The following is a 72,089-nucleotide window of genomic DNA, read 5'->3' as shown; positions in this document are numbered from 1 at the left end:
TCTACTCCTGCGTAGTGGTGTACCTGGACGACATCTTGGTCTTCTCTCCGGATCTCCCCACACACCGGAGGGATGTTCGTCAGGTTCTGCTCAGGCTCAGGCAGAACCACCTCTACGCTAAATATGAGAAGTGCCTCTTTGAGCAGACCTCGCTTCCGTTTTTGGGCTACATAATTGAAGTGCCTCTTTGAGCAGACCTCGCTTCCGTTTTTGGGCTACATAATTTCTCAGACCGGCCTACGAATGGATCCTGAGAAACTGTCTGCCATCGAGAAGTGGCCTCGACCAGAGGGGTTGAAGGCTATTCAGCGGTTCCTGGGCTTCGCCAACTACTACCGCCTCTTCATACCGCACTTCTCTTCCCGGACTGCCCCTATCTCTGCGCTCACCCGTAAGGGCACTAATCCCAGAGAATGGCCACCCGAAGCAGAGGAAGCCTTTCTTTCCTTAAAACAGGCTTTCTCTTCCGCCCCGGTGCTGCATCGCCCAGACGGCAACAAGCAATTCTTCCTGGAAGTTGACGCTTCCTCCTCTGGAGCCGGAGCGGTACTTACCCAAAAATCGTCTTCCGGGAGAATGGTAACTTGCGGCTTCTTCTCCAAACTCTTCTCCTCTTCCGAGCGCAACTATTCTATAGGAGACCGAGAGTTATTGGCCATTAAGCTGGCATTGGAGGAGTGGCGTTACCTGCTCGAGGGGGCTCTTCACCCGGTAATAATTTACACGGACCACAAGAACTTGGCTTACCTCCAGGGTGCCCAGAGACTTAACCCGCGCCAAGCCCAGTGGTCCTTGTTTTTTGCTCGCTTTGATTTTGTTCTTCATTTTCGCCCGGCTGACAAAAACATCAAAGCTGACGCCTTGTCCCGATCCTTCCTGGTGTCTGATCTTGAGGAGGAACCTAAACACATCATCGATCCCGCCAGAGTAATGCAGGTGGCCACCGTGAGTCTAAATCATCTCCCTCCCGGTAAGACGTTCGTAACGGTACCTGATCGGGAGAAGATCCTACACTGGGGTCACTCGTCTAAGCTTGCTGGCCACGCCGGTCAGAAAAATGCACTACTGGTGGCCTACCCTGCACAAGGACGTAATAGACTTTGTTTCTGCCTGTGTGTCCTGCGCCCGCAACAAGGTTCCGAGACACCTGCCAGCCGGTCGCCTCCTTCCTCTTCCAGTACCTGCTGCCCCCTGGCAGCATATAGCTATGGACTTCATAACAGATCTCCCTGTCTCTGCCGGTTGTACGGTCATTTGGGTGGTCGCTGACCGCTTTTCCAAAATGGCTCATTTCATTCCCCTGCCAGGCCTCCCGTCTGCACCCGAGCTGGCTAAAGACTTTATCCGCCACATCTACCGTCTCCATGGCCTGCCCCTCCACATCGTGTCGGATCGTGGGGTCCAGTTCACCTCACGCTTCTGGAGAGCCCACATGTAAGCTGCTAGACGTCACCCTGGACTTCTCCTCCGCATACCACCCACAGTCCAATGGTCAAGTGGAGCGGATCAATCAGATCCTGACCAGTTACCTCCGGCACTTTGTTAATGCCCACCATTCTGACTGGGTGGATCTCCTGCCATGGGCCGAATTCTCTTACAATAATCACGAGAGTGAATCTTCCTCCAAATCCCCGTTTTTTGTAGTCTTCGGTCAGCATCCTCGGATCCCATTTCCCGTCTCCACCTCGGTGGACAATCCGGCTGCGGAATCTCTCGTTAGCAAATTTTCCTCCATTTGGGAGAGTACCCGATCCGCACTCCTTCAGTCGTCCGAGCGGATGAAAAGACACGCTGACAAAAAACGCCTGGATCCTCCACAATTCCGTCCTGGAGATAAAGTCTGGCTCTCATCTAAATATGTCCGACTCAACATTCCTTCCTACAAGTTAGGGCCTCGGTTCATCGGCCCACTGGAAGTTATCAAACAAATCAACCCAGTGGCCTATAAATTGAAACTCCCAGCCAACTTGCGCATCCCTAACTCCTTCCATGTATCTCTCCTCAAACCCGTGGTACTTAACTCTTTTTCCAAGTCTACAGGTACGCCTCCTGCTCCGGTTTCCGCTGAAAACGAGTTTGAGGTAGAGAACATTCTGGCCACCAAAAGGGTAAGAGGAAAAAACTTTTTTCTGGTGGATTGGAAGGGGTTTGGTCCTGAGGAGAGAACTTGGGAGCCCCGGGAGAACATCCATGCCCCTCTCATCCTTGATAAATTTCTGTCTGGCCTAAAGAAGGGGGGGCCTAAAGGGGGGGGTACTGTAGCGTCGGCGTCCCTGCCTAGCAGGAGGCAGGGACGCTGTTCCCCTCACCTCTCCGCTCCGTGCCCGGCATCCTCCTCCCGCTCTGCTGGCAGCGCGCGCTGCTTCCCGGCCACTGTGCTTAGGGCGCGCGCGCGCTCCCCCTCTCTTAAAGGGGCCGCGCGTGCCGTCCTAAGGAGTCCCCGGCCAATGGCCGGAGGACCTCACCATATATAAGGCACCTCCTCCAAAATGGAGGTGCCCGACCAATGTTGTTGCAAAGCCTTCACTCTGCTTCAGCCCTCAAGTCCCGTTACCAGTTACCTGCCAGTTACCTGCCAGATTCCTGCTTGTTACCTGCCAGTCACCTGCCAGATTCCTGCCTGTTACCTGCCAGTCACCTGCCAGATTCCTGCCTGTTACCTGCCAGTCACCTGCCAGATTCCTGCTTGATACCTGCCTGATATCCGCTTACCTGCTTGCAAGCCTGCGGTCCGACGGTCTGCCTTCTGACACCTGTCAGTCTGTCTATGGACCAGCCTGCCCGTTCACCTGGGAGCGCTCACCTGCTACCTGCCTGCTAGCCTACCTGGAGGCTCTGCCGTCACTTGCCGTGACCACCTGCCAGTCCAGAGACTCTTGCCCGCTCACCTGGGAGCGCTCACCTGCTACCTGCCTGCTAGCCTACCTGGAGGCTCTGCCGTTACTTGCCGTGACCACCTGCCAGTCCAGAGACTCTTGCCCGCTCACCTGGGAGCGCTCACCTGCTACCTGCCTGCTAGCCTTCCTGGAGGCTCTGCCGTCACTTGCTGTGACCACCTGCCCGTCCAGAGACTCTTTCCCGCTCACCTGGGAGCGTCCACCTGCTACCTGTCTGCTAGTCTACCCAGAGACTGTCCCTGTCACTTGCCGTGACTACCTGCCCTTCTACCCAGAGACTGTCCCTGTCACTTGCCGTGACTACCTGCCCTTCTACCCAGAGACTGTCCCTGTCACTTGCCGTGACTACCTGCCCGTCTTCCCTGGGAGCCACCCGCTTCCTTACAAGGACCGCCCCCTTGTATAGTTGCTCAGAGGTTCCGCCTCCCAGACCCGTTACACTATATATATATTTCTCTGCGGTATCTGTGCATCATGAATCGTGGTATGTGTTAAAGGGGCCACTGAGACTCTTTCACCCGGGGCCCACAAAAACCTGGAGCCGGCCCTGCCCTATACATACCCCATGTCTCCTCACACCACCCACACAGCCCCCCCGGATGCCCCTCTACATACCCCATGCCCCCTCACACCAGCCACACAGCCCCCCTGATGCCCCTCTACATACCCCATGCCCCCTCACACCAGCCACACAGCCCCCTGGATGTCCCTCTACATACCCCATGCCCCTTCACACCACCCACACAGCCCCCTGGATGCCCCACTACATACCCCATGCCTCCTCACACCAGCCACACAGCCCCCTGGATGCCCCTCTACGTACCCCATGTCTCCTCACACCACCCACACAGCCCCCTGGATGCCCCTCTACATACCCCATGCCTCCTCACACCACCCACACAGCACCATGGATGCCCCTCTACATACCCCATGTCTCCTCACACCAGCCACACAACCCCCTGGATGCCCCTCTACATACCCCATGCCTCCTCACACCAGCCACACAGCCCCCTGGATGCCCCTCTACATACCCCATGTCTCTTCACACCACCCACACAGCCCCCTGGATGCCCCACTACATACCCCATGCCTCCTCACACCAGCCACACAGCCCCCTGGATGCCCCTCTACATACCCCATGTCTCCTCACACCACCCACACAGCCCCCTGGATGCCCCTCTACATAGGCCATGCCTCCTCACACCACCCACACAGCACCCTGGATGCCCCTCTACATACCCCATGTCTCCTCACACCAGCCACACAACCCCCTGGATGCCCCTCTACATACCCCATGTCTCCTCACACCAGCCACACAGCCCCCTGGATGCCCCTCTACATACGCCATGCCTCCTCACACCCCCCACACAGCCCCCTGGATGCCCCTCTACATACCCCTTGTCTCCTCACACCAGCCACACAGCACCCTGGATGCCCCTCTACATACCCCATGTCTCCTCACACCAGCCACACAGCCCCCTGGATGCCCCTCTACATACGTCATGCCTCCTCACACCCCCCACACAGCCCCCTGGATGCCCCTCTACATACCCCATGCCCCCTCACGCCAGCCACACAGCCCCCCGGATGCCCCACTACATACCCCATGGCAGGGGTGTACATAGAAATCATGGGGTAAAAATGAGTTGGAAGCTGCCGAAACAGAAATTCGTTCCAGGCTCTCAACAACACAGGTGTCTTCTTTTTTTAGTCGACTGAATAAAAAATTGTTGCCGATCCAAGCAGATATTAAGTCCAGAAAGAAGGACAAATTTATCCGAGACAAAGTCGACTTTGAAACAGGCAATGTGTTTTCATGGAATAAAAATAAAAATTCGGGTCATAAACAGTCCCGTTTCAATAATAGACACGCTGCCAATGAGAGGAATCGGTCTTATAACAACAAAAGAACACCACAAGAGTTCTGGACCACGGATTCAGACTCTAGTATCAACAATGAATCTAATGATCTTTCTGAGTCTGAAATTGCGGCTTCTCCAACTGCTTTGTGCTCCCTCCCTTTAGAAGGAAGATCAGGAGAGGTGGAAAGAAAAAGATATCCAAACCGCAAGAGAAAGCCAGTTCCCTGGAAGAACTAGTTCCCACTGACTGTGTCCTTAATCTTACGGATCATGCGCTATCTCAGTTTCATCTGTCTGTGCTGTCCAAGGGACTAAATTTTTGTTTACCTGAAGCTTTTGGTCCAGTGGATTTCAGAGTCAATTTGTTTAAAGCCATCAGAAAGATACAGCTTCACAAATTTTTTTTCTAACAAAAAAAGTGATACCCGTGTTCATGCACCTCTGGAGTGTGAGACTCCTTGCAGTTCTGACATCTTTGGCTTTTATGTCAGTGATCCTGCAGACCAGCATATAATGGATGATGCGCTTGTTTTGGCTAATTTGAATACTATTCCACCTGCTGATTTTGATGCTGATTTTGATGCTGATTATGAGGTTTTGTCTGACTTACCTGCCGGTAATGAGAATGCAGCCTTCACTGGTGGCATCTCGTCTTCTTTTCTACCTCCCACTAGTCCTGGTAATATTATTGACACCTTTCAGGATCGTTTTATCCGGGAGGTTAAATCATTGATTTATGTACCCCCGCCTTCTAATTTGTCACAAAATGAGAAATCGGCTTTGAATGAAATTAAATCTTGGAAGTATGTTGTTGTACGTAAAGCAGATAAAGGTGGTAAAATAGTATTACTTAATAGAGATTTTTATGTGGCAGAGTCATTGTCGCAATTGGCAGATTCCAATACTTATACACCTTTACCTAGTGACCCCACATTTAAAAATAAAAATGTATTGAGATCTTTAAGAAAATATGTAGAGAAAGGCGTTCTATCTAAATCTACTGCTGAAATGCTTCTGCCAGAATTCCCATTGAGACCTTATTGGTATACTATACCAAAAATCCATAAGTGTACCAAAATGCCCCCAGACCGCCCTATTGTCTCAGGGGTGGGCTCCCTTTTGGAGCTTCTCTCGAGATATATAGATTGGCTTTTAAAACCATTTCTACAAAAAATACCTTCATTCATAAAGGACACCGATAGCTTTCTGGTTGCTCTAAAGGAGGTAAACTGGCAACCTGATTTTTCTCTATGTTCTATAGATGCTACCAGTTTATATACTCGCATCCCGTAAGTACTAGGGTTTGAGGCAGTAAAAAATTCCTGATGCAGTCTAATAAAAGTGAGGAATTTTCCTCCTTTATTTTAGAAAGCCTTGATTTTGTGCTTTCAAATAACTGTTTTCAGTTCCAGAACCAATGGTACCGCCAGAATACCGGGACTGCGATGGGCACACCCGCAGCGTGTGTCTATGCAAATATTTTTTTAATCTTTTTTTTGAAACGCAATTTATCATTTCCTGCAAAAATCCGTTTGTTAAGTACATTAGATCTTTTTTAAGATATATTGATGATATTTTCATTGTTAGGTCGGGTACCGCCGAAGATTTTACGGCTTTTGTTCAGGTTTTCAACACCACAAATACAGCTAATATGAATTTTACTGCGAATTTTGGAGGACTTTTTCTTGATTTTCTGGACGTTTCCATCTCAATTGAAAATAATACCATTCACATAAAATTATTTAAAAAAACTTCAGCTGGTAACACTTTGTTACATTATAACAGTGCTCATCCAGTGCATACTAAATCTGGGGTTCCATACAGCCAATTTCTCCGTCTGCGTAAATTGAATACTTCTGACCAAACCTTTCTTGATCAGGCTTCAGAGTTGAAAAACAACTTTCTTGCTCGTGGTTATCCTAGACATGAACTAAATACCGCACTTGAGAAAGGACAAAAATTTACACGAGATAGTCTTTTATCAAAACGCTATAAGTCATCCTTCCATCATGCACAAACGGCTACTAAAAGGTTTGTTTTTCATTTCAAACATAGTCCCATTAATGACACGATTAAAAAAGCCATTTTGAACAATTGGCATCTTTTGGAGTCTGATCCAGATTTATTATCAGTGGCCAAAAACAAACCTATAGTATCCTACATGCATATCAAAAAGGTCAACAATTACACCTACCAATTAGATATTTACCACACAAACACGAGCTACATGGGCCCGGCTTAAAGGAAGATTAAATACAAATTCATTAAAATAGATTATTTTTATTTCAAAAGTTTAAAAAAACTTATTTTTTTTTAAAAACATGTACCTTCAGATTTCATTAATTCAAACCTCCATACTGGCTACAATTTCATACAATGATATGTCATTTATAAAACATGCCCAAAAAAAGTCCGAGGTGATGCTATTGCACTCCCTCCCTGGCCATAAAGTGCTGGCCTCTCTCACACACACCGCTCCCCGCGGTCTCCCCTCTCTCACACAGACCGCTCCCCGTGGTCTCCCCTCTCTCACACAGACCGCTCCCCATGGTCTCCCCTCTGTCACACACACCGCTCCCCGTGGTCTCCCCTCTCTCACACAGACCGCTCCCCATGGTGGTTCCTACTCTCTCACACAGACCGCTCCCCATTGTCTCCCCTCTTACACAGACCACTCCCCATGGTCTCCCCTCTGTCACACAGACCGCTCCCCATGGTCTCCCCTCTGTCACACAGACCGCTCCCCATGGTCCCCCCTCTCTCACACAGACCGCTCCCCGTGGTCTCCCCTCTGTCACACAGACCGCTCCCCATGGTCTCCCCCCTCTCACACACACCGCTCCCCATGGTCCCCCCTCTCTCACACACCGCTCCCCATCGTCCACCGTCTCTCACATCAAGCTTGACTCGAGTTTCTGTTGGGGAATCTCTAACTTATCAGTCCACCTCCTGTTATTTATACTAATCCAACCCAAATTAATCTGCTTAATAGGGTCACCAATTCGCCAATTTTTATGTATTTTTTTCTATGACTTCAAATTTCAAACTTTTGGGGTTATGATTATGTACTATTTTAAAAATTTACTTAGACCCTGAGTGTTTCTAGATCTGTTTTGATATTAGAAATATCTTCCAGAATTCTGTTTTTTAGTTTGTGCATGATTCCTCCTACATACTGGAGGCACTCCACTAAATGTACATTTGTGGCGCCCCTGCGGGTTCAGTCGCCACAGAGGTACTGCATCTCACCCAGAGGTGTGGTATCTCACTCTCAGGTAAGGATGGAGTACTGCCCGGGACCCACCCAATTGCATCCATTACACTCCACTTCAGAGGGAAGGGCGAGATTTCTCCTAAGGGAGAGCACAGTCCCGGGTCCCTAGCTGGAGGGTGGAACCATGTAGTGGGTGTGGGTGGAGGAATAAGTACAGCGGAGAACTTCAGTAGGTGTATAAAAAGGGGAGCCATCTTGAAAGAGTGTGTTCAGTCAGAGGAGGACAGTGAGAGGAGAAGGAGTGGGAGCAGGAGCTCTGCTCAGGGAAGCGGGCCTAGTTTAGAGGCCCAGGTTTGACTGAGGGAAGAGGACGGGAGCAGAGGAAGGCTCCAGAAGTGAGGGGATCCCAGGGGCACAGGAAGTGCTGTTGCCACCTGTGCGCCCGAATCTACCAGAACGTGGAGAACTACAAGGCTCAGCTAGAAACTGGAGGCTTCTGTACTTTCAGGGTGCACTTGCTCACAGCTACAACTATATCGCCAAAAGGGTAGCCATATAGGATTCAGGGAACTGCAGGTTGCCCGCCAAGATCTGAGGTTACCGGCTTGGGACACTGGTTGCGAGGCGCAGGGCAGGAGGGTAAGAGCCAGCGCAGGAAGACAACCGAGGAAGGCACACAGAATGGGGTCCCTTATGTACTCCTGAAATACCTGGGAGTTTGCTGAACCCCTGTCTCGGTAAACACAGGACGACGTGGGAGGTTACCCTGATCCTGGTAGCCTGGAGTGCAACAACTGTGAGTAAACCTTGAAGACTGCACCCCACTGTGTCCTAGCATTATTATCTGCGCCATCCCCTGCACTACACTGCACAGCAACATCTACCTCATCTATAATCATTACAGCACCGCCCTGGAGCTTAGCTCTGCCTGTGGAGAGCTGAACCCACTCTGCTGCATTACCAACAGTTCCAGAGGACCAGCTCCACAGCGGTGGCTCCATATAGCTGCATACCACAGGTGGCGTCGCGAACATTAAACTATAATCCCCTTTAAATAATTCCCATTTTATTGACCGCCCTGGGTCACGGACCGGGTTACTGCCACTGTGACATCCTCCAGCATCGACCGGCCCGGCTACCGAGTACCCCACGGCCCAGGGGGCGCGTCACATTTGTAGTTTCACAGAATAACAGTGACCCAACCCTATGAACCTTATTATTATTACTGGATTTAAAGGAATTAATCTTCTCGCTAGTTTCTTCCCTGGGCAAGTTTTTGCAGCTAACAAAATCGCCAGAAGCATCATGCCTGCATTGTGTTTCGCAAAGTAACCATGTTACCTGCATGGCGCACGTCATCAATTTGAGAATAAAAAATGTAGCAAACAAATTTTCCCGCTTGAACAAGGTGGTGCTTATGGCCAGAAGAGTGTGTGGGCTCTTCAACCATTCTTAGGTGGCAAAGAACTGCCTCCAAATTTGCAGAGATAGATCAATTTCCCCGGCACGCTCTTGTTCAGGATTAGAACCTTGAGCACGATTGGCTACAAAAGTCAAAAGTTTTATATAGAAAAAAAATGTCGCCATTTTACTATTTTCTTTATCATCTTCTTTTTTTTTTCTCACAAAAATGAGGATTTTTTAATATTTGGCCTGGTATGAATTGTTCCCGAAAGCCCCTGTGCAGGATTGGGCACAAAATCCAAAAGAAAACCAAGGAAGATGCTGACTGCTTTCAACTGTTAATACTAAATAATTCAAAAAAAAGATTAAAGTATAGCATGCCACAGACAGTTTACTGTTGAAGAGGCGTACAGCATTGTTTGCTCAGACAGGGAGGCTGCCTGTGAAGGCAAAATTTGATTTTATCATCTTCTTCATCATCTGAATCAGATGACTTCCCTAGAATGCATGGCAGGGTTAATCTATTGAACCCTCCTGGGCATCCCAAGCTAACTATGTTCCTCAGGTTTCAGAATTAACTGCTTACACAGAGATCTAACCTATCACAACGGAAATCAATAAAAAAAAAATTTTTATGATTTTTCATGGATTTTTTTCAGCAAACCAACCTGTATGTGGTGCAGTTATTTCCCAGAACCCCTGATCATTTCATGTCCAGAAATGGAGCCTTTCTGGTGCAAGGAAAATGCATATATTTTGGTTACATATACAATTGGGGTGACCTGGCGAGGTGGATTCTTTAAGTCGTATTTCTGAGTGAGCAGCACGGATCGAAGGTGACAGTGCAGCAGAGAAACAAGTCTATCAGCGAGGACCAGGGTATATAGGATGGCAGATAAACAAGCAGAGTTGGTAGCACAGATGAAGAGAGCCATGAGTGTGGATACACAGAAGAACAGTAGCAGTATAAGAAACTTGTATCTTCTAGCAGGGAAGAAGTTAATCACAGTATTTCAGTCTGGTATCTTCCAGCAGGGCAATGAATAAACACAGGAGTAACCAGAAATAAATGCAGAATGGTATCTTCACAATACCAAGGAAGTTTGGAAATTACGCATGGATGTCTAGTGATGACAGACACCCGGGACTCGTTAAAAAAGATCATCAAGGGCGTACTGGATTGCAGACATATTATTACAACCCAATGTACTGTAGTGCTTTGGATAGAACGCAGCTTGAAAAGGAATGTATTATAGCGATAGCTCAAGATGCCTTCCTCCCATTTATGATAGATTATATAACATAATACCAATAGTCATCCATTTTGATTGTAAATTTGCGAAAGTATACACCCCCTAAAAAATAAAAACAGATTGCTGTTGATGAAAATCCACCAAATATCTTATTACAAGAGGGCAAAATCAGGATCTAATGATCATTTGTATGTATAAAAAATAATTTTAAAAACTCGGTTCGCACGCTTGGAATGAGAAGAAAAATCTTTTATTGTCTAGAACCTATGACATGTTTTTGGGGAGAAACCCCTGCACAAGCGATTTAGATAGTTGTGACTTATCACGACTCAACAAGGTGAGAGCCTATCTTTTGCATAAACCATTTATTTTGTGGCGACGTTATCACCCTGTGTGGCTCTCTACGTTTTTACATATAAAGAGGGCAAGATATTTACTGAAATTACGGTATATCCATGATGTGAAACAAGGAGGGAAGAACAAAAAAAAAATAAATTGCCCTCTACTTCTGTCCTCTGTCTTTGCCTTGGAATAGGTGGAGAAATTGTGTGGGGTCTGGCTCACCCTCTGTTGAATCAAGTATGGATGGCACTACACTGTTTAAGGCAAGTGCTACAGATTGCAGTGCCCCCTTACCCCAAATCTCCCAGGTAGTGTGCGATTCAGAGACCTCCTTCCCCCTCTGTTAAGGATAGTGTTTGGTTACTTTTTCAAGAGGGGTTATTACAGCCCCTTCCTTGTTATTTATAAAGCCCCCTTGCGTGCCAAACTCTTCCTCTTCCCTTTTGGGTCCCGGAGGTGCTCTCGTCTGCATCGTCTGGTTAAGACAGTGTCTGATCCCTTTATTGAACAATTATGAGCCCAGATGGCGCAGGAAGATGAGCACTGGCTACAAGCCCTTACATCAGGGCTCATCACTCATCTTCCTGCCCCTGCTGTGGCGGTGTCGGGAAGCCGGCGGCTGCAAAGTGGTCAGCAAGGCGCTCCCACCCTCTTGTACTCCTTAGCCCCAGCTGCCCTGACTGCTGGGCGCTCAGATGCGCTCCGAGCAGTGAGTTTAGCACCACTCACTCTCTCCCCATATGTCGGCTTGTCCATGGTGCAAATGCTCAAATACTGTCACATGTCTCTGTTTTGGCTTCACAACCACAGCAAGCATCTTATACTCACGCTGCCCCAGTCCAAAACTTTCACCCACGTTAGCCATTTGATAGGCTCTTGAGGCAGTTGCTCTGCATCTCCAGAGGAACCTTCAGTTGCTATTTTTCCCCAGCAGCCCACTAATGCTGCAGTAGCCTCTTCAATAGATACTATGCACAGCTCTGCCGAGTTTAATAAAAATTTACTAACCCCTGCACCACCATATAATAATGCTGGAGACCTTCAGCTCCTGCTGATCCCCTTGTGGCAACAATAGTACAAGGTTCTGCTACTGCCCCGCCACATGGAGTTGGATGCGACAGGCGTAGATGCTGAGTTTCCAGCTCCTCCTCTTCTGCTTCATCATGTCACTGCCATGAACACAGTTATTCAGGTCGGCGCACCAAGCAATCCATGCATTCTCATCGGGGGTCCAGGTCCTACAGGAGGTGTCACAGATCTCGGTCCTCAAGATGGTGCTCTCCATCCTCATCAGAGTCTTCCTGTGCATTGGCGAGTCTCGATCACCAGCCTCATCCTCGAGGCGAGAGACGCGAGCCGAAGGTATCATCTAGGGCTTCTAGCCTGGCTGAGCCAAGGACATCATCCAGGGCTTCCAGATCCATCCTCATTGGAGTCTTCCTGTGCATTGGCGAGTGCTGATCCCTGGCCTCATCCTCGAAGCACGAGAGACGAGGGCATCATCCAGGGCTTCCAGCCGAGCCGAGCCAAGGGCATCATCCAGGGCTTCCAGCCTGGCCCTTCTTCACACTTCCGTGGACCCTGGTGCCGAAGTTCCTCCTTCAGTCGGAAACGTGGGTGAGTGTAATTTCTTGGAAGAGGGAAAAAGTGATATTTGAGTTTATTGAGCAGTTTGCTGCATCGGTTAATAATTCCTGAAACTAAAGTTATATGTCCTTTAGCTAGTGTATGTAAAAATTATTTTTTTTCTTTGGGATTAGCCCCCTTGGATCTCATCTAGATGACGAGACAAAGATTACAATTTTGGAAAATGGTTATATCAACATTTCGTCACTAATATCAGTAGATCAACATACGGTTGATAAGGAAAGGAGACCAGTCGATAGACCTTTTGATAGAAGATTGCGAAAACCATGAATAATTGTCTACAGGCCTTCGCTGTTTTAGGCTGAATTATGGGACAGAAGCATCCGGAATGATGTTCAGATTTATATATCCAGATATGATATATAATTGATATAAAGTGCATGGCGGTACCGCCTGGTGGCGCTATGACGAAGAGTTCTGGAGGCAGCTGGCAATGGAACCTGAAATGGGTTGGGGAGTAAAAGCAACTGACGTTTGGTTCAGGGTCATGATATCTCAAAAGCAGCCCCCCTTTTCCAGCAGCGTTCACTGGCCATTCCTCAGCAAGGGTCATAGCTCAGTGGTTGTCCATAGACCTGGACACCTAATGAGAGAGACACTACCGTTTTTTCGAATTATGAAAGTACAAACATGAATGTTCTTCCTGCGGGTGGTGGGGCCTCATCCTGTGGTGGGCTGCCTCGCCCCTCAAGTAAGTTACCAGTTAAACCATCACTCACCAAACACAAGGAACTTAAGGACCCCAGTGAGTGTATCAGCGATGGGCGCTTGGTTAGACCAATATCCTAACAAAGACATGGCAGGCCAACTTCATTTTGGTTTCACTTACGTTTTTTTCATCCCGTTCAAATTTAATAGGTCCACGTATTTCGCTCGAAATTTAAAATCAGCCCTAGATCACCCTGAAAAGCTCTGTAAAACAATGAATTAAGAGGTAGCTTTAGGCAGGATTATTGGACCATTTCAATCACCGCCATTTCGGAACTTTAGAGTTTCACCATTGGGCGTAGTTCCAAAGAAAGAACTGGGTACCTTCCGACTTATACACCATTTATCCCACCCTAAGGGTAACTCTGTTACTGATGGGATCTTGCTTGAGGATGCCTCAGTATCCTATGTCTCCTTCGACAGGGCAGTCGCGTTAGTCTGGGAGGCTGGGGCTCTTTTAGCAAAATCCGATATGGAGTCCGCCTTTTGTCGGTTCATCCTGATTGTTTTCATCTTTTGGACTTTCAGGTTGATGATGGTTATGTTGACACGTGCCTCCCAATGGATTGTTCATGTTACTTTTCAGTTCCTTCCTGGATTGGATCTTTAGATTCGATACTGGTAATAGGTTCCTTACCCATTATTTGGACGATTTTTTTTATTTGTGGGTCCAAAAGATTCAGAATTATGCCAACAGTTATTGGAACATTTCAAACGATCACTCGACATTTCGGTGTCCCTTTATCTTCATAAAAAAACTATTGGCCCCTTTACCACCCTGTCTTTCTTAGGAATTGAGAATGACACTGTGGCAATGGTTTTCTGTTTACTATTAGGGAAATTGAGAAACGTAAGTAACTGATTGAACGTTTTTGTTCTGTTAAAAAAGTTACACTTCAACAAATGCAATCATTACTAGGGCTGCTGGTTTTTGCCTGCCGGGCCATGCCAGTAGGTAGGTTTTTTTCACGACGCTTGTCATTGACAACAAGAGGGGCATCTCTTTCCGGTTATAGAATTCGGATAACCAGATATTTGCGGGCAGACTTAGAGGTTTGGGAAAGCTTCTTAATTTCTTTTAACTTGTTTCATGTTCCCTGAGCTTAATTTATTTTCCGATGTAGCCGGTTCGACATCTTTTGGTAGAATCTTTGGTAATCAGTGGTGTGTGGGCTCATGGCCTGATTCTCGGAGGGACCAAGGTTTTCGCGAACACCTCACTTTGCTAGAACTTTTTCCAATTAATACAGCAGTCGAAATATGGGGTGGTCATTTGGCCAATAAGAAAGTGCGTTTTTGGTGTGACAAACCTCAGTGTGGTCCATTTCCTAAATCGTATATATTTTCATCCTCACTTTGGGTACTTAGCCTCTTTCTCCATGTAGCATTGATGTGTTTGTGCAAAAATATCTGGTTTAGAGCCCGTCATGTTCCTGGAATTAATAATGGTATTGCTGATGCATTATCACACTTTGATTGGCAGGTTTTCAGAGAGGTCCTCTGCAATGCCCCTCCAGTGGGATTGCCTTGCCCGTCTTCCCTATGGGACCTAATTGATGCCTTTAGCTTGATCTTCCGTTGTACCCTCAACATGGCACTCTTATGGCAAGGCTTGGGAAGGGTGGTGCCTCTTGATTAAGGGAAGATCAGTCCACAATTGCTGCCAATCCAGACTTGAAGTAACAATTTAGTTTATTTTTCCGCTATACAATAAGGGGGTTTCGGGGGGTTTTATGCCCAACAGTGTTTATCTAGTTTGGCTTTTTATTTTCAACTATTGGGATCACCGGATGTTACTAAGGCATTTATTGTTGGACAGGCCTTAAAAGGGAGGAAAAGGTCTCAACCTACAAGGAATGTAGACAACCTATTTCCCTCTCCTTGCTGGGTCATAGGATTTCCTTTTTGCCATTGGCTTTTTCTTCCCATTTAGAGCCATCTCTCTTGTCTACTGCGTTCGCGATTTTATTTTTTTGTCGCCATGCGTATTAGTGAATTAATTCTAAGTTCAAAAAATAGGTCAGTGGGTGGCTTACTATTTAACGACGTGGTTATTGGGAATAATGCGATATATCTCCATATTCCCAGATCAAAAACATACCCAGCGGGCAGGGGCACTTGGGTTCTTTTACACTCAGTTTTGGGTTCAGTTTGCCTATTTAAATTAGTTGCCAACGGGGGGGGGGCATGGCGATGCCGAGGAGCTGAGAGGACGCAGGAGGTCTGAGCTCCCGCTATTCGGCTTATAATCCTGCACCTACCGGACCCTGGCTTTCATTTCTGTGCCTTGCAGCACAGTTCCGGAGAAGCGGGGACAGCTGGGCTTCTAAGGAGCCGCCACGGTGAGGGCTCCAGTCCGGCACGCTCTGTGGACCCCGGCAAAATAAGCTCTCTGAGGAGCAGCGGCCATCTTGAGGATTCTGCTAGTGGTGCAGCACACAGGCGCCGCTGAAGGTACCTGTTGGCAGTTGGTCTCCCCGTAAAGGGCATGAGGTCCGGTGGGCTTCTAGGGAGGTGCAGCGGTGAGAGCACCGGATAACCCGGTCCCGCGGCCTGTCTGGGGGCTATAGAAATAAGAAGAGGAGGAAAATGTAACGGCCATCTTGAGGCCCTGTATGTGGAAGTGAAAGTCCAGGAGCACGAGACATACAGCCCCTGCCTAGTCTTTGCATCCACATACGGGACTGTAGCACTATATAAAACAACCAGAAGTCATTATCTCCTTCTTTTATCAATGGAACTGGCATTTGTCTATTAATGAAACTGTCATATACTTTATAATACAAGACATCACTGGTGTACTGCTGTAGTAAGGACACCAGGTGGCAGCATTGCCCAGTTAACAGACCTATACGTAATAACTGCATAATATACAACTGGAGTAAATCCATAACAATATACTCTGCTTATACCATTGTCCAAATGAGTCGGGGGGGGGGGGGGGGGGGACTCCAGCATAGCAGATAAGATGAAAGACTTTGCCAGAGGAGATCTTCAGGAAACCTCTCGATTGAGGAAAGGGCTAACACCCTCGACAGCCAAAATAATTCATCAGCGTAACGGTCACATATCTGATGAGGAAGAGGGGGGAGGAACAAGAAGAAATGACTCTGAAGCAAGTTGCTGATCACCTTTTAGAAGCTATCTCCACTTGTAAGACCTCTCTGACCGGGAAGATAGAGGAGGTTCATTCAGATGTGGGCTTACTTCACCAAGACATGCAAACCATGAGGAAACACGTCTCTGAGGCTGAATCAAGGGTGTCAGAACTGGAAGATAAACAACCGCCTATTGCTGCCAAGTTGACCAAAGTTGCTGGATCAATAAATGCCTGGCGCCAAAAAGGTCCTATTAAATACAACAACTCTACAATCTCTGTTTTTCCTGAATTTTTCTGTGGAACTACAGAAGCAGAGAGCCCGGTTCATGGATGTAAAGAAGAAATTTAAAGACAAAGGGATTGTCTATACAATGGCTTAACTTGCTAGTCTCCGAATTGTTTTGGGGAATTCTACTATTTTATTTGCTACCCTGGAGAAGGCATCGGAGTGGCTCCAGCTGCACCCAGAGCCTGGAAAAAGGATGACTGACCCCTTCTGTGCCGCCGTTCCTGTACCGAATATTGGGTCTTAAATGGTTTGACACACTTTTACATGTGCGGGAGTTCAGATTATGCATCATCAAAAACGACATCATACCTCACACTGGGATCAGTGATGGTATCCCCCGAAAGGAAGCATCATAAGGAATGCTTAATCTTATTTCTTTTTTTGGTTGTGTTTAAGGTTGTTGTTCATAAGTTAAATGCTGTCAAGATGCGTAATTTTTCTCGCTATGTTTCCATACAATATAATCTCTGGGGACCCATTGGGGCGGTGAATCTACCTGGTGGGCCTTATCACTATATAGAATGGGCAGAGATGGATGGTTATATCAAACAGGAGACAATAACAGTTGTGGGCGGTAGGTGCGCGATGTCCACTTGCTTTTACCCTTTACATTTATCTCTTTTTTAGGTAAATGGCGTCAAAATTGAAAAGTATGACATAGAATATAACAGGCCTTAAGTCCCCTAAAAAAAGGGTTAAAGTTTTCTCGCATATCAAAAGTTATCAACCACATATCTTGGTCGAAACACATCTCACTAGAGACTCAGATGGTTAAACAAAAAAACTTTTCCTCCACTCATGGTTATTTGTTGGGTGAAGCCATTTATTGTCTTCTCTTTACTGTGTTTTCTTTTTTTAAATCATAATGACAACCAAAAACATCCAAATGACCCCGATCAAAAGTTCACATACCCCATTTCTTAATACCGTGTATTGCCCCCTCTAACATCAATGACAGCTTGAAGTCTTTTGTGGTAGTTGTGGATGAAGTTCTTTATTTTCTCAGATGGTAAAGCTGCTCATTCTTCTTGGCAAAAAGCCTCCAGTTCCTGTAAATTCCTGGGCTGTCTAGCATGAACTGCGCGCTTGAGATCTCCCCAGAGTGGCTTAATGATATTGTGGTCAGGAGACTGAGATGGCCACTCCAGAACCTTCACTTTGTTCTGCTGTAGCTAATGACAGGTCAACTTGGCCTTGTGTTTTGGATTGTTGTCATGTTGGAACGTCCAAGTACGTCCCATGCGCAGCTTCCGGGCTGATGAGTGCAAATCTCCCTCTAGTATTTGCTGATAATGTGCTGCATTCATCTTTCCTTCAACTTTTACCAAGTTTCCTGTGCCTTTGTGGCTTACACATCCCCAAAACATCAGCGATCCACCTTCGTGCTTTACTGTAGGAATGGTGTTCCTTTCATCATAGGCCTTGTTGACCTCTCTCCAAATGTAACGTTTATGGTTGTGGCCAAAAAGTACAATTTTAGTCTCATCACTCTAAATTACCTTATTCCAGAAGTTTTGAGGCTTGTCTCTGTGCTGTTTGGCGTATCGTAGGCGAGATACTTTGTGGCATTTGCGCAGTAATGGCTTTCTTCTGGCGACACGACCATGCAGCCCATTTTTCTTCACGTGCTTCCTTATTGTGCATCTTGAAACAGCCACACCGCTAGTTTTCAGAGAGTCCTGAATTTCAGCTGATGTTATTTGTGGGTTTTTCTTTGCATCCCAAACAATTTTCCTGGAAGTTGTTCCTGAAATTTTTGTTGGTCTACCTGACCGTGGTTTGGTTTTTACAGAGCTCATGATTTTCCATTTGTTAATCACAGTTTGAATGCTGCTGACTGGCATTGTCAATTCCTTGGATATTTTTTAGTATCCCTTGCTTATGTTATACAGTTCAACAACCTTTTCCCATAGATCCGTCGACAATTCTTTTGCTTTCCCCATGACTCACAATCCAGAAACGTCAGTGGCTGGATGAAAGATGCAAGAGTCTGTCTGGAACCCAGAAACTCACACAGCTTTTATGCACATACACTGATTACAAGCAAACCGGTCACAGGTGAGGATGTTACCTTTAGTAGCCAATCAAACCCATTTGTGTCAAATTCTGTGCATGTTATCAGGCCAAAATCACCAGGGTATGTGAACTTTTGATCAGGGTCATTTGGATGTTTTTTTCTGTCATTACGATTTAAAACGACACAACACAGTAGTTTGACAATAAATGGCTTCACCCAACCAATAACCATGAGTGGAGAAAAAGTTTTTTTTGTTATCATTCATATTCTCTGAAGCAAGGCCAAGAAAGCAAAAATTCTGCCGGGGTATGTAAACTTTTGAGCACATCTGTATATATAATCCACCTCCTGCTAATCTAACAATTATCCAAAAGGCAGTGAGTTTTGGACTAAGTTACCCTGACGCTCAGGTCTTATGTATGGGGGACTTCAATCTGATTATGGATGAAGACTTAGAATGAGACTGGGTGATAATCCTCAAATGGCAATAGCATCATCTTCTAATATGTTTTCAACATACATGGGGGGGTAATGGCTGGATAGATCTGTGGAGACTACATCACACGGGAGTTAAAGAATATACATGTCACTCCTCAACAAAATCCACTTAGTCAAGACTAGACTATATATTTGGTTCTAGTGATGTAGAGCATGGGATAAGAGGTATCTCAGATCATAGTCCGGTGATACTAACACTTAAATTAGACCAAATACTGGACAGACCCACATGGAAGATTAATCCTTTTTGGTTAAAAGTAAATAGGTCCTAACGATAGAATTCGGGATCAAATAGAATGTTTTGTGGAGGTACATCCAATACCAAGAAACATAAAAGTCTTTTGGGATACGCTGAAGGCATACCTTAGAGGATGCCTCTCCTCCACTATCTTATATATTAACAAAACAACTTCATAAGATGACGCCGAGTTTGAATATAAATTAAAAGAAGCTGAACAAACCTACGTTTCGGACCCATCCAATGAGAATAGAATAAATTGGCTGTGTTCTTATAGATTGTATACACAACACGCTGATACTAAATCTAAACGCAAATTATTCTTTACTAGACAATCATATTTTGAATTGGGAAACGAATCAAGTAAGCTGTTAGATTTCATGGTTCGTAGACATAAAGATTCCAATGCTATTCTTAAGATTCGAACAGTAGGAGGTCAGGTTTACTAATTTTTACAGGAAATTCATCCAAAATTTCTCTGTTACTGACATGACTAAGAAGGGGTCTGATTTTTCCATATGGTCGGATGTTTCCCTCCAGGTTTTTCCTTCCTTAAAGAATCATTTTGCCACTGCACCTATACCCAGTCAACCCAATGTTTCCCAACCCTTTATTGTGGAGGTTGATACGTCGGATGTCGGGGTTGGGGCTGTGTTATTTCAGGGTTTGTCCCCTGGTAAATGGTGTCCATGCGCCTTCTTTTCTAAAAAAAAATGTCTTCAGCTGAGAGAAATTATGATGTAGGTAATAGGGAACTTTTGGCGATCAAATTGGCTTTGGAGGGGGCTGTCCATCCTATTACTGTTATTACTGACCATAAGAACCTGTCATACCTCCAGTCAGCTAAACGTCTCCACCCTAGCCAAGCCAGATGGTCCCTGTTTTTTACTAGGTTCAATTTTGTTGTCACTTTTCGTCCAGGGGTCAAAAATGTCAAAGCTGATGCTTTGTCCCAGAACTTCCCTGGTGGTGGTGACCATGAGAACCCTGCCCCGATATTACAGAAAGGAGTAGTCATTTCGGCTCTTTTTCCTGAACTGGAGGGTGAAGTGTTGGAGGCTCAGGGGGACGTCCCTGCCTCCTGCCCTTCAGGAAGGTTATTTGTACCATCTAATCTGCGCCGCAAAGTAATCCAGGAACATCATAACTCTGTGCTTGCTGGTCATCCAGGTGGTAAGGCAATCACGAACCTCCTCTCTTGTCATTTTTGGTGACCGGGATTACATTGGGATGTAATTGAACATGTAGCTGCTTGTATTATTTGCGCGCGTTCTAAGGTTTCGCATACCCGTCCGTCTGGTACTCTTCTTCCACTACCTATCCCTAGAAGACCATGGACACACTTGTCCATGGATTTTATTACTGACCTACCGGTTTCTGCAGGTATAACAGTGGTTTTGGTGGTAGTTGATAGGTTCAGTAAAATGGTTCATTTCATCGCACTTCCAAATGCCAAGACACTTGCCCAGGTGTTTTTAAATGAGATCGTGAAGCTTCGCGGGGTTCCCTCCAATGTGGTGTCAAATCGGTGGACCCAGTTTGTTTCCAAGTTCTGGAAGGCATTCTGTTCTCGACTGGGGGTGCAGCGGTCTTTTTCCTCTGCCTTCCGCTCTCAGTCGAATGGTCAGACCAAGCACGTCAATCAGAACTTGGAGACCGACCTCAGGTGTTTCGTCTCCGAAAATCAGGAGGATTGGCCATCCTATTTACCGCTGGCAGAATTTGCCATTAATAATCATCGGCAAGAATCCACTGGTAAGTCACCGTTCTTCGGTGCATACGGTTATCACCCACAGTTTGGTACCTTTACTGCGGGAGGAGCTTCGGGAGTTCCTGAGGAGGAACAGTTTTCCTCATTGCTCTCCTCAGTATGGCACGGTGTTCTGAGTAATCTTAAGATCATGGGAGACAGGTATAAACGTATGGCTGACAGAAAATGTTTGCCAGGTCCGAACCTGAATGTGAATGACTTTATGTGGTTGTCTACCAGGAATATAAGACTGAAAGTTCCTTCTTGGAAGCTGGGGCCTATGTTTATTGATCCTTATAAAATAACCACCATCAATAACCCAGCAGCGTTTCTTCTTGAACTTCCTCAGGCCCTTAAGGTCCACAATGTGTTCCACAGGTCCTTACTCAAAAAGTATGTGGAACCTCTTGAGCCCTCGCCTCTACCGCCGCTCCCAGTAATGGTTGACGGTAATCTGGAGTTCCAGATTTCGAGGATTGTAGATTCTCGTCTTCAACGTCGTTCTCTACAATACCTGATGCACTGGAAACGCTATGGTCCAGAGGAGAGGATGTGGGTTTCAGCGTCAGAGGTGAACGCTTCCATATTGATTCGCTCATTCCACACCTCTTTTCCTGAGACATCTGGTCCTGAGTGTCCAGAGGCCACTCGTAGAGGAGGGGGGGGGTACTGTCACGGGTGTGTCAGAGGTGACAGACAGTTGCCCTGCAGTGGGTTGCAGGAGATCTCTACGTTTGGCATTGCAGACAGCTTCTTAGACAAGAGGCTGTCTTTAGGACCGAGCGGCTGCCTCTCTCTTGCTACTTAGCTCTCTGGCCTGGGTGTATAAATACCTGGTGTGTCTGAAAGGGAGGTGCCGGCTATATTCTGTTCCACTTGTGAAGCCTAGCAGGAGTTGTACGTCATCCTCTCTGGAGCTTGAGGCCGTGTGCATATTTGGAGTTCATCTAAAGCTAAGCCATTTTCCCCCTGTGTTGTCTACCTTCGTTGTCTATAGAGTTTAGTGGAGGTTGACTAGTGCTCATTTCCTTCCATCTCTAGCCGTAGTCTTACGCCAGGGTCAGTAGGGCTAGGCACGTGTCGGCGATTGCTGAGGAGGCAATATAGGGACTGTAGTTGAGACAGGGTGACGGTAGACCAGCCTAGGAGGTCTCCACTTCCCCCTTTCCCTACTGTCTCGGCTCCCTTTCCCTTTTCCCTCTGTGTTGCACTAGTCTTTCCCACACCTGGTTTGACAATTTGTAGAGGACAAATATATGTGCCATCTCATGTTTGCAGGCTCTGATGGAAAATTGACAAAAACAAGCGGCTTTTTAAAACCACACCAACTCTGTATTTATCTAATGGGAATAGTAGTTGGTATTATAACTCCGACACAGTGGGTGACTTCAGTTAGGCACATTACGTTTTGGTTGGTGGTATTTGGACATACAGTAGTGTTCAAAATAATAGCAATCCAATATGACTAACCAGATTAATCACTGTTTTTGGTATAAATTATATCACCATATGTCAAACAATTTACCATTTGGTGCAGTAGATTCTAAGAAAACCACCAGACTCCCCATTCATGATCTGCAGGTTTCTGAGTCTGTGTATTTGAATAATTAATTGTACGGGGATGTGTTCAAAATAATAGCAGTGTGGAGGTCAATTAGTGAGATCAATCATTCTGTGAAGAAACAGGTGTGAATCAGGTGGCATTTATTTAAGGGTGAAGCCAGCACATGTACATGCATTTCTCCTTGAAAGCTTGAGAAATATGGGCCATTTGAGATATTGTTCAGAAGAACAGTGTACTTTGATTAAAAGTTGATTGAAGAAGGTAAAACTAAAAAAGAAGTTCAGGCAATGATCGGCTGTTCAGCTAAAATGATCTCCAATGCTTTAAAATGGAAAGCAAAACCAGAGAGACATGGAAGAAAACTGAAGACAACCATTTGAATGGATGGAATAATAGCCAGAATGGCAAAGACTCAGCCAATAATCAGCTCCAGGATGATCACAGACAGTCTCAAGTTACCTGTGAGTACTGTGACAGTTAGAAGACGCCTGTGTGAAGCTAATCTCTTAGCAAGAAGTCCCCGCAAAGTCCCACTGTTAAAAAAAGACATGTACTGAAGCGGATACAATTTGCCAAAGAACAGATCAACTGGCCTAAAGAGAAAGGAGAAACATTTTGTGGACAGATAAAAGTAAAATTGTTCTTTTTGGGTCCAAGGGCCGCAGACAGTTTGTCAGACGACCCCCAAACTCTGCATTCAAGCCACAGTACACTCTGAAGACAGTGAAGCATGGTGGAGCCGGCATCATGATATGGGCATGTTTCTCTTACTATGGTGCCGGATCTATTTACCGCATACCAGGGATCATGGACCAGTTTGCATATATTAAAATACTTGAAGAGGTCATGTTGCCTTATGATGAAGAGGGTATGCCTTTGAAATGGGTGTTTCAACAAGACAACGACCCTAAACACACCAGTAAACAAGCAAAATCTTGGTTCCAGTCCAAAATTCCAAACAAAATTGAAGTTATGGGGTGGCCAACCCAATCCCTGGACCTTAATCCGATAGAACACTGGTGGGGTGACATCAAAAATGCCGTTTCTGAGGCAAAGCCAACAAACGCCAAAAAATTGTGGGATGTAGTCAAAGCATCCTGGGCTGGAATAACAGCTGACAGGGGCCAGAAGTTGGTTGACTCTATGCAACATAGATGTGAAGCAGTTCTAAAAAAACCTGTGGGTAACAACTAAATATTAGGTTGGTGATTCACAGAAATGCTAAATCCTCAAAAAAAAATTACATATTGTGAGTTTGTAAAGACAAATGCAGACACTGCTATTTTTTAGAACGGCCCAATGTTAATTTTTTGTTATTTTCTGTAAAGTAGTTAAAAATTCTATACATTTCTCTTCATGTTTTGCATTAGAAAACAGTGTGCAATGTTCCGAATGCTGGAAATAAAAACTAGTAGAAAGATTTTGTGCTTAACTCGTGTTTTGAACACACTATTATTTTGAACACTACTGTAGAGGGCTACATTCTACAGAAAAATGTATTTTTAGTGAGCAAAATTAAAAGGATAAACGTTGAAATATGAATATAGCAATATCGTTTGAGAAGCTGGACAGAGTATAGAGAGAGACCTGACTAGTCCGGTGCGCCCCCCCCCACCCCTCTGGCTTCTCTTTGCCTCACTCCATGTGGTTGACAAGTCTCTCTTATGTGTGCACATAGGGAGAGACCTGTCAATCAACTGGAGCGGGGCGGGGAGCCAAATGAGTGACAATTCGGAGGGGTCTCTCTCAGTCACACTCTTATATTGGCTACGGTCGTTTTGACAGGGCAAGTAAAGAGTTAATTGACTGGTGCAAACACTGGCTGGTTGTGAGGAAAGTTGCAATAACAAGATAAAGTGGGCAATCCCTGTAACTGAGAATCCATCAGTCTAACCATGAAGTTTGTAACTTTTTTTTTTATCTGACTTTTTCTGGGCTCCTCTCGGCTGATTTATGGACACAGACGACATTAAAGCGGTTTAAACTGCAGCCTGTCCTAGTCACGTGTTAAGACGGGCTGTTGACTGAAGATATATGTCTGTAAAGCACTGCGGAATATGTTAGCGCTATATAAAAATAAAGACTATTATTCTACAGCTCTCGAGACTGATAAGAGCTGTATCACACACACCCCATCGGCGGCATGGAGCATGGCTGCGATATGTGAAGAAATATGTTTTAAAGGGAATCTGTCACCACTTTGGAATAATCAGTCCTCTACTATGGGCATACAGGGTATAGAAAAGTAAATCTATACTTACCTGTATAGCCCATAGTAGAGGTCTGATTGCAGAGAAAAGTGATTTAATCAATTCTATTTTGTACAGGCTTGGCGTCCGGGGGATGCCAATAAATCCCCGCTCATCTGTTTATTATTCCCTCAAATCCCCGCCTATATGTTTAATAATCAAATTCCCCTCCTCCCCTGCACGTCACAGGGTCCTGTGACGTGCACTGTGCTCCCTCTTTTGCCAGGCATGCGCAAAGCTCCGCTCACGTGGAGCTCACATAGAGCATGCTCTGTTTCAACCCGGCCCCTTCTCTCTGTGCACTGCTCCACAGGTTTCTATTGCGCAGGCGCCGGCGGGGAGTCACTGTCACTTCCCAGCGCCTGCGCAATAGAACACTGCGGCGCAGAGCACAGGTACACGGGGCCGGGATGAAGCAAAGCGCGCTCTATGTTAGCCCTATGTGAGCGGCTCTTTGCGCATGCCTGGGAAGTCAGGGAGCACAGTGCACAGGGCCCTGTGATGTGCAGAGGAGGGGGTATATGATAATTAAGCATATAGGCGGGGATTTGAGGGAATAATAAACAGATGGGCGGGGATTTCTTGGCGTCCCCCGGACGCCAAGCCTGTACAAAACAGAATTGATTAAAATGCTTTTCTCTGCAGTCAAACCTCTGCTATGGGCCATACAGGTATGTATAGATTCACTTTTCTATACCCTGCATGGCCATAGTAGAAGTCTGATAACTCCAAAGTGGTGACAGATTCCCTTTAACACATGTGCTCGGTTAGGAGATCTCCAGATTCCTATTCCTCCTCCTCCAGTCTGACAGCTTTATAGCAATGCACAGAGACACAGATGACAGCCGTGCTCCTGGCCGCCAATGGGGTATGTATGATACAGCTCCTGTCAGTTGAGACGCAGGTCTCGGGAGCTGTATGTCTTCAGCCTGCAGCCCGTCCTGACATGTTATTAGGGTGAGCTGCAGTTTGAATTATATCAAGTATGTAATTTTATTTCATTCTCGGAGAACCCCTTTAACACCTTCATGACATTTGATGTAAGTTTACATCATGGTCGGGAAGATGTTCCCGCAAATTGACGTTAACTTACGTGATCGGAGGAAGGTGCCTGCTCTTTCTGTTTCGTTGCCACGGGGGGGGGGGTTTCACTTCCAATCCCCCCCCACAACTACGATCACTGTGATCGACTGTTTAGAATTGAACAGCCAATCACTGCGATTTCAATGTTTCAGCAAATTAAATTGCTGAAAATTGCTGCTGACTGAAGACCTGAAGAAAAGATGAAAGAAGATCTGTTCTTGTCCCCTGCTTTTTCTCTAGTCCACCCCAATCCCTCTCTTCAACCCTTTTCCCCCTTTCCACCTCTCCCTAACCCCTTCCCCACCCCCACTTCTGCCGCCGAGCACTGATCAGTACTTGATCGCTCGATTTTTGACAGTTTTATTCTCTTTCGCCACCTCCGTGTGTGCGTACTGCAGCTGCCGAGCGCTGATCAGTGACGCACATCACTGATCGGCATACGGTTGTTTTGGGGGCTTTTTTCTCAAAAAGTGTAAAAAACCCAGACTCAAAATAAATGTAGATTAGTTGATAGGGCTAGATTAGGGACAGTAAAAATATACTATATTAATCAGCTTATACAGTATTTTTTATTAAAATATAATCAGGATTAGTGTCCAGATAGTGAGGTGTAAAAAAAAATAAATAATAGTTTATATTAGTTGGTTGAGCTAGATTAGGGAAAGTGTAATCCTCAGTAACAATATACTGTAGTAATTCGCTTATGCTAGAGTATTTTTTACTAAAATACAATCAGAATTAGCGTCAGATAGATGCGGGCGCTCAGTAACTTTATTTTCTTTTTTTCTGCTGTCCATTTAGTAATTGTATTTTCAGCATTGTAGTGGAAAATTCTTGTAGAACTTATATTACAGTTTTTCTTACTGCAAAGAATCACGGTTAGTGTCATTTAGTTGCAGTCCCTAAGTAATTATTTTTGCTGTCGTCCGTTTAGTACGTTTTGTTTTTTATTTTATCTAATTTTTATATTCTCCTTTTTTATTTTATTTTTTATCCTTTTTTTTTCTTTCTAGATTCTCTTTTTTTTTCTCTCTCTCTTTCTTCTATTGTAATAAATTAATAAATAATAAAGTTTACACCAAACAGACACTTAGAAGCACATGCATAAAATGTGGTTATTTTACACACATACACACCACACAAGTGAAAAATAAAATGTAAAGCTCGTCCCAAAGACGGTATTCAGCGGAGGAGGCTTATGCCTTCCTTGCCTCCGACACTGATAGTGAGGGAGACGATGTCACCTTCCTCTATTTTTTTCTCCTTCTCCTCCTCTTCTTCCTCCAGTCGAACCCCCACACAGATGACCCAAGACAGCAAATGAGTCAGCGCACACCATTAGTGACCCCCTTATTCACCTCACCTCCCAAAAATTATGATTCTCAGATTCCTGATTTTGTGGCCCAATCAGGAATCCAATTTGACACTGCCGACCAATTTGACTTGCCCAAAACCCCACTTCGTCATATGCTAACTGGCCCCCAGTAGGCTCAGTAAAAATGATTAAGTTTTAGGGCCTTGTCCTTCATATGGGGATAGTGAAGAAGCTAGAAGTTTTCTGCAGGGCCATGACTCGGAAACGCTTTGAGGCCATACACAAATTTTTGCATTACAACGATAATGCACGGTTTCCACCCCGAGAAGACCCCCGACTTTGACAGATTTTTCAAAAATTCAGCCATTGATCACTTCGGCAACAAATTTGCTGAGGTGCACATTTCCCAAAGGGACATCTGTGTAAATGAGTCTCTAATACATTTTAAGGGAAGACTCAAATTTTGGCAATACCTGCCCGAGGGCCAAGTATGGACTTAAACTCTACAAGCTGTGCGAGAGTACCTTTAGGGTACACCCACAGATTTAGAGTTGAATGTCCCTCTGTCCTGAGAGTGAGTGGGATTTGGTGCACCTACTGCTGGATCAAGGTTATCGCCTCCACGTGGATAACTTTTATACCAGCATCCCACTCTTCAAGTTTATCTTTGCCACAGCTACCGCAGCATGCGGTACTGTGCACAAAAAACCTGAGTGGATTCAGGAGAAATTGCACAACAGATTTTGGGGTCCATTTTCTCCTGTTACGCTTGTGAAAATAAAAAATTGGGTGCAAAACAACATGTTTGTAGGAAAAAATTTTTTTTTATTTTCACAGCTCAACGTTATAAAATTCTGTGAAGCACCTGGGGGTTCAAGCTGCTCATCACACATCTAGATAAGTTCCTTACGGGATCTAGCTTGCAAAATGGTGTCACTTGTGGGGGGTTTCCACTGTTTATGCACATCAGGGGTCATTTTCTCCTGTTCCCCTTGAGAAAATAAAAAAATTGAGGCTAAAACAACACTTTTGTGGGAAAAAGTAACATTTTTATTTTTGCATTGCTGCATTTTTTTTTCTGGTAAATTTGTCTCTTGTGCATGCTGATCCCCCCCAAAAAACATGATGCAACTTTGTGAGTTTTCTGCACCAAAAACGTAGCAAAGCCTGATTTTTTTCTGCGTTTTTTGCACTTACTCATTGCTTTCTATGGGTGAAAAAAAAACACTGTAAGAAGCGACATGCTGCAGTTTGCAGAAACAGTTTTCCAAATCAGTCCAAAAATGTGGGCATGAGGTTTCTGAAATCTCATAGCTTCTGCTGGTACTGTAAAACATAGCTTAAATTTTGCATTAAAAAAATGCAGCAAAAAATGCAACATGTGAACATACTATCAATACAATACCCAGCAATGTACAGTCCTGGGTACAAAGGAGTATAGACAGGGATAAAAATATAATATTTTATTTAATCAGAAAAAACAAATCCATATTAAAATAAGCAGGAGCATATTATCAGCTTTAACAGGGATCCATGACACAAGCCTGTATAAATCCCACAGATGTTGTTAGTCATTCACATAAACCCATTGAGCTGAAAACAAAAGTAAACATATATATATATATAACCATCAATGCTCACACCCTATTTTTTATATATGGAAGAGCCAGCAACTGAAAAAATCTGTCATATAGTCCTTTCCTGCAGTATTGAGAATCAAAGTTGTCACCCCATCCAATGAGCTCATGTGACATATGCCTCTATGGCTCAGTGAGGAGACACCACTTGAGAATTCCTTTAGTTGGCATTCACGCCTCTTCTGTATGACATCAGTCTGCATGTGACTCTCTGCCAAACTCAGCTTTGCCACTGAGTCAACTAAGCTATATCACTGTATGAGCGCCTCATTGGATTCTGCTGCAAACTCAGCTTAACCATATTAGTGAGTCTATCCTTCTTCCTTTTGGATTACAACTCTGCTTCATCAATCCCGGTGATTCCAGTTCAGCGCCTCCTGTTGCTGTCCGGCCGCTACGGCCTCTGTGGTTCCAACAGCTTCGCTAACGTCACCTGTTTATATTGCATAATAGCTGCACATCCTGACCCACCAGGATCCACTCATAACAAGGGGGCACAGAGCACCAAATTATTTACTCAGCGGACTCTGCTTCATTCAGCAATTCCTAAAGTATGTAAATCTCATGCCATCAACACATATGTAATACCTGAAGAAGGCTCATATAGAGTCGAAACGCGTTGTATGCTAATAAAATGTGATTATTTAATGTATCTTCGCATCCTACCTACTGTGTTCCGGGAGCGCATACCGCCTGGAGAATGATTAGATATGTGATGCCATCAACACAGGAAGAAGAAATATAATAAACCACTAAATCCACAATGAAAAGAGGAATAATGGGCGCTCATCACAAGAGGGGTATAAGAAATAGCTTTATACCCATAATACCAGGGAACACAGGAGCAAATAGGCTAACAGCCGTTTCACGTGTATCTTATATTTGATCGCTTAGAAGAAGATTACTAAACGTGGTACATCACAGTGTGTATCCTGTGGGATACTGTATTCACCATGTAGCAGGGTAGTCAGCTAATATATTATAATCAAAACCTACAAAAGACAAAAAATATATCTCATACCCTACCATCATTATATATAAATGTAAAGCAAAGTTGCATATTAAATATAGGGTACTTAGTGAACTATTTTTGATCAAAAAAAGTATACAAGCCGTCCCACCAGCGACAAGGTGACCCTAAATTGGGACGGTACCTACACTGTCTATATTAAAAACCTTACTGTATATCAAAGTTGAAGTAATGCATATAAAAGGGTAGACAAATAGGACCGGATCCCAACTTCAGACCACCTAGACCCGTGGTAAGCTACATATATACTAATCAGCTCAACAAAGGGGATGCCACACCCTTAATTTGCACAGAATGCAAACAAGACAAAAAAGCTTCTTTTTGCTAGTGTGAACATGCTCCTATTTCTTGCATGTGTACCATCTTAGACCTCAGTTCACATTGCTTGTTTTTTTGTCTTGTTTGCATTCTGTGCAAATAAAGGGTGTGGCATCCCCTTTGTTGAGCTGATTAGTATATATGTAGCTTACCACGGGCCTAGGTGGTCTGAAGTTGGGACCCGGTCCTATTTGTCTACCCTTTTATATGCATTACTTCAACTTTGATATACAGTAAGGTTTTTAATATAGACAGTGTAGGTACCGTCCCAATTTAGGGTCACCTTGTCGCTGGTGGGACGGCTTGTATACTTTTTTTGATCAAAAATAGTTCACTAAGTACCCTATATTTATTATGCAACTTTGCTTTACATTTATATATAATGATGGTAGGGTATGAGATATATTTTTTGTCTTTTGTAGGTTTTGCTTCTTTTTGCTAGTGTGAACATGCTCCCATTTCTTGCATGTGTACCATCTTAGACCTCAGTTCACATTGCTTGGTTAATATATTATAATATAACCTGCAGCCCGATATATATAAGCCACCTCCATTGTATACTGAGTATAACGCATTGTAAGTCCAGATTCATGAGACCCTGAACTTCATGTAATATTTTCCTCCGAATGTGATTTTGCACTCAGTCCACCTTGTTTCCTCAGGTTTATTTTCCCTTAATAGACGATGGTCCTTTCCATCAGTGACCCCCCAAGGATGGAGCAGGACGGAGACCACATGGCGGCTCGGATATTAGATCTCACCCTGGAGATAATCTACTGGATCACTGGAGAGGTGAGAGCTTCACATCACATCACTCTGATCTCTAGTAATAAAGCCGGAGATGACGGGAAAGGTGAAGGATTCTCGGCCTCTGTGTAGTGATCGGTTTCTCCCCATACACAGGATCACACAGTAGTGAAGACGTCGTCTGGGGAGCTTGTGACCCCCCGTGTGTCAGGAGGGCGGAGCAGGACCCCCAGTGCCATGACCGAGCCTCCACCTCATTCACTGATACATGAGCAGAAGATCATAGAACTGACCACCAGGATCACTGAGCTGCTGAGCGGAGAGGTGAGCGCTGCCGGGAATGCTGGGACATTGTACAATAACGCCGGGGGAGGGGTCTGCTAATGACGGGTCATTGTGTGTGTCAGGTTCCTATAAGGTGTCAGGACGTCAGCGTCTATTTCTCCATGGAGGAGTGGGAGTATCTAGAAGGACACAAGGATCTGTACAAGGACGTCATGGTGGAGAATCACCCGTCCATCACATCTCCGGGTAAGAGGAGACCTTCCTGGGTTGTAGAGGAGAGAACAGGTCTGAGAGTCGTCTAGATTCTCCATCATCTGCTCATCACATATAGACAATGTATTCAGACACTGCGGTTATTTCCTATAGATGGATCCAGTCCGAGAAATCCCCCGGAGAGATGTCCCAGTCCTCTATATTCCCAGGATCGTCCAGAAAAGGAGGAAAATGTCCCCCGGGATCATCAGGTAAATGAGATGAGATTTCTACTATTCTTCTATACATTGATGTAATAAAGCTTTGTACAAAACTCTTCCATCACCCGTGCAGTTTACACCTGGCAGTCCTCACAATATATATGCCGATCAGACATAACATCAAAAACTTTTGCTTAATATTGTGTCACCAGAACAGTTCTGACTCATTAAGGCTCAGACTCCACAAGTTTCCTGAATGTTCCCTGTGTAATCTGGAGCCAAAACATTGATGAAACATTAGCAACAAATCCTTTAATGTCTCGAATAGGATTCCCTTTTATTTTTTTAATTTATATCTTTAATGTGGGATTTTTACAGGAAAGTTCTGGTGAAATAACGAGAGGACTTGAAAACCCCACTTCAGCATCACTGACCGGTAAAAGCCACTCATGGGAAGATCAGTAAAATGTCTTATTTATTTCTTTTTTGAACTTTTACCAAAAAATTAGGGTGAAGAAGGGCGATGTAGAGGGGTATGGTCTGTAAATGGGACCTTTCCATGTGTTATTTTCCTATTTTCCTCTATGTCCATTTTACTTTATTTACTCCTTGTCGTTGTCACAGACTTAGTAAAGCTTCATTAGTTTCTTTAGAAAAATGAAAATATGTTGGTTTCCTTTTTTCAGATGAAAACGGGATGAGCGGCTCCATTGCACATCACAATGTGTCTCTCTGTTATGAAGTAGAGGATAACAATATAATAGCCGATGATGAACCTGCCGTCAATCAGTGCATTCATTCATCCTCTGACCTCGCCGATCGCTGGATACCTTCATCTGATCAATCGCTGATCCAGGACCAAACTGGAAATATTTAAAAAATAAATCTAATCGTACTTTGCCTGAGCAAATTGTGACAGACGCACAGCCATTTTTATGTTCCGATTGTGGGAAATGTTTCTCGAGGGAAATTCAACTTAAGAGACATCGGAGAACTCACACAGAGAAGAAGCCGTACTCTTGTCCTGAATGTGGGAAGCGTTTTGGTACAAAAACACTTCTTAAGACCCATGTAAGAGTGCACATGAGGGAGAAGCCGTTTCCTTGTTCTGAATGTGGGAAATGTTTTAGACGGAAAACAAATCTTGCGACTCATCTAAAAACTCACACGGGGGAGAAGCCATTTATATGTTCAGAATGTGGGAAATGTTTTAGCCATAAATTGGTTCATCTAAGAAGTCACACAGGGGAGAAACCATTTTTGTGTTCAGATTGTGGGAAATGTTTTGCCCACAAATCAAATCTTGATAGACATAAGAGAAATCACAAGAAAGAGAAGAGATTTTAATGTTCCGATACTTGATTGAAATGTTTCAGAGATAGGACCTGCTGCCTCGATATGCCTTCTCACATACAATGTGACCCTTACAGGTCTTGTGTTTTCACAGAAAGACGCAGTCAGGACTCTGCAGACTAAAGTCCAACGCACTAGAGTAGGACATGAATGTGATAGAAGGAGTCTAATTTCCACCTTTGGGCTTGGACACCCTACAGATTTTGAAACGTTAAACGACTCACATTAAATGTCTGTCACCTACAATCCACCTAAAACAGCAGATAGTCAAATCATTAAACTTACAAGCTATCTTAAAGAAATAGAATAAATATAGATTAGTAAAAATAGACTCTTTATTAATATATATAATAAATCCAAGACAAACCCAACAAGACAATACATATATAACCACTTAAAATACATGACTGGATACCCCAGTAAAAAAAAAAAACTTTATTCACAAAACATAATGAACCCTCAATGGGAAACACAGAATAAAAAAATCCAATAATATTCACTTATTCAACAAATTATTCATGCATTCATATATTGACTGTGTTTCTGACACTGCATTCGTGTACTGACGGTGGTTCTGGTGCTGCATTCATGTATGTGGTTCTGGTGCTGCATTCATATACGTGGTTCTGACACTGCATTCATGTACAAACAGTGGTTTTGGCACTGCACTCATGTGCAGATGGTAGTTCTGGTACTGCATTCATGTAATAACTGTAGTTCTGATGTTGCATTTATGTATTGATGGTGGTTTTGGTGCTGCATTCATGCAATCAGTTATGTTTTATTGCATTTTATAGAGAGATGCTGCAACTGAAAAAAAAACTCCACAATTCTGGAGTTTCAATTTTATTCTTTTGTTTTTTTTACAGTGTTTACCAGATGGGTTAATTAGTTTGATTAGATGGGATGTAGTCATGCCAATCATGCTTTGTTTTTATTTCTTTATTTTTAACAAGGTAAAAGGAGTGCAATAAGAATTTTTATTTTTTAAATATTTTTTTAAAAATTGTTTTATTTTATTTAACAGACCCTTTAGAGGACTTAAACCTTCAATCGTTTGTAGTATAGACTGCAACACTACTGTATTGCAGAAGTTAAAGCAAATGATTTTCTCCTATGATGCTCAGGCCCAGGCTTTGCAAGAGGATGAAGGTGGCAGCTACTGGGTCCTCCAACCCATCAGGACCCAGCAATTGCATTGTGAGAGAAGAGGATGTAACTGCATCATTTAAATTATACTGTCGGTGATTTAAATGGTAAAATGATCAAACAGCAGCAGTGTACACCCGGCTTCAGAGTCGCGGTGACGCTGCCGAAATGAGCAGCGCGCATGAGCGAGATTTGTATGAGCAGCGATGACACCGCTCGTGCAGATTAGGTTATCACGCCCACAGGGGCGTGATAACATGGAAAGAGGGCTGACTAGTCTGGGGAACTAACGCTCCATCGACTGGTCAAAACACTCATTAGCATAGGAAACGGGGACATTATAAATTATTTTTTATACTTTGTTTTCACTCTATACAGGGCTGGTTAGGCAGGGAATTTGCTGATACATACAAGAGCTTCTCACAAAATTAGAATATCAGCAAAAAGTTAATTTATTTCAGTTCTTCAATACAAAAAGAGAAACTCCTATATTATATAGTCATTACACACAGAGGGATCTATTATATAGAGTCATTACACACAGAGGGATCTATTATATAGAGTCATTACACACAGAGGGATCTATTATATAGTCATTACACACAGAGGGATCTATTATATAGAGTCATTACACACAGAGGGATCTATTATATAGAGTCATTACACACAGAGTGATCTATTATATAGAGTCATTACACACAGAGTGATCTATTATATAGTCATTACACACAGAGGGATCTATTATATAGAGTCATTACACACAGGGATCTATTATATAGAGTCATTACACACAGAGGGATCTATTATATAGAGTCATTACACACAGAGGGATCTATTATATAGAGTCATTACACACAGAGGGATCTATTATATAGAGTCAGTACACACAGAGGGATCTATTATATAGCGTCATTACACACAGAGGGATCTATTATATAGAGTCATTACACACAGAGGGATCTATTTCACGTGTTTATTTCTGTTAATGTTGATGATTATGGCTTACAGCCAATGAAAACACAAAAGCCATTATCTCAGTAAATTAGAATAAGTAACAAAAAACACCTGCAAAGGCTTCCGAAGTGTTTAAAAAGGTCCCTTAGTCTGTTTCAGTAGGCTCCACAATCAAGGGGAAGGCTGCTGACATGACAGATGTCCAGAAGGCAGTCATTAACACACTCCACAAGGAGGGTAAGCCACAATAGGTCATTGAAAAAGAAGCTGGCTGTTCACAGAGTGCTGTATCCAAGCATATTAATGGAAAGTTGAGTGGAAGGAAAAAGTGTGATAGAAAAAGGTTCACAAGCAACCTGGATAACCGCAGCCTTGAGAGGATTGTTAAGAAAAGGCCATTCAAAAATTTGGGGGAGATTCACAAGGAGTGGACTGCTGCTGGAGTCATTGCTTCAAGAGGCACCACACACAGACGTATCCAGGACCTGGGCTACAAGTGTTGCAAGCCGGTTATCAAATCTTCCGGATTTCATCAGCAGCTCAAATTCTTTTTCAGTGAGCAAATAATAAATCTTATGGTGGCCCAGACAAATTTGTACACTCATCAATTTTTCACCTAAAATCCCACCTCATTATATTCCAGATGGACCCCTGTAAATGCAGCAGAGATTATGACATTTTGGGGCATTGTGCTGCATATGAGCATAGACAGAAAACCAGCGCTTCGGCAATACTGGAGTACTGATATTCTCTACAGCACACCAGTATTCTGTATGACCATGACGATTTGAAGCGATCCAAAAATTTTTGCATTATAGTGATAATGTGCAGTGTCCTCCCCAAGATGATCCTATCCTTACTTTGATCGTCTATATAAAATTCGGCCAGTAGTTGAACACTTCAGCAGAAAATTTGTTGAGGCGTACAACCCCCAAAAGGACATCGCTATAAATGAATCTCTGGTTCATTTCAAAGGGAGGCTAAAATTCCGACAATACATGCCCAATAAGAGGACCAGGTACGGAATAAAACTGTACAAGCTGTGCGAGAGTACCTCAGGGTACACCCACAGATTTAGGGTTTACAAAGGGAAGAACACCCTGATTGCCTCCCCCCTGAATGCCCTCCTGTCCTGGGGGTGAGAGGAAAAATTGTGTGGGAATTGCTGTACCCACAGCTGGATCAAGGTTATCACCTCTACATTGATAACTTTTACACCAGCGTCCCACTCTTCAAGAACTTCTCTGTCAGAAGTACAGTTGTATTCAGCACCATGCGAAAAAATCAGAGAGGCCTCCCCTAAGCCGCTAATCGGGCAACTGCTGAAAAAGGGCGAAAGCAAAGCCCAACACATTGACAACATGCTGGTGGTCAAGCATAAGGACAAGAGAGATGTCGTTATCTTGACAACCGTACACCATGACAACAGCTCCCATATCACTGTCCGAGGTACCACAACATGAGTCCCAAAGCAAGATTTGTATCTTGGTTTATAAAAGTACATGGGGGGTGTAGATCTCTAAAATCAGGTCGTCAAACCATACAGTGCCATGCAAAAAGCTAAAGTATGGTACAAAAAATTGGCTGTGCACATTGTACAGATGGCACCGTACAATGCTTTTGTGCGGTTTCGATCTGCAGGCGAAACGGGAACATTCCTTCAGTTTCAGTATGTAGTCATCAAGGCCCTAATGTTTGGCAGTGAGGAAGGTGAAGGACCCAGTACTTTTGAAACTGATAGTGCCCGTATCGTCCAAGGTCAACATTTTCCAGGAGAGGTTACCCAAACAGCGAAGAAGGGAAGATCACAAAAACGGTGAAAAAGGGGAACCCGGAAAGACACAATTTACCATTGAGAAACCTGGCCTTTGTATTAAAGATTGCTTCATAGTGTACCACATGTCCACAAATTAATAAAAAAAAATTACCTTGTTGATACACTTCTTTTATAATCTGTGAGGGTTCCCTAACAAATAGGCAATCCCTGCATGTGTTGAGGCTGTCTTACGGTTGTGAATCATGCAGACGCAGGGACTTGAACATAATATGCGAGCATGCCGAAGATACTTGGCAAGCACCCAAGCATGCTTGGTTAAAGGGTTGAAGGAACACGCTCGTTCATCACTAATTATAATCATTACTATAAAACTATGCCTCTGGATAAATTCCTTGAGGGGTGTAGTTTCCAAACTAGGGTGACTTGTGGGGGATTTCCACTGTTTAGGCACATCAGGGGCTCTCCAAACGCGACATAGAGCTCGCAGACCATTCCATCAAAGTCTGTGCTCACTCCTTCCCTGCCGTGTGCCCAAACAATAGTTTTCCACCAAATATGGGGTATCAGTGGAAATTGCATAACAGTTTATGCGGTCCACTTTCTCCTGTTACCCTTGTGAAAAAAATTGGGGCTCAAAAACATTTGTAGAAAAATTATTACTATTTTTTTTCACGGCTCAACGTTATAACATTTTTGGGAATCACCTGGTGGTTCAAGGTGCTCACCACACATCTAGATAAGTTCCTTGAGGGGTATAGATTCTAAAATGGTTTCACTTGTCGGTAGTTTCCACTGTTTAGGCAAATCAGGGGCTTTCCAAACGCAACATGGCGTCCACTCTCTAAGCCAATTTTGCGTTCAAAAAGTCCAACAGTGCTCCTTCCCTTCGGATCCCTGCAGTGTGCCCAAAAAAGTGGTAATCCCCACATATGGGTTATTGGCATACTCAGGATAAATTGCACAACAATTTTTTTGGTCCATTTTCTCCTGTTGCCCGTGTGAAAATAAAAAATTGGGGCTATAGGATCATCTTTGTGGAAAAAATGTGATTTTTTTTTTATTTTGACGGCTCAGCGTTATAAATTTCTGTGAAGCACCTGGGGGATCAAGGTGCTCACCACACATCTAAATAAGTTCCTTGAGGGGTCTAATTTCCAAAATGGGTCACTTGTGGGGAGTTTCTACTGTTTAGGCACAGCAGGGGCTCTCCGAATGCTACATGGCATCCGCTCTCAATTCCAGACAATTTTGCATTCAAAAAGTCAAACCGTACTACTTCCGTTCCAAGTCCTGCCGTGCGCCCAAACAGTGGTTTTACCCCACATATGGGGTATTAGCATACTCAGGAGAAATTATACAACAAATTTTTTGGTCCGTTTTCTCCTGTTATCCTTGTGAAAATAAAAAAAATTGGGGTGTAAAGTAACATTTTTTGAAAAAAAGTTAAATGTTCATTTTTTCCTTCCACATTCGATTAATTCCTGTGAAGCACCTGAAGGGTTAATAAACTTCTTGAATGTGGTTTTGAGCACCTTGAGGGGTGCCGTTTTTAGAATGGCGTCACTTTTGGGAATTTAGCAGGTTCTCAAACTTCGGCAAGACATAGTCATAAAATCGGTGAAATAATGAAAATATAAAAAAAAAAAAGAAGTGTACTTAACATTTTGAAACAATGAGGCAGCACAAAAAAGCGGAAATATTTTCACACAGGTGTCGTTTAGTGGTTCGTTTCTTTTCCAAGACGGTGCCATTTGTGAAACCCATCTGTACAATTATTTGGCTACATTTCATGAGTACAGAAATTCTCCATAGTGGCCACAATCTGCTGTCAGGACACTCGGCAGAAGTAAGAAGGGTAGGAGCCGCCTGCGGCAATAAATCCAAAATCTTACTTCAGTGTTTTAGACGCCATCTCATGTTTGCAGCCTCTGATGGAAAATTGACAAAAAAAAGCGAGTTTTTAAAAAATCATCCAAATCCATATTTATCTAGTGCATACATGTCAAACTCTGGCCCGTGGCCAAATCTGGCCCGCAGGGTGGTTTTATTTGGCCCACAACATCATAGCCACCACCCCTATGTGGGGCCATTATACTGTATGGAGGACTATATGGGCCAATTATTCTGTATGGAGGACTATGTGGGGCCCATTATTCTGTATGGAGGACTGTGTGGGGCCCATTATTATGTATGGAGCACTATGTGGGCCCATTATTCTGTATGGAGGACTATGTGAGGCCATTATTCTGTATGGAGGACTATGTGGGCCCATTATTCTGTATGGAGGACTATGTGAGGTCCATTATACTGTATGGAGGACTATGTGGGGCCATTATACTGTATGGAGGACTATGTGGCCCATTATACTGTATGAAGGACTATGTGGGGCCCATTATACTGTATGGAGGACTATGCGGGGCCCATTATACTGTATGATGGACTATGTGGGGCCATTATTCTGTATGGAGGACTATGTGGGGCCATTATTCTGTATGGAGGACTATGTGGGGCCATTATACTGTATGGAGGACTATATGGGCCAATTATTCTGTATGGAGGACTATGTGGGGCCATTATTCTGTATGGAGGACTATGTGAGGCCCATTATACTGTATGGAGGATTATGTGGGGCCCAATATTCTGTATGGAGGACTATGTGGGGTCATTATTCTATATGGGGGACTATGTGATGCCCATTATTCTGTATGGAGGACTATGTGGGGCCCATTATTCTGTATGGAGGACTATGTGGGGCCAATTATTCTGTATGGAGGACTATGTAGGGCCCATTATTCTGTATGGAGGACTGTGTGGGGCCCATTATTATGTATGGAGCACTATGTGGGCCCATTATTCTGTATGGAGGACTATGTGAGGCCATTATTCTGTATGGAGGACTATGTGGGCCCATTATTCTGTATGGAGGACTATGTGAGGTCCATTATACTGTATGGAGGACAATGTGGGGCCATTATACTGTATGGAGGACTATGTGGGGCCCATTATTCTGTATGGAGGACTGTGTGGGGCCCATTATTATGTATGGAGCACTATGTGGGCCCATTATTCTGTATGGAGGACTATGTGAGGCCATTATTCTGTATGGAGGACTATGTGGGCCAATTATTCTGTATGGAGGACTATGTGAGGTCCATTATACTGTATGGAGGACTATGTGGGGCCATTATACTGTATGGAGGACTATGTGGCCCATTATACTGTATGGAGGACTATGTGGGGCCCATTATTCTGTATGGAGGACTATGTGAGGCCATTATACTGTATGGAGGACTATGTGAGGCCATTATACTGTATGGAGGACTATGTGGGGCCATTATACTATATGGAGGACTATGTGGGGCCATTATACTGTAAGGAGGACTAGGTAAGGCCCATTATATACTGTATAGAGGACTATGTGGGGCCCATTATACTGTATGGAGGACTATGTGGTGCCATTATACTGTATGGAGGACTATGTGGGGCCATTATTCTGTATGGAGGACTATGTGGGCCCATTATACTGTATGGAGGACTATGTGGGGCCCATTATTCTGTATGGAGGACTTTGTGGGGCCCATTATACCTTATACTGGTTGGCCCGCGACTTTGTCCAAGTTTTTCATTTTGGCCCTCTGTGTGTTTGAGTTTGACATCCCTGATCTAATGGGAATAGTAGTTGGTATTGTGAATCAGACACGGTGGGTGACTTTAGTTGGGTACACAAGGTTTTGGTTGGTTGTATTTGGACACAGAGGGCTACATTCTACATAAAATGTATTTTTAGTAAGAAAAATTAAAAGGATAAATGTTGAAATATGAATATAACAGATTAAAGTTTGTATCAAAAGTAGAAGGATAAATGTTGAAGCCTCGATACCGAGGCCAGGATATGGTGGACAGGTTTCATGATAATAGCTGTTTTCTTTTCTCATGCTAGTGACGGCAGGACCTGTGGTGATGTCATGGTCATGTGATCAGTCACATGAGGGGAGGAGTAAAGCTCCAGTTTTTTTTTTTTTTTAGCTTGGCATTTCCTGTCATGTGACCAGCAGGCCACATGACTGTGACATCACCGCAGGTCCTGTATACACCAGGAGGTGACATCTGCAGAGCAGCGATCGCTCCGGTACGTGAGTTTTTTTGTTGCTTTCTTTATCTTTTAGGTTGTTGGTTTCTTACAGCGCGGTTGTTATGTAGGGGGTGTACAGCCAATGCTCCAGCGTTTCGGAGAAAATATCGTTTGAGAAGATGGCCAGGGACTATTTATTTTTTTTTTACTCACAGTGGCATGTAAAAGTTTGGGCGCCCCTGGTCAAAATTCCTGTTATTGTGAACAGTAAAGCGAGTTGAAGATGAATGATCTCTAAAAGGCCTAAAGTTACAGATGACACATTTCCTTTATATTTTAGGAAAAAAATTTAAAAATGACAAAAAGGAAAATGGGCCGATGCAAAAGTTTGCGCACCCTGCATGGTTAGTACTTAGTAGCGCCCCCTTTTGCAGTATCACAGCTTTTAAACGCTTTTTGTAGCCAGACAAGACTCTTTCAATTCTTGTTTGAGGGATTTTCATCTATTCTTCCTTGGAAGATTCTTCCACTTCTGTGAGATTCCTGGCTCGTCTTGCATGCTCTGCTATTTTGAGGTCTAGCCACAGATTTTCAATAATGTTCAGATGAGGGGACTGTGAGGGCCATTGTAAAACCTTCAGCTTGCTCCTTTTGAGGTCATCTATTTTGGATTCTGATGTGTGTTTAGGATCATTATCCATTGTATAATCTTCCTCTTTTCACCTTCAGCTTTTTACACATGGTGTTATGTTTGCATCAAGAATTTGTTGAAATTTCATTGAATCCATTCTTCCCTCTACCCAAGAAATGTTCCCTGTGACATTGGCTGCAGCACAACCCCAAAGCATGATTGATCCTCCTCCATGCTTAATGGTTGGCGAGATGTTCTTTTCCTGAAATTCTGTGCCCTTTTTTCTCCACACATACCTTTGATCATTGTGGCCAAAGAGTTATATTTTACCTCATCAGTCCACAGGACTTGTTTCCAAAATGCATAAGGCTTGTTTAGATGTTCTTTTTCGTACTTCAGACGCTGAATTTTATGGTGAGGACGCAGGAGAGGTTTCATTCTGATGACTCTCCCATGAAGGCCATATTTGTGCAGGTGTCTCTGAACAGTAGAACAATGTACCACAACTCCAGAGTCTGCTAAATCTCTCTGAAGGTCTTTTGTAGTCAATCGGGGGTTCTGATTTGCCTCTCTAGCAATTCTACGAGCAACTCTCACTGACATGTTGCTTGGTCTTCCAGACCTTATCTTGATCTCCACTGTTCCTGGTAACTGCCATTTCTTAATTATATTTCAAATCGAGGAAAGGGCAACTTGAAAACACTTTGCTATCTTCTTATAACCTTCTCCTGCTTTGTAGACCTCCTGCTTAGAAGGCCATCGCCTGGCCTTTCCTAACCGATGATAGTGAACAAGCCATAACCCTATCAGACTAATTAAGGTCTGAAACCCTAGTCAAAATTATTTGAGCACACAAATCTCCAAGGGTGCCCTTGTGGGGCATCGGTGTACTCAGGAGAGATTGAACAACAAATTTTGGGGTCCATTTTCTTCTGCTATCCTTGTGAAAATGAAAATCTTGGGGGGCTAAAACAACATTTTTGTGAGAAAAATATATATTTTTCATTTTTACAGATCCACGTTGAAAATTCTGTGAAGCACCCGTGGGATCTAAGTGCTCACCACACATCTAAATAAATTCCTTGAGGGGTCTAGTTTCCAAAATGGTGTCACTTGTGGGGGGTTTCCACTGTTTAGGCACATCAGAGGCTCTCCAAAGGCGACATGGCGTTCGCTAATTATTCAAGCAAATTTTACATTCAAAAAGTCAAATGGCGCTTCCCTTCCGAGCCCTGCTGTGCGCCCAAACAGTGGTTTTCCCCCACATATGGGGTATCGGCATACTCAGGAGAAATCGCACAACAAATTTTGGGGTTAATTTTTCCTGTTAAAAAAAATTGGGTCTAAAGTAAAATTTTTGTGAAAAAAAGTTAAATGTTTATTTTTTCCTTCCACATTCCAAAAATTCCTGTGAAGCACGTGAAGGGTTAATAAACTTCTTGAATGTGGTTTTGAGCACCTTGAGGGGTGCAGTTTTTAGAATGGTGTCACTTTTGGGTATTTTCTGTCATAAAGGCCCCTCAAAGTGACTTCAAATGTGATGTGGTCCCTAAAAAATGGTTTTGTAAATTTTGTTGGAAAAATGAGAAATCGCTGGTCAACTTTTAACCCTTATAACTTCGTAACAAAAAAAATTGGGTTCCAAAATTGTGCTGATGTAAAGTAGACATGTGGGAAATGTTATTTATTAACTATGTTGTGTGACATATCGCTCTGCTCTGATTTAAGGGCATGAAAATTCAGAGTTCTAAAATTGCGAAATTTTAGCCAAATTTCCGATTTGTTTCACAAATAAACACAAGTCGTATCAAATAAATTTTACCACAATCATTAAGTACAATATGTCACGAAAAAACAATCTCAGAATCAGGGGGATCCGTTGAAGCGTTCCAGAGTTATTACCCCATAAAGTGACAGTGGTCAGAATTGTAAAAATTGGCCCGGTCATTAACGTGCAAACCACCCGCGGGGGATAAAGGGGTTAAAGTAATGTTGAAGCTCTGTTCATACCTTCATTTTGAATACTGTTTCTTTGCTCCCAAAAAATGGAACAGAGGAACAAATCTAAAAAATTGGAACAGATAACGGTGTGAACAGAACCTTTTTGCAAGAGCTGGCATCACGTAATAGTTTATTGATGTAAGCGAAACAGGAGGCACTGAATATGTGGGGAGGATAAAGTTCCTAGATTGTCACTGTCTAAATGATTATCAAATGGCAGGGGGTCAGAGCTGTATAGATTCACAGATTATAACGGGAGGCATCATTATGATAAAATATAACTAGCAAAGCAAACATCAGTGATATATTCACTATTATCCCAGTTCTCCGCACCCTCTGATATGTGCAGGGTCAGGTTCCTCATCAGCACAAAGCACAGAAAAGTTCCTGCTCCTCTGCGCACTTCATCTGTGCACTGCGCACCTACCGCCAAGGTTTTAAAGTAAGGCTTGAGCATGGGAAGCTTTTTTCGTCCCTGAAAAAAAAACAAAAAAGAGCAAATGCTATTGCCGATACAAAGGAAATAGCAACAGTGACCTCCCCGTAGTAATACGACTCCTTTACTTTGTGATACTGGTCTGCATTAGGACTCTCTGACAAACTCAGCTCTACTGCTAAATTTCCCTGTAGTCCACAAGATTGCAAGCAACTCAGCGTGTTGCTTTGCACTGCAGCCGTAGTTGCATAGTTAAATTCAACTCACGCCTTATGAGAAAGCCTGTCAGATTGGAGGTGAAACGCGCGTCGGAGCGCTTGCCTGTCGAACTTCCCTCTATTGTGGCTCTCCACTCTGCCTCCCACTTCATCCCTTGGTAAGCCTCTATTATCAATGCTCTGCCTATTGGAGGGGTGGACCTATTGTTAGGCACTATATACTTACTTACTTATACTTACTTACTTAGGCCCTTGATAGGATTGATACATTTTGTTGCCATTTGGGATCTTTGGTGGGTTCTTGGTAGATTGGTTATGCCATTGCTTCCAGCACATTGCACTTTTTTGTCCACTGAATTTCATGCTAATTTACTATGCACTTTATGCCTTTTCTAGTATTGTGTGTGTATATATATATATATCTTGCTTATGCCATGCTTACTCTCTGTTTCTCCTGGTTTCTTATCAGTTTTTTTGAGTAGGCATGTGGTTTGCGGATATGGGAATATGACTGATCGTCCCGTGACCATTTAATAATATGTGGGCCGTTGTTTGTGGGTTAGTTTGCTAAATTTCCCTGTTGTCCACAAGATTGCATAGTTAAATTCAACTTAATTAGTTGACTAACGTATGGCATCCCATGCGAGGCCATGGGATGCAATATGGAAAGAGAAAAGTAAAAAGAAACCAGCTCACCTCCATGAAGCAGCTGGGTGAACCACCACAACAACACCAGCTCTAATATTCCAACATTAGTTCTCACCTACAATACTCACTTTTCTGCAATATCTAATATAGTAAAACGCAACATAGATATTCTGAGAGAGGATTCAATCATGGATGTGTGGCGCCCCTGCGGGTTCAGTCGCTACAGAGGTACTGCATCTCACCCAGAGGTGTGGTGCCCCACTCTCAGGTAAGGATGGGGTACTGCTCGGGACCCACCCACCTGCATCCAACACTACACCATTCCAGACCAGCAGGCAGGGCAAGATGCATGTGCACAGTGCTGAGCCCTGTCCCTGGTTGGAAGTGGGGGGAACCGAGCGAGGGGGAACCATGTAGTGGGTGTGGTTGGAGGAAGTGGATCAGGGGAGCACCTTCAGTAGGCGTATAAGAAGGGAACCGTCTTGAGGGAGACAGGTCAGTCTGAGGAGAGAGTCAGAAGAGAGAGAGAGTGTTGGGAGCAGGAGCTCTGTAGGAGCTCTGCTCAGGAGGAGAGAGGAGCAGGGCCTAGACTGAGAGGCCCAGGAGGACAGACTGAGAGAGGACGGGAGCAGAGGGAAGGCTCCAGAGGAACACAGGGGATCCTAGGGGCATGGTGAGAGCAGGAAGCCACCCGTGCATCCGAATCTACACGGACGTGGAGGGATCAGGCTGCAGAGAGGGGACCGGCCCCTACACTAGTGGAGAACAACCAGGCTCAGCTAGAAAACCGGAGGCTACTGTACTTTCAAGGTGCAGCTGCTCACTACCACAATTATATCGCCGAAAAGGTGGCCGCATAGGATTCAGGGGACTGCACGTCGCCCGACAAGATCCAAGGCTACCGGCTTGGGACACTGATTGTGAGGCGCAGGGTAGGAGGGTGAGAGCTAGCGCAGGAAGACGACCGAGGAAGGCACATAGAACGGGGTCCCATTCAAGTACTCCTGAAATACCTGAGAGCTGCTGAACCGCTTCCTTGGTGAACACAGGACGGCGTGGGAGGTTACACACTGGCCCTAGTAACCTGGAGTCTTGAACAACTGTGAGTAAACCTTGAAGACTGCACCCCACTGTGTCCTGGAATTATTGCTGCGCCATCACCAGCCCTGCACTACACAGCACCAGCAACATCTACCTGATAACATCACTACATCCTGCCCTGGAGCTAAGCTCTGCCTGTGGAGAGCTGAACCAACTCTGCTGCACTAACATCAGCTCCAGAGGATCTGCACCGCAGCGGCGGCTCCATATAGCTACATACCACAGGTGGCGTCACGAACATTATATATAAAAACTTTATTCCCCTTTCTTTATTTCCCTTTAATTGACCGCCCTGGGTCACAGACCGGGTCACTGCCACCGTGACATCCCCCAACACCGACCGGCCTGGCTCCCGAGTACCCCACGACCCAGGGGGCGCGTCAGATGCAATACTAAAGGACGGAATTAGGGTAGTTCCACGTAGAGCACCAACAACAGGTAATAAAATCTCTCCAGAGCAAAGTCCATTAAAACGACTGGTAACTGGCTATCAACTAGTGGCTACCATAAGTGCGGTTTTAGCAACTGCAAATCATGTCTGGTTTCACCAAAAAAATGAACATTTACGGACAAAAATAATTCTAAAGTATATCCAATAAAAGGGTTTCTGAATTGTAACACTGATCATGTTATTTATATGATTGAGTGCACTATTTGTAATCTAAAATATATCGGATCAACTACTAGGAAATGTAAAGTACGGCTGAGGGAACATTTATACAATATTTCCCATCAATCTAATCGTAGTATATCTGGTGCTTCCCGACATTTTATTAATCGTCATAATAAATGCACTAAAGGCCGATTATCTTATCCTATAGAACATGTTCCCCGATGTGGCGGAGACAGACAAAATACTCTCAGAAATAGGGAGGCGTTTTGGATTTTTGTACTGGATACTAGAATTCCCTCAGGCTCAAATTATAGAAAAGAGTTTATGTTACATTCCTGACTTGGTGTCTCACTCTTGTTTTTAATATTCCCGTTGTTGTTGTTGTTGTTTTTTTTTAATTCACTCTTTTTACAATTCTTTTTGCTATTTTGGGTTGTTACCCACCTGCAGCACCTTTCTTGATTAGTGCCGGCATAAGAAGGGTCCTGCCCTCATGTCTGACACTTATTCATACCAAGTTTAAGAGCGGTCTTCGCTCGAAACGCGTCTGGTAGCGCACCCCTCCTTGGTGCCCTTGTTGTTTCCCCTTCAGTATTGTTTTTCTACTAGCTGGAAAAACATTATCGCCATTTGGATATTTTTTTTTTAAAAAAATTCTAAATAAACGACATTTGTTTTTACTATTGGAGTCTGTGGAGCTGGATCATCGTCTTTCCTATGGGATGCAATATGCCTCTGACCCTCGGCTCCTGCAAGCGTGAGCCGAGGGTCAGTGCACAGGGCTCCTATCCTCTCGCATGGGAGAATCGCAGCACAGGTGCGGAGGAGACGGAGAAAGTAATTCCTCCATCTTCACCATTGCCTGTCTCGGCGTATAACAGACTGCACTGGGATGACATCTGAGTGCAGTCCAATGTTTCACACACACCCATAGACTTGTATGGGTACGAGTGAATCGAGTCTCGCAGCCAAACCAGCATGAGAAAATAATGGCAGATCTGATCTGCCCCATAGAATAACACTGGTCCAAGTGCTATGCGTTGTTTTATCGCATAGCACTTGGCCGTGTTATACGATAGTGTAACCCCGGCTTTACTCTGACATTTGCAGGAATAATACCAGAAGCACGTTATAAGTGGGAGCTGCCCTTGAATTGTTATTTCATGGGTAATAGAAGTACTTACTAGAACAGACAACAGAAGTGACAGCTGCTGTATAAAAGAAGTGAATCATAGGTAACAAATTCTAGACTTTTTTTTTTTTTTTTTTTACTTTTCTTCTCCATCCAGCCCTGACCAAGGGAAAATTTGGCCCCGATCAAAACTCCACTGTTCTGAAAAAAAAAAAATTATGTGTTAAGAGGAATGACAGCTCTGTGTCAATGAGTATCTGGAGGTCATGGGTGTATGGATTATATTTATTTAAGATGTGATTAACTGCCAGAATGACTGTGTGATGGGGTATGCTACGTCACAGGTCAGCTATGACCAGGTGTTGGACCAATGGATGTTTTGCAGCATATCAAGTACATCACAAGAGTCCTGTAAATACCCTGGGATATGTTGTGGAAGAGGTTGAAGAGAGAAATCAAGCCACTGACCCAAACGTACGCCTAGTGACCCAATACCCGATATTATTAGGAGCATTGGAGAGGGGAAAGCCTGTCTTATGGGTTTTAGGTAGGGCGTGCTTGATAGGAATAACAGGATTATGAACGACTAGATATTCACATTCCGTTTTGGGAAAAAATTCCAAGGATAAACCCTCCTGTACAGTTGATTTTAAGTTTCTCCAGAAAAAATATAGTGGGGTCATGTTTTAGGGGAATATAGGTATTGGTATCCTCAAGCGTCTGTTCTATGGATGAAGCATAATCTCCGTCTTTAAGTACCACAACTGAATCCCCAATGTTATCGAACTGTTGTATAATGTCAGGTCTGATATCTAGGTTCTCCAGAGCTTCGTGTTCAGATTTGGATAAATCAAGAGTTTTTTTTATTTTTTATTTTAGAAAAACCATTGTATATTGTGTGGAATTCCCAGATCCTGAACTTCATGTAAGATTTTGCTTTTGCGCTCAGTCCTCCTTGTTTCCTCCATTTCTTTATCTAGAGAAGTCTCACAATATGGGCGTACCCACCGTGGGGAAGGGGGGGGGCAGCTGACCCCCCCCCCCCCTAGAAGCAGGCACACAAGCTGAACACCAGGGCCAGCGTCAGCACCCGGCGCAACCGGGCAAATGCCGGGGCCCTGAGCAGGCGGGGGGGGGGCCCTCACCGTCAGCGCCCGCTCCCCCCCCGCTTGCTCGGGGCCCCGGCACAATACTTACCTCTCCCTGTGCCTCCGCAGCAGCTCCTGCATCCTCCGCGGCTGCTGCACTGTAACGTCTCAGGTCAGAGGGTGCGGTGACGTCTTTACACCGCGCTCTCTCCTGAGCAGTCACAGCGCAGAGCGGGATGAGGCTGGCGACGCTGGAGCCCGGAGCAGCGGCAGCAGGTGAGAAGTGACGTGAGTATTTGATTTTTTTTTTTATTATATGGAGGCCTGTGGCAGTATAAGGGAGGGGGGTGAGGTGGGGGTGTGTGACATCCTGCATGGGGCATTATAAGGGAGGGGAGAGGTGACATCCTGCATGGGGTATTATAAGGGGGGGTGACATCCTGCATGGGGCATTATAAGGGAGGGGGTGTGTGTGACATCCTGCATGGGGCATTATGAGGGAGGGGGGGTGACATCCTGCATGGGGCATTATAAGGGAGGGGGGTATGACATCCTGCATGGGGCATTATAAGGGGAGGGGGGTGACATCCTGCATGGGGCATTATAAGGGAGGGGGGGTGTGACATCCTGCATGGGGCATTATAAGGGAGGGGGTGTGTGACATCCTGCATGGGGCATTATAAGGGGGGGTGACATCCTACATGGGACATTATAAGGGGGGGATGAAATCCTGCATGGGGCATTATAAGGGGAGGGGGGTGACATCCTGCATGGGGCATTATAAGGAAGGGGGGGTGTCATCCTGCATGGGGCATTGTAAGGTGGGGTGACATCCTACATGGGGCATTGTAAGGTGGGGTGACATCCTACATGGGGCATTATATGGGGGGGAACAGCCTGCATGGGGCATTATGTGGGGGGAACAGCCTGCGTGGGGCATTATGTGGGGGGAACAGCCTGCGTGGGGCATTATGAGGGGGGGGAACAGCCTGCATGGAGCGTTATATGGGGGCCAGTATTCTGTATGGAGCATTATATGGGGGCCAGTATTCTGTATGGAGCGTTATATGGGGCCAGTATTCTGTATGGAGCGTTATATGGGGGCCAGTATCCTGTATGGAGTGTTATATGGGGGCCAGTATTCCGTATGGAGCATTATATGGGGGCCAGTATCCTGTATGGAGTGTTATATGGGGGCCAGTATTCCGTATGGAGCGTTATTTGGGGGCCAGTATTCTGTATGGAGCATTGTATGGGGGCCAGTATCCTGTATGGAGCGTTATATGGGGGCCAGTATTCTGTATGGAGCGTTATATGGGGGCCAGTATTCTGTATGGAGCATTATATGGGGGCCAGTATCCTGTATGGAACGTTATATGGGAGCCAGTATTCTGTATGGAGCGTTATATGGGGGCCAGTATTCTGTATGGAGCGTTATATGGGGACCAGTATTCTGTATGGAGCGTTATATGGGAGCCAGTATTCTGTATGGAGCGTTATATGGGGGCCAGTATTCTGTATGGAGCGTTATATGGGGGCCAGTATTCTGTATGGAGCGTTATATGGGGACCAGTATCCTGTATGGGGCATTTTATGGCGGCCAGTATACTGTGTGGAGCAATTCGCCGGTTTCTGAGCTATTGTAGAATTTACAGTAGATATCACTCATGTAATGTAAGAAGTGAAATCTTTGCATTGTACTATATATATATTTCTCTTCGGTATCTGTGACCATGGCTTGCCTCCCCCCCCCCAGTTTTGATCCTGGGTACGCCCATGTCTCACAGGTAACATTTTCCCTTAATAGGCGATGGTCCTTTCCATCAGTGACCCCCCGAGGATGGAGCAGGACAGAGACCACATGGCGGCTCGGATATTAGACCTCACCCTGGAGATAATCTACTGGATCACTGGAGAGGTGAGAGCTTCACATCACATCACTCTGATCTCTAGTAATAAAGCCGGAGATGACGGGAAAGGTGAAGGATTCTCGGCCTCTGTGTAGTGATCGGCGTCTCCCCATACACAGGATCACACAGTAGTGAAGACGTCGTCTGGGGAGTGTGTGACCCCCCGTGTGTCAGGAGGGTGGAGCAGGACCCCCAGTGCCATCACCGAGCCTCCACCTCATTCACTGATACATGAGCAGAAGATCCTAGAACTGACCACCAGGATCACTGAGCTGCTGAGCGGAGAGGTGAGCGCTGCCGGGAATGCTGGGACATTATACAATAACGCCGGGGGAGGGGTCTGCTAATGACGGGTCATTGTGTGTGTCAGGTTCCTATAAGGTGTCAGGACGTCACCGTCTATTTCTCCATGGAGGAGTGGGAGTATCTAGAAGGACACAAGGATCTGTACAAGGAGGTCATGATGGAGAATCACCCGTCCATCACATCTCCGGGTAAGAGGAGACCTTCCTGGGTTGTAGAGGAGAGAACAGGTCTGAGAGTCGTCTAGATTCCCCATCATCTGCTCATCACATATAGACAATGTATTCAGACACTGCGGTTATTTCCTATAGATGGATCCAGTCCGAGAAATCCCCCGGAGAGATGTCCCAGTCCTCTATATTCCCAGGATCGGCCAGAAAAGGAGGAAAATGTCCCCCGGGATCATCAGGTAGATGAGATGAGATTTTTTCTAGTCCTCTAAAGATTGATGTAATAAGCTTCTCCAGCGTCAGTGGAGTATATACTGATCAGACATAACATTAACAATTCTCGCCTAATATTGTGTCGCTAGAACAGTTCTGACCCATCTAGGCACAGACTCCACAAGGCTTCTGAAAACATCAGCAACAAATCCTTTACAGTGTTTGTTGTAAGGTGAAGTCTCCATGGACTGTTCTTACTGTACACTCAGATACTCAATGGCTTCTGATGCCCGTTGCAGACTTTTTAAGCTTTAAACAGGAGTCATTATGGACAATCTGCATTATATGTCCTTTCTGTATTCACCAGCATTAACTTTTTCAGCAATTTGTATTACAGCACCTTTTATTCGGAATTGAACGAGACACGACCATTCAAGTGTGAATTAATAAGTCTTAGGTACCATTCTCCTTTTGCAGGTCCACCAGCGTTTTTCTTTGGATCATTTTTGATAGGTACTAATCACTGACTATTGGGAACACCCAACATTATTATTGGTACCATTTTGAGGCATATAGGAGACATGCTGTCTCCCGGGAACACGAGACAAGACCTGCTGTTTTACCGATGCTCTGACCCAGCCGTCTTGCTCTCACAATTTATCCAGTGTTAAAATCACACAACACCTTATTCTTTCCTTCTTCCAAGACATAAACTTCAGAAACTGATTGTTCATTTACTTTGTGATATATTCCACCTATAAGAGGCACAATTGCCTCAAGATAATCACTGTTATTAACTTCACCCATGAGTGGTAGTAATGTTATAGCTGATCGGTAAATGCTTTAATTGATCTTGAGGTCGGTATAAATGGTTTCTGCTTTTATATAAGATTGTGTTAAGCTTCCTGCTGCTTGGATATCTTCTTGGAAATTGATAGCCAATGCGGATAAATGTGAATTCCTGCAGTATTGATGTAAATTGAGATTGTTGATATTGTTCAACAATTTCGGTTCTCAAGTCCTCAGACAGTTCTCTTCTCCTCTTTCTGTTCTCCATGCTTAGTGTGGCACACACAGACAAACAATGCAAAGATTGAGGCAAATTCTCCTCCTTTTTATCTGGTTTCAGGTGCGATTTTCATATTGCCCACACCTGTTACTTGCCACAGGTGAGTTTGAACGAGCATCACGTGGTTGAAACAAAGTTATTTATCCACAATTTTGGAAAGGTGCCAACAAAGGAAATACATGTGTATGACAAAATGTGTAACTGCAATAATTTTATGGGAGAAATTTTTGGAACAATTTCAAGGGTGCCAACACATTCGGCCATAACTGTATATGAAAGAGTCATTCACTCACTTGTTAGGTACATAATCATTAAAAACATGAATGCAGTCCCACCCTCTTCCCCAAGTTGCGATCACAGGTTCCGTTTCTTTAGAAAACTAAAAAATACAGTAAAACCATGACTATCGAGAGCATCTACTCACAAATTTTCTGAGATTCGAGCCGTCGCTAGGTCGATTTATTGTTTTATGATGCGAGCACAGATTTGAGTTACGAGCGAGGGAGCTTTAGGACACCACGTGGTTATCCTGCCGTGCAAGCACCTCTGTCATTGCTGTTGCTTCGTTCTTCAACCATGGGTCCTAAGAAAGGGAGTTGCCCTGTCAGTTGCACTTTTGACCTTTTCTTGTGAATCATTTTCCTGGGGTGCCCTTTATTTTTAGCACTGCATGCTGCATACGTTTGACATGGGGTTGTACATAGGATAATGGTTATTTTTTGGTTTATGCTTGTGCTATTTTTCAGCGGCAGTACGTTACAATGGTGTGAAAAAGTGTTTGCCTCCTTCCTGATTTCTTGGATTTCTTATTCTTTTGCATGTTTGTCACTGAAATGTTTCAGATCACAAAACAAATTTAAATATTAGACAAAGATAACAGAAGTAACCACAAAATGCAGTTTTTATCCCCTTTACGACCTTGGGATTTTCCGTTTTTGCATTTTCGTTTTTTGCTCCCCTTGTTCCCAGAGCCATAGCGTTTTTATTTTTTGGGCAATATGGCTGTGTGAGGGCTTATTTTTTTGCGGGACAAGTTGTACTTTTCAACGCCATTACTAGTTGTACGGGAAAACGGGAAAAAAATTCCAAGTGCGGTAAAATTGCAAAAAAAGTGCAATACCACAGTTGTTTTTTATTTATTTTTTTTACCACATTCGCTGAATGCTAAAACTGACCTGCCATTCTTATTCTCCAGGTCATTACGAGTTCGTGGACACCAAACATGTATAGGTTCTTTTTTATTTAAGTGGTGAAAAAAAATCCAAAGTTTGCAAAAACAAAAAATAAAAATGGCGCCATTTTCCGAGACCAGTAGCGTCTCCATTTTTTTGGGATCTGGGGCTGGGTGAGGGCTTGTTTTTTGCGCGCCGGGCTGACATTTTTATTGATACCATTTTGGGGTAAATATGATGTTTTAATCGCCCGTTATTTCATTTTATTGCAATGTTGCGGCGACCAAAAAAATGTAATTCTGGCGTTTGGAATCTTTTTCTCGTTACGCCATTTACCGATCGGATTAATTATTTTTTTATATTGATAGATTGGGCGATTCTGAACGCGGCGATACCAAATATATGTATGTGTTTTTTTTTTAATTATTTTATTTTGAATAGGGTGAAAGGTGGGTGATTTAAACTTTTATATTTTTTTAATTTTTTTTATATTTTTAAAAACATTTTTTTACACTTCTTGCTTGCTTCTATAGTCTCCATAGGAGACTGGAAGCAGCAACTGTCTGATCGCCTCTGCTACATAGAGGTGATGAGCAGATCACCTCTATGTAGCAGAAATGCTCCTGTACTATGAGCGCCGACCACTAGGTGGCGCTCATAGCGATCTTTATATGACAACCACTGGGGTCTGCTGCAGACCCAGGATTGTCATGCCCGCCCATCAGTGACCCGCGATCACGTGACGGGGTCACCGATGGGTGGGGTAAGTGACACGCTTCCGGCGCGGCGCTGTTAAATGCCGCTGTCAGAGATTGACAGCAGCATTTAACTGGTTAACAGCCGCGAGTGGATCGCGATTCCACCCACGGCTGTTGCGGGCACGTCAGCTGTAAGAATCAACTGACATGTGCCCGGTTCAGTGCGTGCTCAGCGCCGGACATCCGTGCTGAACTGGGAGTGATAATACGCCCCAGGCCAGTAAGGGGTCTTTATTATTAAGGGAAAAAGAAATCCAAACCTACAGGGTCCTGTGTATAAAAGTGATTGCCCCTCTCCCTCCCTTCTTAAAATATAAATCAACTGTGGTTTATCACATCTTTGGGAAGCTGAGTTCACTTTCCCAAGCCACACACAGTCCTGATTACTGCCACACCTGTTCCCAATCAAGAAATCACTTAAATAGGACCTGCCTGACAAAGTCATGTAGACCAAAAGATCCTCTAAAGCTAAACATCATGCTGCGATCCAAAGAAATTCAGGAACAAATGAGAAAGTAATTGAGATATATTAGTCTGGAAAAGGTTATAAAGCCATTTATAAACTTTTGGGACGCCAGCAAACCATAGCGAGAGCCATTATCCCCAAATGGCGAAAACATGGAACCTTCCCAGGAGTGGCCAACAGACCAAAATTACCTCAAGAGTGCAGCAATGACTCATCCAAGAGATCACAAAAGACACCACAACAACATCCAAAGAAATGCATGCCTCACTTGCCTCAGTTATGGTCAGTTTTCATCAGTTCACCATAAGAAAGAGACTAGGCAAAATGGCATGCATGGCAGAGTTCCAAGACGAAAATCACTGCTGAGCAATTAAACCCCATAAAGGCTCATCTCCGTTTTGCCAGAAAACCTCTTGATGATCACAAAGACTTTTGGGAGAATACTCTGTGGACTGATGAGACAAAAGTTGAGCTTTTTGGAAGGTGTATGTCCCATTACATCTGGTGTAGAAGTAAAACAGCATTTCAGAAAAGGAACATCATACCAGCAGTAAAATATGGTGGTGGTAGTGTAATGGTCTGGGGCTGTTTTGCTGCTTCAGGACCTGGAAGACTTGCTGTGGTAAATAGAACCAAGAATTATGTTGTCTACCAAAAAATCCTGAAGGAGAATGTCCGGCCATTTGTTTGTGACCTCAAGCTGAAGCGCATTTGGGTTATGCAGCAGGACGATGATCCAAAACACACCAGCAAGTCCACCTCTGAATGGCTTAAGAAAAACAAAATTAAGACTTTGGAGTGGCCTAGTCAAACCTTAATCCGATTGAGATGCTGTGGCATGACCTTAAAAAGGCGGTTCATGCTCGGAAACCCTCAAATGTGGCTGCTAAGCCGGCGTCTAGAGGTGGGATGGACTGTGGGCGTGTGGAGCAGTGAATATTCATTTTCTTTAATAGCAGGCACACTGTTAGCCGCAGCCGTCAGCTCCTGCAGCGGCTGGGCGATCATGTGTGCCCGCTATTAAAGAGCATGAATATTCACTGCTCCCTATGCCCACCTCTTCAGTGCGTAGAGAAACTATGGTCGTGGGGAGCGGTGAATATTCATTTTCTTTAATAGCAGGCACACTGTTAGCCGCAGCCGTCAGCTCCTGCAGTGGCTGGGCGATCATGTGTGCCCGCTATTAAAGAGCATGAATATTCACTGCTCCCCACGCCCACCTCTTCAGTGCATAGAGAAACTATGGTCGTGGGGAGCGGTGAATATTCATTTTCTTTAATAGCAGGCACACTGTTAGCCGCAGCCGTCAGCTCCTGCAGCGGCTGGGCGATCATGTGTGCCCGCTATTAAAGAGCATGAATATTCACTGCTCCCCACGCCCACCTCTTCAGTGCGTAGAGAAACTATGGTCGTGGGGAGCGGTGAATATTCATTTTATTTAACAGGGGACACAGTGTTAGCTGCAGCAGCCGGCTCCTGCCTCCTGTGACCCGCTCCTCCCCTCCCACCATTCACAGCCACATTATAAGGTTCATTCAGACTATAAGATGCACCCCCCACTTTCCTCCAAAATTTTGGAGGAAAAAAAGTGCATCGTACAGTCCAAAAGATAGAGTGTTTATTGGTTAGTGCATTTTGACACTACTGTATCATTCTATTCTTGGTCTTCTAATTCAGTGGTCCCCAACCTTTTTTGCACCAGGGACCGGCTTGAAGCAAGATCATTTTTCTATGGCCCAGCAAGGAGGGGGTGGGGTGGGCGGGGCTTTGGTCATATGGGGGCGGGGTAATGGAGGGATTTGGAGTTTAGTGCATACTTATCATATAGTGTAGACCAGGTCCCCGCCAGGAGCTATGCCAGGAGCCCCACATAATGTGCTGTGCCAGGAGCCGCATCACTGAGGCCCCATCACGCCCTGCAGCAGGACAGGGCAGCTGTCCTGACAGCTGCTGTTCAGCTGCATTTACTTCATCCCAGGGGCGGACACAGACTGTAGTGGGCCCCTGTGCAAGAAATTTTTGGGGGCCCCCCCCGCCCTTCATAAGGCAACAAAGTTATGTAAACATAACCCCCCCATGTGCATCTCTCACCCCCCCATGTGCATCTCTCACCCCCCCATGTGCAGCTCACCCCCGTGCATCTCTCATCCCCCTCCGTGCATCTCTCATCCCCCTCCGTGCATCTCTCATCCCCCTCCGTGCATCTCTCATCCACCCCCCGTGCATCTCTCATCCCCTCCGTGCATCTCTCATCCCCTCCGTGCATCTCTCATCCCCCCCGTGCATCTCTCACCCCCCCGTGCATCTCTCACCCCCCTGTGCATCTCTCATCCACCCCCGTGCATCTCTCACCCCCCCCGTGCATCTCTCACCCCCCCGTGCATCTCTCACCCCCCGTGCATCTCTCACCCCCCCGTGCATCTCTCACCCCCCCCGTGCATCTCTCACCCCCCCGTGCATCTCTCATCCACCCCCCGTGCATCTCTCATCCCCTCCGTGCATCTCTCATCCCCTCCGTGCATCTCTCATCCCCTCCGTGCATCTCTCATCCCCCCCGTGCATCTCTCACCCCCCCGTGCATCTCTCACCCCCCGTGCATCTCTCACCCCCCCGTGCATCTCTCACCCCCCCCGTGCATCTCTCACCCCCCCCGTGCATCTCTCATCCACCCCCCGTGCATCTCTCATCCACCCCCCGTGCATCTCTCATCCCCCGCGTGCATCTCTCATCCCCCCGTGCATCTCTCATCCACCCCCCGTGCATCTCTCATCCCCCCCGTGCATCTCTCACCCCCCCCGTGCATCTCTCACCCCCCCGTGCATCTCTCATCCACCCCCCGTGCATCTCTCACCCCCCCGTGCATCTCTCACCCCCCCGTGCATCTCTCATCCACCCCCCGTGCATCTCTCACCCCCCCGTGCATCTCTCACCCCCCCGTGCATCTCTCACCCCCCCGTGCATCTCTCATCTCTCCCCTCCCTCCCATGTGCATCTCTCATCTCTCCCCTCCCCCCATGTGCATCTCTCATCTCTCCCCTCCCTCCCATGTGCATCTCTCATCTCTCCCCTCCCCCCCATGTGGATCTCTCATCTCTCCCCTCCCCCATGTGCATCTCTCATCTCTCCCCTCCCCCCCATGTGGATCTCTCATCTCTCCCCTCCCCCATGTGCATCTCTCATCTCTCCCCTCCCCCCCATGTGGATCTCTCATCTCTCCCCTCCCCCATGTGCATCTCTCATCTCTCCCCTCCCCCCATGTGCATCTCCCATTCCCCCCACTCCTAGTTAATTGTATTTAAAAAAAAATAAAACTTGTTATACTTACCCCCATGCGATCCCTGCAGAATCCTGGCGCTCGTCCAAATCGCTGACACCAGGTTCTCCTGACTTCCGGCCATGTGACGGCGCCGTCACATGACCGGAAGTCAGGGGAATCATGAAGGTGCTGACGCAGCAGCGCAGCGCTAAGATGTCCCGGACCCGGCGCTTAGCATGCGGCCGGGGGCCCCATGAGGAGAGAGACGCACAAGAGGGGGGCTCCGAGGGGGCTCCTACCGGCCGGGCCCCATACTGGAGTCAGGGCAGTCATGCCCTGATGGCGGCCCTGCTGGAGGCTGGAGGGGCCCCCTCTCCCCGCGGACCGGCTGAAAAACCCCAACGGCCCGGTCCTGGTCCGCGGACCGGCGGTTGGGGACCTCTGTTCTAATTGACAGGGTTTTAGCCCTATTATGGGCTTCTGTATATTTCTCTGTCATGTTTGACTTTTTAAATGTTTTTACTTGTGTTGCAGTTTTGGCATTAAATAAAAATAATTATTTGGTGATCACTGTACTTATGTAGCCTGTTTTTCTTTTTTCTTTGTTTTTCTAAGAAAGTGAGTACCAGCACTGAGAAGAAGAAAAGGATGATGTCCTTGGATATAAAGCAAGAAATCATCGAAAAACATCAGTGAGGTGTGCGAGTTGTCGACTTGGCGGGGCAGTACGGTCGTAGTACTTCTACGATATGTACGATTTTGAAGCAAAAGGGGTCAATAAAGGCTATAACGTCCGCCAAGGGAGTCGAGATTATTTCAAGGCTCCGGACCTCTGTCCATGAAGAGACGGAAAAATTGTTGTTGGTGTGGTTGACTGAGAAGCAGTTCGCAGGAGATACCATGTCCGAGAGCATCATCTGTGAGAAGGCACGAGACACTTACGGGATTTGGTGCAGCAGATGGCGAGAACATCAACAGACAAGGAAGAGTCATTCAAAGCCAGTCGGGGATGGTTTGATAATTTTAAAAAGGGGACCGGCATCCACTCCGTCATCAGGCATGGAGAGGCAGCAAGCTCGGATGTGAAGGCAGCTGACCATTTTATTATTACTTTTTCCGAACTGATAGAAGCCGAAGGATACATCCCCCAGCAAGTCTTCAACTGTGACGAGACAGGGTTTTTCTGGAAAAAGATTCCGAGGAGGACATACAGAACGGCAGAGGAGAAGAGCATGCCAGGCCACAAATCTATGAAGGATAGATTAACGCTTGCACTGTGCGCAAATGCAAGATTAAGCCGCTACTCGTATATCACTCTGAAAACCCCAGAGCCGTTATGTCTCATAAGATCCTTAACGAAAAACTGCAGGTTATGTGGAGAGAAAACCCAAAGGCATGGGTCACCAGGGAGTTCTTTCTGCAGTGGGCAAACGTGGTCTTTGGTCCATCAGTCAAGAAGTACCTTTTCGAAAATAACCTACTCCTGAAAGCCCTTCTCGTCCTTGACAATTCTCTCCTGCACATCCACCAAACCTTGCAGATGACATCCTTGAAGAATTTAACCTTATTCAAGCCCTCTATCTTCCAGCCAACACCACCCCTATCCTGAAGCCCATGGACCAGCAGGTGATTTCAAATTTCAAAAAGCTCTACGCCAAGCACCTGTTCCGCTGCTGCTTTGAGGTTACGGAGAGCACAAATCTCACCCTTCAAGAGTTCTGGAAGGATCACTACAATATTGTGTCCTGCCTCAGAATTATCGACATGGCCTGGCAGGGTGTTACTAGAAGAACCTTAAACTCTGCATGGAAGAAGCTGTGGCCTGAGGTTGTGTCAGAAAGGCACATCGAAGAATTTGAACCTGAAGTGTTAGTGGTGGAGGAGATTGTGTCCCTCGAAAAGTCCATGGGCCTGGAAGTGGATGAAGAAGACGTTAACAAACTAGTCGAGAAGCACAACGAGGAACTGACAACGGAGGAATTAAAGGAGCTACAACAGCAGCAGCATACGGAGGTTTTGCATGAAATTAACACTGAGGAGCCAGAGGTGGAGGAGGTAATCCATGCAAGCGAGATTAAGGAAATTTTGGGAATGTGGTCGAAAATTTCAAAGTTCATTGAAAAGAAACACCCTGAAAAAGTTGCAACAGGTCGTGCGTTGGCGCGGTGTAATGACACTTGCCTCACCCATTTTCGAAACATTTTGAAAGAGAAGAACAAGCAAACCTCCTTGGATAGGTTTTCATTGAAACGCCCTGCAAGGGAAAGTGAGGAAAGTGGGGCAAAAAAAGGCAAAGTGAAGATGATTAAATTAAGTTATTTAAAAAAAAAGAAAAAAAAGTACAGTACAATAGTTTATTACACGTTTAATAGTTTTTCATACAGTACTGTATTTGTTATTAATAAAGTACATTTTTCTTATTTAAAAAACAAATAACAAAAAAATTTGGTGTGGTTTTTGGGGTTCTGGAACGGATTAATAGCATTTCAATTCATTTTAATGGGGAAATTTAATTTGATATAAGAGCAAATTGAGTTAAGAGCTTGGTCACAGAACGAATTAAGCTCGTAAGTCAAGGTGTTTCTGTATAGTAAGAATGCATTTTAAAAAGTTTTGTTTTAGATAAATATATTTATATATATATATACATATAAATCGTATTCTTTTTCCCAATTCAAAAATAAAGAAAACATATTTGGTATTGCTGCATCTGTAAAAGAAAGATCTTTGAAAATATGACATTATTGAACCGCTAAAGTAAATGCTGTAGAGAGGAGAAAAATCAAAATGCTGTAGAGAGGAGAAAAATCAAAAAGTGACTATAACATTGTGTATAACTCACTATGCAAAAAAAAAATAACCTTTCGGACGCATAAAGGGAAAAAATGAAAAAGAGTTAGTCTCATTTTTTTTTTTTTTTTTTTACAATTTCAGAATTTTTGGTACTGCCCTGGAGAATCATCTTGCCGGGTCAATTTTGCCACAGAATAAACACCATTTTGCCCCACTTGGAATTTTTTTGCACGTTGTTCAGTACATTGTATGGTGAAATGAATGATGTCAATCAAAACTACAACTCGTGCAAAAAAAAAAAAAACAAGCCCTCGTATGGAGATGTTAGGGGAAAAATGTAAAAGTTATGACTGTTGGAAGAAGGTGAAGGGAAAAAAACGAAAGCATAAAAATGAAAATTAGCTCTGACCGGAAGGGGTTAAACAAGAAGAACAAAAGTTAAAACAAAAATAGAAAACTGAAAACTGAACAGATAGAAAGAAAAAAAATTCCACAAGGGAAATGGCACACATCATTAAATAGATATCTGAGACTGTGTGTTCAGTCTCTGCTCGCTGTGTCTGACTGACAGCTGCAGCTTGTACTGATCAGTGTGAGATATCAGCAGCAGTAGCATGGAGGAGGGACCCTGAGGAGCTGTCAGTCAGGTGAGTGGAGACTGAATACACTTGGACTGTCATTTACCATTAAGGACAATTTTCGGTCTTACCTTCTTGGCGATTATGACTTTCATCTGGATATAAGATAAACCGGGGTTCTGTTTCATTTTTCTCATGTTTTTAATGTGGAATTCTTGCAGGAAAGTTCTGCTGAAATGACAAAGGGATTTGAAACGCCTACATCAGTGTTAGTGACTGGTAAGATCCACTTCTAAACCTTATTTCACGTGTCAAAAGGTGACAAAAATGTCTTCTTAGTGATCATTTTTATTGTCCTTCTTTCTCTTTTCCAAGAATATTAAGGTGAAGGAGGACCTGGTAGAGGGGTGTGATCTGTAAAATCGGGTGGGGCATGGTTTACCCCAATCTCTACAAGGGATTATATCATGGGACCTTTCCATTTCTTAATTTCTTCCATATCCATTTTACTTTGTTTGCTGCTTGTTTTCATCTCTGTAAAGCTTAGGGTTACACAGCGACGTCGGCTGCGACATAAGTTGTGCAGCCAAAGATCGTAATGAGTAGCTGCTACATGGCAGCGCAATACGAATGATTGGGGTCCCATAGGACCTCTGCGTATAATGACCGCCATAAGCAAGTCTTAAAAACATCCAACTCGGTCTGATTTTTCATAATTTGCTTATCGCGGTCGGGGTACCCTATGGGGCGCAATTCAACTCCATTCATTTGTAATGTGCTGTGACGTAGCAGCGACGCATAACTATCTTTGGCCGCGCGACCAGTCTTGAGGTCAAAGTCGTAGTGTAGCTATTGCCTATAGCTTGATTGTTTTTTTTTAGTAAAATATACAAGGTTTTATTTCTTTTTGCAGTTGAAGATGGGATAAGAGGCGGCGGCTCCCATGGATATCCTCATTTATCCTCTTGTTATGATGTAGAAGATAACAATATCATACAAGTCAAATCAACGAGTGATGCATCGGCAGTTCTTCATCGCAAAGATATATCCTCTGACATCACTGATCACTGGATTTCTTCATCTGATAAGTCGCCGATTGGTACACAAAGGACTGGAGAGAGATGGAAACATTTTAAAAAGAAATCTAATCTTACCTTGCCTCAGCGAACAATGACAGATGAACGGCCATTCCCGTGTTCAGAATGTGGGAAATGTTTCGCCAAGGAATTTCAACTTAACAAACATAAAAAAACTCACACGGGAGTGATGCCATATTCATGTCCTGAATGTGGGAAGCATTTTAGTGAGAAAACCCGCGCCATAGACCACCTAAGAGTTCACACAGGGGAGAAGCCATTTTCATGTTCGGAGTGTGGGAAGTGTTTTAGTCGGAAATCATATCTCGTGACTCATCTAAAAATCCACATCGGAGAGAAGCCATTTTTATGTACGGAATGTGGGAAACGTTTTATTCATAAATCACATATTTTGGTGCATCTAAGAAGTCACACAGGGGAGAAACCATTTTCATGTCCTGAATGTGGGAAATGTTTTAGCAATAGATCACATATTTTGGGACATCTGAGAAGTCACACAGGGGAGAAGCCATTTACGTGTTCAGAATGTGGGAAATGTTTCGCCAACAAGTTTAATCTTGATAGACATAAGAGAACTCACAAATAGGAGAAAAAATTTTAACTTCTTAGTGGTGATCATTAAGGGGTCTTAGTCCTCAGTGCTGATTTTTATGGTTGTTGGGGGTTAAGTAACTAGTTTTCTCAGATGGTCAAAATGTTGCGGGTGTCAGCTATATACTACTGCTGCATCATCCACCATTGGTTTTTAGCACCAATTCATTGCCATCACGACAGTGATGGTTAACAAAGGGAGAGGCCTATCTCTTTAACCCTATCAGGGCCCCACGATTGCGGGTCCCAATAGTTGTAATGTCAACCCAAGGTCGTGCAGTGGCCTCTGGGTAAGGAGGTTTAACAAGGCTGTGCCATTGTAAAACTGACAGGTCTCCTGCACTGCGGTATAGAAGTACTGCAAAGTATTAGAAAGTGAAAAATATTCAAATCCCATAGTGGGACTAATGTAAAAGCAAGTTTTAAATAACATTTGTAAAAATCTAAAAAAAAAAAAAAAAAAATACAAGAAAGTAAAAGAAGAAAATGTAAAAACTTTCTCCTCCAAAGACGCCACTTGTGTAAAAAAATAAATAAAATAAACAAAACGATACACATACACAATTGGTATCACTACGCCTGGAATGATCAAAATTAGAAAAATAGTTACTGTTACATTATTTGTTCCATACTGTAAACACCGTAAAAAAAAATTAAAATACCCCCCAAAAAATGTAGCATTTTCACCATACTGACGCAGAAAAACTGAAATAAGAAGCTTTCATATGTAAAAAAGAAATGGCCTGCAAAATATAAGCTTCCTGTGGCTCTTTTGGCAATAAAATAAAAAGTTCCAGTTCTCAAAATATGGCGATTAAAGTTTGTAAAATATTGTTTTTCGAGTGGAAAAGTAACGAAGCGTAAAAAAACCTTTAGGTGTGATATCAGTGTAACTGTACCGACCTGAAGAATAAAGTTGTCTTATCACTTTTACGGCACAACAATGACCGATATAAAAAAAAAATCTGGAATTGCCGGGTTTTGTTTGAAAATGAATTGAAAAAAGTAAATAAAATATTATGTCCTCAAAATGGTATCAATAAAAACTTCATCTAGTCCCGCAAAAAAACCAAGCCCTCATTCAGTAACGTCAGGCAAAAAAATAAAAAAGTTACAGCTCTTAACCCCTTAAGCCCCGCGGGTGGTTTGCACGTTAATGACCGGGTCAATTTTTACAATTCTGACCACTGTCACTTTATGAGGTAATTACTCTGGAACGCTTCAACGGATCCCCCTGATTCTGAGATTGTTTTTTTCGTGACATATTGTACTTCATGATTGTGGAAAAATTTCTTCGATATCACTTGCGTTTATTTGTGAAAAAAATGGAAATTTGGCGAAAATTTTGAAAATTTAGCAATTTTCAAAATTTTAATTTTTAAGCCCTGAAATCAGAGCGATATGTCACACAAAAGAGTTAATAAATAACATTTCCCACATGTCTACTTTACATCAGCACAATTTTGGAACCAACATTTTTTTTTGTTAGGGAGCTATAAGGGTTAAAAGTTGACCAGCGATTTCTCATTTTTCCAACAAAATTTATAAAACCATTTTTTTAGGGACCACATCACATTTGAAGTCACTTTGAGGGGTCTTTATGACAGAAAATACACAAAAGTGACACCATTCTAAAAACTGCACCCCTCAAGGTGCTCAAAACCACATTCAAGAACTTTATTAACCCTTCAGGTGCTTCACAGGAATTTTTTGAATGTGGAAGAAAAAAATTAACATTTAACTTTTTTCACAAAAATGTTACTTTAGACCCAATTTTTTTTATTTTCACTGGGGTAACAAGAAAAAATGGACCCCAAAATTTGTTGTGCAATTTCCCCTGGGCACGCAGATACCCAATATTTGGGGAAGAAACACTGTTTGGGCGCACGGCAGGGCTCGGAAGGGAAGGAGCGCCATTTGACTTTTTGATTGTAAAATTTGCTTGAATAATTAGCGGACGCCATGTTGTGTTTGGAGAGCCCCTGTGTGCCCAAACTTTGGAGCTCCCCCACAAGTGACCCCATTTTGGAAACTAGACCCCCCAAGGCACCTTTATAGATGCATAGTGAGCACTTGGAACCCCCAGGTGCTTCACAAATTGATTCGTAAAAATGAAAAAGTGAAAAAAAAAACCACTTTTTCATTTTTACGAATCAATTTGTGAAGCACCTAGGGGTTCCAAGTGCTCACTATGCATCTAGATAGGTGCCTTGGGGGGTCTAGTTTCCAAAATGGGGTCACTTGTGGGGGAGCTCCAATGTTTGGGCACACAGGGACTCTCTAAATACAACATGGTATCCGCTAACAAATTGAATGGAAAATCGGCTCAAATTGTTAGTGGACACCACATTGCGTTTGGAGAGCCCCTCTGTGCCCAAACTTTGGAGCTCCCCCACAAGTGACCCCATTTTGGAAACTAGACCCCCCAAGGCACCTTTCTAGATGCATAGTGAGCACTTGGAACCCCCAGGTGCTTCACAAATTGATTCGTAATAATGAAAAAGTGAAAAAAAAAACACTTTTTCATTTTTACGAATCAATTTGTGAAGCACCTAGGGGTTCCAAGTGCTCACTATGCATCTAGATAGGTGCCTTGGGGGGGTCTAGTTTCCAAAATGGGGTCACTTGTGGGGGAGCTCCAATGTTTGGGCACACAGGGACTCTCCAAATGCAACATGATATCCGCTAACAATTTGAGCCGACTGTTAGCTAAACAGTGGAGCTCCCCCACAAGTGTCCCCATTTTGGAAACTATACCCCTCAAGGATTTTATTAAGGTGTATAGTGAACATTTTGAACCCAGAGGTACGGCACAGAATTTGTTTACATTAGGTCATCATATTGAATAAGTTGTCATTATTCTTGAGCGCAAGTGCTCGCTACTTGAGTTTGCATCGGGTACTCAGGTATGCACCATGTACAGCGTGTGCTCGAGTGACGTGCTCGAGTCCCTGCTCCGCATGTTTCACGGTTATTAGACACCCAAAAAAAACCATGCGGGGATCGCTCGTGCATGGCAGGCAATCCCCGTAAAGTTTTTTGGCCGCAAAGCATATGGGGCAGAGACTCGAGCATGTCACTCAAATACCCACGATACTCAATGCATACCAGAGCACCCGATGCAAACTCAAGTAGCGAGGACTTGCTCTCAACACTAGTCGCCATATCGTCATCTTTTTTTCTTACTTTTGAAAAAAATCCCAACCCCAGCCCTAGCCCTAGCATAACCCTAGCCCCAGCACAACCCTAGCCCCAGCACAACCCTAGCCCCAGCACAACCCTAGCCCCAAACCCAGCCCTAACCCTAGCCCAATCCTAACCCAAGAGTTTATTTTTGACGCCGTTCCTTGTGCGGTATTAGTGATTAGACGACTTTATTCTTCGGGTCGGTGTGATTACAGCAATGCCAGAATCATATGGGGTTTTTATGACTGACAGCTGTCACACACTAAAAGACGCATTTTTTGTAAAATCTAGTTTTTGCATCGCCATATTTTGAGAGCTATAATTTTTCCAGATTTTGGCAGACAGTCATGTGACGGCTCGTTTTTTGCGGGATGACTTGACGTTGTTATTGGTGCCATTTTCAGGCACGTGACATTTTTTGATCGCTTTCTATTCCGATTTTTGGGAGGCAGAATAAACAAAAACCAACAATTCAGGAATTGTTTTTTTTTTTTTTTTTATTCTGTTCCGCGTGTGGTAAAATTGATGAGGTAGCTTTATTCTTCGGGTCAGTACGTTTACAGCGGTACCACATTTGTATCATTTTTCTATGTTTTGGCGCTTATACACAATAAAAGCTATTTTATAGAAAAAAATATTTTTTAGCATCGCTTTATTCTGAGAGCTATAACTTTTTTATTTTTCGGCTGATGGAGCTGTATGTCAGCTTGTTTTTGCGGGACGAGATGACGTTTTCAGCGGTATCATTTTTATTTATATGCGTCTTTTTGATCGCGTGTTATTCCACTTTTTGTTTGGCGGTATGGTGATAAAGCATTGTTTTTTGCTTCGTTTTTTTTTTTTTTTTTTTTTTACCGTGTTCACTGAAGGGGTTAACTAGTGGGACAGTTTTATAGGTCAGGTTGTTCCGGACGCGGCGATACCAAATATGTGTACTTTTATTGTTTTTTTTTTATAATAATATTTATTGATGGGTACATTATATTTTTATTTTTGGTGTATTATTTTTTTTTTATTTTTTTATAATATTTTTGCACATTTTTTTTTTTTTTCCACTTTCACACAGTTTATACACTTTATTACTTTGTCCCACTCTGGGACTTTCACTTTTTTTTTCTGATCGCCTGCATGGCACAGGAATGCAGCAACATCCCTATGCCATGAAGGTTGTCAGAAATGCACAGTGTGAAGATTGCTTGGAGATGCACAGCGCATGTCCAAGCAATCTTCCTGCTCTCTGGTGACCCGGATGTTGTCATGACGACATCGGGTCGTCATGGCAACACCCGGGAAGCCTTTGCAGACTGCGCTGGAAGCCGGAAGAGGAGGTGAGTATCGCCGATCACCTCCCCTTGCCTCCGCAATGCCGCGATCGACTTCGATCGCAGCATCGCGGGGGTTAATGTGCTGGGAGCGGTGCAGGACCGCTCCCTGCACATAGTACCGGGTGTCAGCTGTGACAATCAGCTGACACCCGGCGGCGATCGCGCCCGCACAGCCTGTGTGCGCGCGCGATCGCGATGACGTACTAATACGGGTCTGGCTCTTAAGTCCCAGGGCACAGACGCGTATTAGTACGTCAGATGTTATTAAGGGGTTAAAATAGGAGAAAATTTTTTTTTTATTTTTTTTTTAATCAAATTTCGTTTAGTGCGCAAAAGTAGAAAAACATTAAAAAAAAACTTAAAGAAATCTGGCATCGTTGTAATGGTACTGTCCTGAAGAGCGAAGCTGGCATCACTTATACCACAGGGTGAATGGAGTTAAATTGTTCATTCTGCCTCCTAAAAATCAGAATAAGGCTCAGTTCACATTTAAGCTGAGCACTTACCTTGAAGTTTCTGTCTAATGCAACTCAGATTAAATCATTCATTATAACGAGGCAACGGTGGAATAACAATGGACCCTGTCTACCCTCTGTTTCATAGGGGTCCATTTTCTTAACGCACAAAAGGGTGGCCAACCATAATGCCTACAAAGACGGGACACCGCTGGAACAGAAGACCAACGGGAGTCCAAGTGATTTCCTCTTCCCTCATTATAGTGAATGGCTGCATCGGGGGCTTAGACTAGATCGCATTTTTTTGGGACTTAGAATGGAAACACCGACGTGAGGGCTCAGCGTAGAGCACAGGATAAATGAGATCAGCACATGCTTTCTACCCCAAAATGGTATAAATTTAAACTTCAACTCATCCCACACAAAAACAACCTCTCACTCAGAGAGAGTTTCCGCATTACTGGTAGTACAAAAGCTCTGGAAATGTGACATGGACCCCTCCCCCAAAAAAAATACAGCGAAATCTGCACTAATGAATCCAAATGCCCCCTCCTTCTTATCCCCACAGTGTGCCAAAATCACAGCTATCCTCCACGTTAGCTATTACTGTAGCAGGAAGCACTTTAATAACTGATGGGGTACGAGTCTCTAGAAGCACCAACTGGCCACAATGTATGGCCACTAAGCTGACGTATTCACAATTTTCACTCTACAACATCCACTGTGTGCTTTTTTTTTTTTTTTCTGGAAAGCACTTGACATATTGGTTACTTGACCGGTAAATGAATTAATCAAGGAGTCTAGTTTCCAAAAAGGGGTCACTGTTTGGAGTTTCTGCTCTTCTGGAACTTTTAGTAGTTCTGCAAATGGCGCCCACAAACTATTCCAGCAAAATCTGAATTCTAAAAGTTAATGGCACGTCTTCCCTTCAGAGGCTTGTCGTGTATCCAGTCGTTTCCGACAACATATGAGGTATCATCACAGCCAGGAGAAATTGAGTAACAAATTTTGGTGTTAGTTTTTCTCCTATTAACACTTGTGAAAATGAAAAATTTGCAGCTAATATAACATACATTACTCACTACAACCCTAGATAAATTCCTTTAGCAGAGTAGTTTACAAATTGGGGTTCCTGCTGTTCTGGCACCTCTCGAGCTCTGGATATGGCGCCCACAAAATATTCACATAAAATCTGGATTCCAAAAGCCAAATAGTACTCTTTTCTTATCATCCATGGCGGCACCTACAGGAAGCGAGGATCCGCCCTTCAAGGACAGGAAACCTGCAAAATAAAAGTGCAAGCCTCTCCAACACATCAGTTGGTTTCCTGTTCTTGGAGGGAGAACCTACACCCTAGAGTTCGTCCAGGGGAATGATTGTCGTGGGACATTGAGAACTACTTACCCAGGCCCTGGTCCAGTCGTGGTCTGGTACTGCTGCAGCCGCAGCAAGTGGGTCCTGGAAGCGTCGCAGCAATTCCCTGGGGGAAATTGGCTGGAGTGCGGAGGAATGGCAGTGGTGGCCTCCAGTAGAAATGATTCCACTTCCTAATCCGGTACCTAAACTGTTCCTGAGTGTTAAGTGACCTCCATGAATGTACACCTTGTAATAGGGTTTTTCTTGTCGCATTTCTTATTTAGAAAATACCTAGGAAATCTGTGGCAAAAAAGCAAGCACAGGGAATATGTACTATGTAAGGGGAGGTTACCAAGTTCATGAGAGAAGAGATTATGTCAGTTTTGCATAGAAAAGTCTTTCTGAGGAATCCCCTAACTTCACTTTGGATATAAGATCGTTAATTAAAGGAGAAATAAGAGTTCTCTTAGGTCCCTAATTTACCTTAAAGAGGCTAATGGAGGAAAGATAAGGAACCCCAGAGTTGTATCTTCGGATTCAGATCAGCTGGTCTTGTCAGAGGGGGGGGAGTATATGTCTTCTTCTACTTTTTCCTCTTTGGTTTGAAGGGGAAGATGGTCGTCCGTGTTTTCCTATTGTAGACACTGACAAGCTGATTAAAGCTATTAGGTCCACTATGGACGTAGAAGAACCCAAGGCTCCAAAATCCATTCAGGACATAATGTCTGGTGGGTTGGCGCAGCGTAAACTTTGAAGCTTTCTGTTATGTTCTGCAACTAGGAACTAAAGAATGGGGAGGGGGGGAGCTGTCCCTGCTCTGAGACTCCGCTTAAACCCTACGCTGGGGTGGGTGCCCTCTTCCTTGTGAATAGCCCCACCGACGATCCTGCACTGAACTAAGTCCTAAGCACAAAGAACTAACAAGGCAACTTAGCCAGAACACAAGCGTAACAACACTGATGTCCAGCGAGGAATGGGAGACAGGTGCTGAGTAATGAAGAGTGAGGAGATCACGTGACCAAGATACCCAGCACCAGAGGAAAAGACTAGAAGTCAGCAAACCACAAAAAGATGGCCGAAAAGTAAAACAACATAGATTCTAAGACATTCCTGTTAATGATAATGTTCTATCTCTTTTCAAAAGAGAGTGAAAACCTGAAAAGGAAAGGGTTCTTGCTATAAGCCTCAAAACGCAAATATCCCTTCGAGGAAGACTCCTGGGCTATATAGGATAAAGCTCCAAAAATTGTTGTGGCCATTTGAAAAGCATCTAGGAAATATGCATTCTCCTTTGACAGTATTTGAGCTGTAAAAGACCCCCTTGATAGGAAGGCGGATGGTCTCTTAAGGAGACCTTAGAAGTCTACAGCGGATTCCTTTAAACCAGCCATTGCAGCAACATATACGGCAATGATGGTATGGCTGGACTGCATGGAAAGCAAGCTAAATAATAAGATAGCAAGGAAAAGTATCCTCGCCGCTATCCTATGATGCAGAGGGCGGCAGCATTCTTGGCTGTTGCTTCAGCAGACACAGTGTGGTTAGCAGCCAAGTCTTCTGCTCTATCTTATACGACTCGTCGCGCTCTGTGGTTGAAGTGCTGGCCAGGAGACATCCTATCAAACTCTAGACTGTTCCATTCCTTCTCACTGAGAATACCTGTTTGGCCCAGTATTGGATGACATCTTAAAAAAAGCAGGTGACAATAAGAAAGGCTTCCCTAATTTAGTATTGCTATAGTATAAACTTTTCAAAGGAGATACAGTCGAAAAAGCCCCCAAGAGACCAAGACAAGTTGAGGGACCAGAGGAAAAAAAGGCAGAGGCTGCATGTTTGGGGGACCCTCCTTGGAGGGGCAAAAACCTGCACAGTGATACCATACCCCAGGTAGGGGCAAGACTGTCTTTTTTTTTTTAATTGCCTGGACACAGATTTCATCAAACAGCTGGGTTCTCAATATTATAGAATCAGGCCTAAGGTTAGAGTTTCTAGATGTTCCCCTGCGGAATTTTGAGGTAACAAAGGCCCGGAATTCTCTGAGGGAACAGCCGACTCTGGAGGAAGAAGTCCGAGAGTTAGTAAAAAAAAAATCCACCCTCAGAGAGGTCCCAGGAGAAGAGAAAGAAAAAGACTTCTACTTGACTTTCAGGACAACAATAATCTTGCTCAAGGCTAAACAGATTCTTAAGAATCAGATCATTTGGACGTAACCCATATGTAGACGATCTCTCGATTCACCCATATATAAGTTGGAGAGATATTTCTGCTGGAATCCTTGCCTCCTGGTACCTGGCAAGCAGTCTGGAGGAGTACAGCTAAGACCTCCACATGTTTCACCTATAGGGAAAATCCATATAA

General features: G+C 44.3%; 1 pseudogene; it reads left to right on the top strand.

Moving 5' to 3' along the window:
* Positions 1–32,703: 32,703 nt before the first annotated feature.
* On the top strand, positions 32,704–64,215 carry LOC141258604 (uncharacterized; annotated as a pseudogene).
* The last annotated feature ends 7,874 nt before the right edge of the window (positions 64,216–72,089 follow it).

This window comes from Phyllobates terribilis, unplaced genomic scaffold, assembly GCF_046119375.1.
Source record: "Phyllobates terribilis strain yellow unplaced genomic scaffold, ASM4611937v1 Scaffold_3__8_contigs__length_932513732, whole genome shotgun sequence".
Lineage (NCBI taxonomy): Eukaryota > Metazoa > Chordata > Amphibia > Anura > Dendrobatidae > Phyllobates > Phyllobates terribilis.
Note: the sequence above shows the minus strand (reverse complement) of the source record. Positions and strands in the feature narration are given on the sequence as shown.